Source organism: Entelurus aequoreus, linkage group LG13, assembly GCF_033978785.1.
Source record: "Entelurus aequoreus isolate RoL-2023_Sb linkage group LG13, RoL_Eaeq_v1.1, whole genome shotgun sequence".
NCBI lineage: Eukaryota > Metazoa > Chordata > Actinopteri > Syngnathiformes > Syngnathidae > Entelurus > Entelurus aequoreus.
In genome coordinates this window covers 7233794-7304616 of record NC_084743.1, presented here as the reverse complement: position 1 = coordinate 7304616, position 70823 = coordinate 7233794, and the positions used below count along the sequence as shown (strand labels likewise).

Below are 70823 nucleotides of genomic sequence, written 5' to 3'. Positions count from 1 at the left end.
CTGTTACATACTTGATGTCATGTGTACATTTCATGTACTTGTACTGTTACACACTTGATGTCATGTGTATATTTCATGTACTTGTACTGTTACACACTTGATGTCATGTGTATATTTCATGTACTTGTACTGTTACACACTTGATGTCATGTGTACATTTCATGTACTTGTACTGTTACACACTTGATGTCATGTGTATATTTCATGTACTTGTACTGTTACACACTTGATGTCATGTGTACATTTCATGTACTTGTACTGTTACATACTTGATGTCATGTGTACATTTCATGTACTTGTACTGTAACATACTTGATGTCATGTGTACATTTCATGTACTTGTACTGTTACACACTTGATGTCATGTGTATATTTAATGTACTTGTACTGTTACACACTTGATGTCATGTGTATATTTCATGTACTTGTACTGTTACACACTTGATGTCATGTGTATATTTCATGTACTTGTACTGTTACATACTTGATGTCATGTGTATATTTCATGTACTTGTACTGTTACATACTTGATGTCATGTGTATATTTCATGTACTTGTACTGTTACATACTTGATGTCATGTGTACATTTCATGTACTTGTACTGTTACATACTTGATGTCATGTGTACATTTCATGTACTTGTACTGTTACACACTTGATGTCATGTGTACATTTCATGTACTTGTACTGTTACATACTTGATGTCATGTGTATATTTCATGTACTTGTACTGTTACACACTTGATGTCATGTGTATATTTCATGTACTTGTACTGTTACAAACTTGATGTCATGTGTATATTTCATGTACTTGTACTGTTACACACTTGATGTCATGTGTACATTTCATGTACTTGTACTGTTACATACTTGATGTCATGTGTACATTTCATGTACTTGTACTGTAACATACTTGATGTCATGTGTACATTTCATGTACTTGTACTGTTACACACTTGATGTCATGTGTATATTTAATGTACTTGTACTGTTACACACTTGATGTCATGTGTATATTTCATGTACTTGTACTGTTACACACTTGATGTCATGTGTATATTTCATGTACTTGTACTGTTACATACTTGATGTCATGTGTATATTTCATGTACTTGTACTGTTACATACTTGATGTCATGTGTATATTTCATGTACTTGTACTGTTACATACTTGATGTCATGTGTACATTTCATGTACTTGTACTGTTACATACTTGATGTCATGTGTACATTTCATGTACTTGTACTGTTACACACTTGATGTCATGTGTATATTTCATGTACTTGTACTGTTACATACTTGATGTCATGTGTATATTTCATGTACTTGTACTGTTACACACTTGATGTCATGTGTACATTTCATGTACTTGTACTGTTACACACTTGATGTCATGTGTATATTTCATGTACTTGTACTGTTACACACTTGATGTCATGTGTATATTTCATGTACTTGTACTGTTACACACTTGATGTCATGTGTATATTTCATGTACTTGTACTGTTACACACTTGATGTCATGTGTATATTTCATGTACTTGTACTGTTACACACTTGATGTCATGTGTATATTTCATGTATTTGTACTGTTACATACTTGATGTCATGTGTATATTTCATGTACTTGTACTGTTACATACTTGATGTCATGTGTACATTTCATGTACTTGTACTGTTACATACTTGATGTCATGTGTACATTTCATGTACTTGTACTGTTACACACTTGATGTCATGTGTATATTTCATGTACTTGTACTGTTACACACTTGATGTCATGTGTATATTTCATGTACTTGTACTGTTACATACTTGATGTCATGTGTACATTTCATGTATTTGTACTGTTACATACTTGATGTCATGTGTATATTTCATGTACTTGTACTGTTACACACTTGATGTCATGTGTATATTTCATGTACTTGTACTGTTACACACTTGATGTCATGTGTATACTTCATGTACTTGTACTGTTACACACTTGATGTCATGTGTATATTTCATGTACTTGTACTGTTACACACTTGATGTCATGTGTATATTTCATGTACTTGTACTGTTACACACTTGATGTCATGTGTACATTTCATGTACTTGTACTGTTACACACTTGATGTCATGTGTATATTTCATGTACTTGTACTGTTACACACTTAATGTCATGTGTATATTTCATGTACTTGTACTGTTACATACTTAATGTCATGTGTATATTTCATGTACTTGTACTGTTACATACTTGATGTCATGTGTATATTTCATGTACTTGTACTGTTACACACTTGATGTCATGTGTATATTTCATGTACTTGTACTGTTACACACTTGATGTCATGTGTATACTTCATGTACTTGTACTGTTACACACTTGATGTCATGTGTATATTTCATGTACTTGTACTGTTACACACTTGATGTCATGTGTATATTTCATGTACTTGTACTGTTACACACTTGATGTCATGTGTATATTTCATGTACTTGTACTGTTACATACTTGATGTCATGTGTATATTTCATGTACTTGTACTGTTACACACTTGATGTCATGTGTACATTTCATGTACTTGTACTGTTACACACTTGATGTCATGTGTATATTTCATGTATTTGTACTGTTACATACTTGATGTCATGTGTATATTTCATGTACTTGTACTGTTACACACTTGATGTCATGTGTACATTTCATGTACTTGTACTGTTACATACTTGATGTCATGTGTACATTTCATGTACTTGTACTGTTACACACTTGATGTCATGTGTATATTTCATGTACTTGTACTGTTACACACTTGATGTCATGTGTATATTTCATGTACTTGTACTGTTACACACTTGATGTCATGTGTATATTTCATGTACTTGTACTGTTACACACTTGATGTCATGTGTACATTTCATGTACTTGTACTGTTACACACTTGATGTCATGTGTACATTTCATGTACTTGTACTGTTACATGCTTGATGTCATGTGTACATTTCATGTACTTGTACTGTTACACACTTGATGTCATGTGTATATTTCATGTACTTGTACTGTTACACACTTGATGTCATGTGTATATTTCATGTACTTGTACTGTTACACACTTGATGTCATGTGTACATTTCATGTACTTGTACTGTTACACACTTGATGTCATGTGTATATTTCATGTACTTGTACTGTTACACACTTGATGTCATGTGTACATTTCATGTACTTGTACTGTTACATACTTGATGTCATGTGTACATTTCATGTACTTGTACTGTAACATACTTGATGTCATGTGTACATTTCATGTACTTGTACTGTTACACACTTGATGTCATGTGTATATTTAATGTACTTGTACTGTTACACACTTGATGTCATGTGTATATTTCATGTACTTGTACTGTTACACACTTGATGTCATGTGTATATTTCATGTACTTGTACTGTTACATACTTGATGTCATGTGTATATTTCATGTACTTGTACTGTTACATACTTGATGTCATGTGTATATTTCATGTACTTGTACTGTTACATACTTGATGTCATGTGTATATTTCATGTACTTGTACTGTTACATACTTGATGTCATGTGTACATTTCATGTACTTGTACTGTTACATACTTGATGTCATGTGTACATTTCATGTACTTGTACTGTTACACACTTGATGTCATGTGTATATTTCATGTACTTGTACTGTTACATACTTGATGTCATGTGTATATTTCATGTACTTGTACTGTTACACACTTGATGTCATGTGTATATTTCATGTACTTGTACTGTTACACACTTGATGTCATGTGTATATTTCATGTACTTGTACTGTTACACACTTGATGTCATGTGTACATTTCATGTACTTGTACTGTTACATACTTGATGTCATGTGTACATTTCATGTACTTGTACTGTAACATACTTGATGTCATGTGTACATTTCATGTACTTGTACTGTTACACACTTGATGTCATGTGTATATTTAATGTACTTGTACTGTTACACACTTGATGTCATGTGTATATTTCATGTACTTGTACTGTTACACACTTGATGTCATGTGTATATTTCATGTACTTGTACTGTTACATACTTGATGTCATGTGTATATTTCATGTACTTGTACTGTTACATACTTGATGTCATGTGTATATTTCATGTACTTGTACTGTTACATACTTGATGTCATGTGTACATTTCATGTACTTGTACTGTTACATACTTGATGTCATGTGTACATTTCATGTACTTGTACTGTTACACACTTGATGTCATGTGTATATTTCATGTACTTGTACTGTTACATACTTGATGTCATGTGTATATTTCATGTACTTGTACTGTTACACACTTGATGTCATGTGTACATTTCATGTACTTGTACTGTTACACACTTGATGTCATGTGTATATTTCATGTACTTGTACTGTTACACACTTGATGTCATGTGTATATTTCATGTACTTGTACTGTTACACACTTGATGTCATGTGTATATTTCATGTACTTGTACTGTTACACACTTGATGTCATGTGTATATTTCATGTACTTGTACTGTTACACACTTGATGTCATGTGTATATTTCATGTATTTGTACTGTTACATACTTGATGTCATGTGTATATTTCATGTACTTGTACTGTTACATACTTGATGTCATGTGTACATTTCATGTACTTGTACTGTTACATACTTGATGTCATGTGTACATTTCATGTACTTGTACTGTTACACACTTGATGTCATGTGTATATTTCATGTACTTGTACTGTTACACACTTGATGTCATGTGTATATTTCATGTACTTGTACTGTTACATACTTGATGTCATGTGTACATTTCATGTATTTGTACTGTTACATACTTGATGTCATGTGTATATTTCATGTACTTGTACTGTTACACACTTGATGTCATGTGTATATTTCATGTACTTGTACTGTTACACACTTGATGTCATGTGTATACTTCATGTACTTGTACTGTTACACACTTGATGTCATGTGTATATTTCATGTACTTGTACTGTTACACACTTGATGTCATGTGTATATTTCATGTACTTGTACTGTTACACACTTGATGTCATGTGTACATTTCATGTACTTGTACTGTTACACACTTGATGTCATGTGTACATTTCATGTACTTGTACTGTTACACACTTGATATAATGTGTATATTTCATGTACTTGTATTGTTACACACTTGATATAATGTGTATATTTCATGTACTTGTACTGTTACACACTTGATGTCATGTGTATATTTCATGTACTTGTACTGTTACACACTTGATGTCATGTGTACATTTCATGTACTTGTACTGTTACACACTTGATGTCATGTGTACATTTCATGTACTTGTACTGTTACACACTTGATATAATGTGTATATTTCATGTACTTGTACTGTTACACACTCGATATCATGTGTATATTTCATGTATTTGTACTGTTACACACTTGATGTCATGTGTATATTTCCTGTACTTGTACTGTTACACACTTGATGTCATGTGTATATTTCATGTACTTGTACTGTTACACACTTGATGTCATGTGTATATTTCATGTACTTGTACTGTTACACACTTGATGTCATGTGTATATTTCATGTACTTGTACTGTTACACACTTGATGTCATGTGTATATTTCATGTACTTGTACTGTTACACACTTGATGTCATGTGTATATTTCATGTACTTGTACTGTTACACACTTGATGTCATGTGTATATTTCATGTACTTGTACTGTTACATACTTGATGTCATGTGTACATTTCATGTATTTGTACTGTTACATACTTGATGTCATGTGTATATTTCATGTACTTGTACTGTTACACACTTGATGTCATGTGTATATTTCATGTACTTGTACTGTTACACACTTGATGTCATGTGTATATTTCATGTACTTGTACTGTTACACACTTGATGTCATGTGTATATTTCATGTACTTGTACTGTTACACACTTGATGTCATGTGTATATTTCATGTACTTGTACTGTTACACACTTGATGTCATGTGTATATTTCATGTACTTGTACTGTTACACACTTGATGTCATGTGTATATTTCATGTACTTGTACTGTTACACACTTGATGTCATGTGTATATTTCATGTACTTGTACTGTTACACACTTGATGTCATGTGTATATTTCATGTACTTGTACTGTTACACACTTGATGTCATGTGTACATTTCATGTACTTGTACTGTTACACACTTGATGTCATGTGTACATTTCATGTACTTGTACTGTTACACACTTGATGTCATGTGTATATTTCATGTACTTGTACTGTTACACACTTGATGTCATTTGTATATTTCATGTACTTGTACTGTTACACACTTGATATCATGTGTATATTTCATGTACTTGTACTGTTACACACTTGATGTCATGTGTATATTTCATGTACTTGTACTGTTACACACTTGATGTCATGTGTATATTTCATGTACTTGTACTGTTACACACTTGATGTCATGTGTATATTTCATGTACTTGTACTGTTACACACTTGATGTCATGTGTATATTTCATGTACTTGTACTGTTACACACTTGATGTCATGTGTATATTTCATGTACTTGTACTGTTACACACTTGATGTCATGTGTACATTTCATGTACTTGTACTGTTACACACTTGATGTCATGTGTACATTTCATGTACTTGTACTGTTACACACTTGATGTCATGTGTATATTTCATGTACTTGTACTGTTACACACTTGATGTCATTTGTATATTTCATGTACTTGTACTGTTACACACTTGATATCATGTGTATATTTCATGTACTTGTACTGTTACACACTTGATGTCATGTGTATATTTCATGTACTTGTACTGTTACACACTTGATGTCATGTGTATATTTCATGTACTTGTACTGTTACACACTTGATGTCATGTGTACATTTCATGTACTTGTACTGTTACACACTTGATGTCATGTGTATATTTCATGTACTTGTACTGTTACACACTTGATATCATGTGTATATTTCATGTATTTGTACTGTTACACACTTGATGTCATGTGTATATTTCATGTACTTGTACTGTTACACACTTGATGTCATGTGTACATTTCATGTACTTGTACTGTTACACACTTGATGTCATGTGTATATTTCATGTACTTGTACTGTTACACACTTGATATCATGTGTATATTTCATGTATTTGTACTGTTACACACTTGATGTCATGTGTATATTTCATGTATTTGTACTGTTACACACTTGATATCATGTGTATATTTCATGTATTTGTACTGTTACACACTTGATGTCATGTGTATATTTCATGTACTTGTACTGTTACACACTTGATGTCATTTGTATATTTCATGTACTTGTACTGTTACACACTTGATATCATGTGTATATTTCATGTACTTGTACTGTTACACACTTGATATCATGTGTATATTTCATGTATTTGTACTGTTACACACTTGATGTCATGTGTATATTTCATGTACTTGTACTGTTACACACTTGATGTCATGTGTACATTTCATGTACTTGTACTGTTACACACTTGATGTCATGTGTATATTTCATGTACTTGTACTGTTACACACTTGATATCATGTGTATATTTCATGTATTTGTACTGTTACACACTTGATGTCATGTGTATATTTCATGTATTTGTACTGTTACACACTTGATATCATGTGTATATTTCATGTATTTGTACTGTTACATACTAGTATTTCCATGGTCCTACAAGGTGGGGGTCTACGTGGGAGTCCAGGACCTGGACCAGGACCAGAGGATGGTGTCCCCCAGCTGGCCTGAGAAGAAGAGGAAAGTCTGAATGTGAGCCCTGAGGACCAGGACCAGGACCAGGACCAGGACCAGGACCAGGACCAGGACCAGGTCTGAACATGAGCACTTAGACTGCTGACCCCTGACCCTTCACCCCTTGACCCTGAAGGGAAATACAATTAAAATGAGGAAAGTTAGTATTTCCTGCTTGAATACAAGTATTGTAGTATTTAATAGTACATGAAGTATACGGGACAATAAATGGTGTGAAAACTGCAAGCAGTACTGAAAGTACATGCATGACTTGCTACACAACTGCAGTATTCCTTTGGGACTTTTAGTACTTTCAGCTTTCTTAAACGCACTTTTCTCATTTTCCAAATATATACACCACATACTCAGCAGCATGTACTCCTACTCACGTAAGTACACAACTTTTACTTCAAATATATACACCACATACTCAGCAGCATGTACTCCTACTCACGTAAGTACACAACTTTTACTTCAAATATATACACCACATACTCAGCAGCATGTACTCCTACTCACGTAAGTACACAACTTTTACTTCAAATATATACACCACATACTCAGCAGCATGTACTCCTACTCACGTAAGTACACAACTTTTACTTCAAATATATACACCACATACTCAGCAGCATGTACTCCTACTCACGTAAGTACACAACTTTTACTTCAAATATATACACCACATACTCAGCAGCATGTACTCCTACTCACGTAAGTACACAACTTTTACTTCAAATATATACACCACATACTCAGCAGCATGTACTCCTACTCACGTAAGTACACAACTTTTACTTCAAATATATACACCACATACTGAGCAGCAGCAGGATATACTTGTACAAATGTAAGTACACAACTTTTACTTCAAATGTATACACCACATACTCAGCAGCAGCAGGATGTACCCGTACAAACGTAAGTACACAACTTTTACTTCAAGTATTTGTATTTGGACAAACGTAAGTACACAACTTTTACTTCAAGTATTTGTATTTGGACAAACGTAAGTACACAACTTTTACTTCAAGTATTTGTATTTGTACAAACGTAAGTACACAACAAATACCTGTACAAATGTAAGTACACAACTTGTACTTCAAGTATTTGTACAAATGTAAGTACACAACTTGTACTTCAAGTACTTGTACTTGTACAAATGTAAGTACACAACTTTTACTTCAAGTACTTGTACTTGTACAAATGTAAGTACACAACTTTTACTTCAAGTACTTGTACTAGTACAAATGTAAGTACACAACTTTTACTTCAACTACTTGTACTAGTACAAATGTAAGTACACAACTTTGACTTCAAGTCCATGTACAAAGTACAAAGTACAGTGAAGTTGTGTAAATGTTAAATAAAAAGAGAATACAACAAATCCTTTTCAACTTCTATTGAATGTAAATGTACTGCAAAGACAAGATCTTTCATGTTCACACTGACCAACTAAACAATCTTTCATGTTCACACTGACCAACTAAACAATCTTTCATGTTCACACTGACCAACTAAACAATCTTTCATGTTCACACTGACCAACTAAACAATCTTTCATGTTCACACTGACCAACTAAACAATCTTTCATGTTCACACTGACCAACTAAACAATCTTTCATGTTCACACTGACCAACTAAACAATCGTTCATGTTCACACTGACCAACTAAACAATCTTTCATGTTCACACTGACCAACTAAACAATCTTTCATGTTCACACTGACCAACTAAACAATCTTTCATGTTCACACTGACCAACTAAACAATCTTTCATGTTCACACTGACAAACTAAACAATCTTTCATGTTCACACTGACCAACTAAACAATCTTTCATGTTCACACGGACCAACTAAACAATCTTTCATGTTCACACTGACCAACTAAACAATCTTTCATGTTCACACTGACCAACTAAACAATCTTTCATGTTCACACGGACCAACTAAACAATCTTTCATGTTCACACTGACCAACTAAACAATCTTTCATGTTCACACTGACAAACTAAACAATCTTTCATGTTCACACTGACCAACTAAACAATCTTTCATGTTCACACGGACCAACTAAACAATCTTTCATGTTCACACTGACCAACTAAACAATCTTTCATGTTCACACTGACCAACTAAACAATCTTTCATGTTCACACTGACCAACTAAACAATCTTTCATGTTCACACTGACCAACTAAACAATCTTTCATGTTCACACTGACCAACTAAACAATCTTTCATGTTCACACTGACAAACTAAACAATCTTTCATGTTCACACTGACCAACTAAACAATCTTTCATGTTCACACTGACCAACTAAACAATCTTTCATGTTCACACTGACAAACTAAACAATCTTTCATGTTCACACTGACCAACTAAACAATCATCAAGTTAGAATGGAATGGCAGCAACACGTTGCAAAAAAGGGCATGTTCACCACTGTGTTACATGGCCTTTCCTTTTAACAACACTCACTAAAGGTTTGGGAAGTGAGGAGACATTTTTGAAGTGGAATTCTTTACCATTCTTGCTTGATCCATTATCCACTTTCTACTGCTTGTCCCTTTTGGGGTTGAGGGGGTGCTGGAGCCTATCTCAGCTGTATTCGGGCAGAAGGCGGGGTACACCCTGGACAAGGAAGGCAGTGTACACCCTGGACAAGGAAGGCAGTGTACACCCTGGACAATGAAGGCAGGGTACACCCTGGACAAGGAAGGCAGGGTACACCCTGGACAAGGAAGGCAGTGTACACCCTGGACAAGGAAGGCGGGGTACACCCTGGACAATGAAGGCAGGGTACACCCTGGACAATGAAGGCAGGGTACACCCTGGACAAGGAAGGCATTGTACACCCTGGACAATGAAGGCAGGGTACACCCTGGACAATGAAGGCAGGGTACACCCTGGACAAGGAAGGCAGTGTACACCCTGGACAATGAAGGCAGGGTACACCCTGGACAAGGAAGGCAGTGTACACCCTGGACAAGGAAGGCAGTGTACACCCTGGACAAGGAAGGCGGGGTACACCCTGGACAATGAAGGCAGGGTACACCCTGGACAATGAAGGCAGGGTACACCCTGGACAAGGAAGGCAGTGTACACCCTGGACAAGGAAGGCAGTGTACACCCTGGACAAGGAAGGCGGGGTACACCCTGGACAATGAAGGCAGGGTACACCCTGGACAAGGAAGGCAGTGTACACCCTGGACAAGGAAGGTGGGGTACACCCCGGACAAGGAAGATGGGGTATCAGGGCCGGCCCGTGGCATAGGCCATATAGGCAAATGCTAAGGGCGCCGTCCATCAGGGGGCGCCACGCCAGTGCCACAAATGTTGGAGAAAAAAAAAAAAGAAAAAAAAAGTTGGTACTATTATTTCTAAATACAAAAAATAATCCCACGTTAATTAAAATGCAAAGTAAAGCCTATTTAATAGAAATATTATTTGCCACAGCATTGCCCCCCCCCCCCCCCCCGCACGGTGCGCCCCCTCCCTTCCCGTATCATGACTCTTTTTGGACGTCACCACATCAAAAAAATCAACACAAGATGTCAAAACGGCCAAAACTGTCAGGTGCCAAGGGAAGAAAAAAGAGAAAAGAAGAGGAGAAACGAGAAAAAGACAGAGGTAGCAGGTAGGTAACGTTAGCCTACATGAAATTATTTGTCTGTGATAGTAACCTGGCTTTTTAGCATTAAGCTAATGTTATATGATTCAGCAATTGCTAATCAATAAATAGCTAGTTCTGTTTTAACGTCGGGTTAATATTGTGGAGGGGGCTAATTGTTCTGGAAAATAATAATGTAACGTTAGGTAATTACAGTACTCCCACCTTACATTCCTCAGGGACATTTGTATTAGATCTTTTAAGCAGGTGTTTTATGTTGACATTGTTATTGCCTTCTGGTTAGCTAATGTTTGCTCTGCAGGTAATAGTCACTTTTCCACCCCTTTATATATTAGGTATAGTTGTAAGCCTAGTTGTTAAAGTGCACATCATTAATGTTAATTAAGCAATATCACATGAGAGGGAATGCTGTTTTTTAATTTGAGCACTGCTGTGATTCGGTTAAAGATAATCATAACATAACATTCTCATATAATATGTTAATTTGCTTTCTTTAAGTAAAAAAAAAGGTCAAAGACAAAGCTATTCGGTTTCTTGTGGGTATATACACTTCACTGCCGATGTGGGGGGGGGGCGCCACCTAAAATCTTGCCTAGGGCGCCAGATTGGTTAGGGCCAGGCCTGTGGGGTATACACATATTTACATACTGTATTTGGATTTACTCGCATCCAAATACTTGGCAGTAAACACTGTGTGCAAAGTATAACATAGTGTGTATTATTAGTGTGTACAAAGTATAACATAGTGTGTACTATTATTGTGTACAAAGTATAACATAGTGTGTACTATTATTGTGTACAAAGTATAACATAGTGTGTACTATTATTGTGTACAAAGTATAACATAGTGTGTACTATTAGTGTGTACAAAGTATAACATAGTGTGTACTATTATTGTGTACAAAGTATAACATAGTGTGTACTATTAGTGTGTACAAAGTATGAAAATAGTGTGTACTATTAGTGTGTACAAAGTATAACATAGGGTGTACTATTAGTGTGTCAATTATTAGTTATATTTGTCAAGTCAAAACATTTGATCAGTAATCAATGATTAGATATATTTGATCAGTAATCAATGATTAGATATATTTGATCAGTAATCAATGATTAGATATATTTGATCAGTAATCAATGATTAGATATAGTTGATCAGTAATCAATGATTAGATATATTTGTCAAGTCAAAACATTTGATCATGTAATCAATTGAAGATTGAAGATTGAAGATTGAAGATTGAAGATTGAAGATAGTTTATTGTCATCTGCACAGTAAAACAGACAGTTTGCCGTACAATGAAAATCTTACTTTGCTAGTCCCGCCTTCAACGAGTCACACGCTACTTAGCTCAAATAAAAACACAACTGTATATACAAGGTGACAGTAAGTAACATTACATTATTGCACATTCTGAGTGACAGTCAACAGTATAAATATGGAGGTGACAGTAAGTGACACAACATGATTGACAGTCAACAGTATAAATATGGAGGTGACAGTAAGTGACACAACATGATTGACAGTCAACAGTATAAATATGGAGGTGACAGTAAGTGACACAACATGATTGACAGTCAACAGTATAAATATGGAGGTGACAGTAAGTGACACAACATGATTGACAGTCAACAGTATAAATATGGAGGTGACAGTGAGTAACATAACAGGATTGACAGTCAACAGTATAAATATGGAGGTGACAGTAAGTGACACAACATGATTGACAGTCAACAGTATAAATATGGAGGTGACAGTGAGTAACATAACAGGATTGACAGTCAACAGTATAAATATGGAGGTGACAGTAAGTGACACAACATGATTGACAGTCAACAGTATAAATATGGAGGTGACAGTAAGTGACACAACATGATTGACAGTCAACAGTATAAATATGGAGGTGACAGTAAGTGCCACAACATGATTGACAGTCAACAGTATAAATATGGAGGTGACAGTGAGTAACATAACATGATTGACAGTCAACAGTATAAATATGGAGGTGACAGTAAGTGACACAACATGATTGACAGTCAACAGTGTAAATATGGAGGTGACAGTAAGTGACACAACATGATTGACAGTCAACAGTATAAATATGGAGGTGACAGTAAGTGACACAACATGATTGACAGTCAACAGTATAAATATGGAGGTGACAGTAAGTGACACAACATGATTGACAGTCAACAGTATAAATATGGAGGTGACAGTAAGTGACACAACATGATTGACAGTCAACAGTATAAATATGGAGGTGACAGTAAGTGACACAACATGATTGACAGTCAACAGTATAAATATGGAGGTGACAGTAAGTGACACAACATGACTGACAGTCAACAGTATAAATATGGAGGTGACAGTAAGTGACACAACATGATTGACAGTCAACAGTATAAATATGGAGGTGACAGCAGTTCAAGTGTCTTTAGTGATCAAAGGTGAAAAGTGTCTACAGTGATGCTTCACAGTTCGGGGGTGGTCATGGTAATGTCTTTTGTTCAAAAAGATAAAAGTAAAACGGGGGTAGCTAGCATTCACAAGTTAGCATTCACAAGCCTGATGGCCTGTGGCTAGAAACTGTTTGTCAGTCTCGTAGTCCTGGATTTCAGGCTCCTGTATGGTCTGCCTGATGGTAGGAGGCTGAAGGGGGTGTGTACTGTCCTTTATGATGTTGTGTGCTCTCCTGGTGGCCCTGGTAGACTACATGTCCTGTAGTGAGGGGAAGAGACTGTGTACTGTCCTTTATGATGTTGTGTGCTCTCCTGGTGGCCCTGGTAGAGTACATGTCCTGTAGTGAGGGGAAGAGACTGTGTACTGTCCTTTATGATGGTGTGTGCTCTCCTGGTGGCCCTGGTAGACTACATGTCCTGTAGTGAGGGGAAGAGACTGTGTACTGTCCTTTATGATGTTGTGTGCTCTCCTGGTGGCCCTGGTAGACTACATGTCCTGTAGTGAGGAGAAGAGACTGTGTACTGTCCTTTATGATGGTGTGTGCTCTCCTGGTGGCCCTGGTAGACTACATGTCCTGTAGTGAGGGGAAGAGACTGTGTACTGTCCTTTATGATGTTGTGTGCTCTCCTGGTGGCCCTGGTAGAGTACATGTCCTGTAGTGAGGGGAAGAGACTGTGTACTGTCCTTTATGATGTTGTGTGCTCTCCTGGTGGCCCTGGTAGAGTACATGTCCTGTAGTGAGGGGAAGAGACGCTGTACTGTCCTTTATGATGTTGTGTGCTCTCCTGGTGGCCCTGGTAGACTACATGTCCTGTAGTGAGGGGAAGAGACTGTGTACTGTCCTTTATGATGTTGTGTGCTCTCCTGGTGGCCCTGGTAGAGTACATGTTCTGTAGTGAGGGGAAGGCTGCTCCTGATATGTATCATTTTCTTAGCCTTCTTAGGAAGTACAGTCGCTGCTGGACTTTCTTTATTGTTTGTTGGGTGTTGTGATCCCAGGTGAGGTCCTCGCTGATGTGGATCCCAAGGAATTTAAAGGTTTTCACCCTGTCCACCTTTGTCCCCCCCTATGTACAGAGGTGTGTAGTGTGTACTCCTTCTCCGTGGGTCAATAATCATCTCCTTGGTCTTGTCTGTGTTCAAGGAGAGATTATTATCCTGACCCCAGGCCACCAGTTCCGCTACCTCCCTTCTGTACGCTGCCTCAGCTCCCCCGGTGATCAGTCCGACGACCGTAGTATCATCTGCAAACTTGATGATACTGGTGTTGTTCTGGAAGGCCACACAGTCGTGTGTGAAGAGGGTGTACAATAGGGGGCTCAGCACGCAGCCTTGGGGGGTCCCTGTGCTTAGAACCTTTGTGCCTGATGTCTGGTTGCCGACTCTGACTGACTGGGGCCGGTTGGTGAGAAAGTTCAGGACCCAGTCACAGAGAGTTGGTGTCAGACCAACAGTGAGGAGTTCAGCAATGAGTTTTTGTGGGATGACCGTGTTAAAAGCAGAGCTGTAGTCGATGCCTGGCATAGGTGTCCTTGCCCTCTAAGTGGGTGAGGGTGGTGTAGATGACGGTGTTGACTGCATCCTCAGTGGACCGGTTCTGCCGGTAGGCAAACTGTAGAGGGTCCAGTGTGTCTGGGATGGTCTTTTTGATGTGTGACATGACTATCCTCTCGAAGCACTTCATCACTATTGGGGTGAGTGCAACAGGGCGATAGTCATTCAGACATGTCACAGTGTTGTTCTTTGGCAGGGTCCCGATGGTGGTGGTCTTGAAGCAGGTAGGCACAACAGCTTGTGCTAGTGACAAGTTGTATATGTCAGCAAGTACGTCAGCCAGCTCTGATGAACACACCCTGAGGGTCTGGCCAGGGATGTTGCCTTGCGTGGGTAATTAGATATATTTGATCAGTAATCAATGATTAGATATATTTGTCAAGTCCAAATATTTGATCAGTAATCAATGATTAGATATATTTGTCAAGTCCAAATATTTGATTATGTAATCAATGATTGAATATATTTGTCAAGTCCAAATATTTGATCACGTAATCAATGATTAGATATATTTGTTAAGTCCAAATATTTGATTATATAATCAATTATTAAATATATTTGCGCGGTGCTGCAAGTCGGCCAGATGCTGGGGTCGTGACCTTGTGTGTCAGTGTGTCTTTTTATTATTATTATTATTATTTGTATTTTTTCATTATCGCTATTATAATTATTATTATTATTATTTATTTTTTTAATATTTTATTATAATCATTTTTATTTGTTATTTTTCCCCTTCCTCAGGGGAGGATTCGACAGGGCGGTTGCTGGTTGTTCCATCTCCATCGTTGGGGTCCCTGCAGGTCGGGTGGGTGGTTCCCGTGCCCCCGTGCTGGACGGTACTGCGGCGACCGACTTGGGTGGGGTGGCCTGGGGTGGGCCCCGCCGTGCTCTCCGAGGGGTGGGGTTTGGGCTCGTGGGGCCATTAAGAAGTGGAAAATGAGGGATTCAGGTAGACCAGCAAAGATTTCAGCCACAACTGCCAGGAAAATTGTTGGAGATGCAAAGAAAACTCCACAAATAACCTCAGCTGAAATACAGGACTCTCTGAAAAATTGTGGTGTGGCTGTTTCAAGATGCACAATAAGGAGGCACTTGAAGAAAAATGGGCTGCATGGTCGAGTGGCCAAAAAGTTCAATTTTGGTCTCATCACTCCAAATGACTTTGTTCCAGAAGTTTTGAGGCTTGTCTGTGCTGTTTGGCGTAATGTAAGCGGGATACTTTGTGACATTTGCGCAGAAAGGCCTTTCTTCTGGCGACTCGACCATGCAGCCCATTTTTCTTCAAGTGCCTTCTTATTGTGCATCTTGAAACAGCCACACCACCATTTTTCAGAGAGTCCTGTATTTCAGCTGAAGTTATTTGTGGATTTTTCTTTGCATCTCCAACAATTTTCCTGGCAGTTGTGGCTGAAATCTTTGCTGGTCTACCTGAATCCCTCATTTTCCACTTCTTAATCAGCGTTTGAAAACTGCTGATTGGCATTCTCAATTCCTTGGATTACCTTTTTATACCCCTTTCCTGTTTGAACACTGCTGATTGGCATCCTCAATTCCTTGGATAACTTTTTATACCCCTTTCCTGTTTTATGCAGTTCAATGACCTTTTCTCGCAGATCCTTTGACAATTGTTTTGCCTTGCCCATGACTCAGAATGCAGAAGCATGTGTGAAGCTCTGGATGAAAGATGCAATGGTGTGTCAGAAAGTCACTGAGCTTTTATACGCACACATTCATTACAAACAAACATGTCACAGCTGAGGATTGGAACCTTGATTAGCCATTCAAACCTCTTTGTGTCAACTTTTGTGCATGTTATCACATCAAAGTCACTGGGGTATGTCAACTTTTGATCAGGGTCATTTGGGTACTTTCTTTTGTCATTTTGATTTAAAAAGAGTAAACACAGTTGTTTGCCAATAAATAGCTTCTCACAACCATTAAGCATGAGTGGAAGAAAGGTTTTTTTGTTATCATTCATATTCTCTGAAGAATGGCCAAGAAATCATGAATTCTCCCACGGTATGTAAACTTATGAGCACGACTGTACATTCACTGTACAAACATACATATACACATACTGTACATATAAATTCACTGTACAAACATATATATACACATACTGTTCATATACAAACGTACATTCACTGTACAAACATACATATACACGTACATGTACATATACATTCAATGTACAAACATACATATGCACATACTGTACATATGCATTCACTGTACAAACATACATATACACGTACATGTACATATACATTCAATGTACAAACATACATATGCACATACTGTACATATGCATTCACTGTACAAACATACATATACACATACTGTACATATGCATTCACTGTACAAACATACATATACATGTACATGTACATATACATTCACTGTACAAACATACATATACACATACATGTACATATACATTCAATGTACAAACATACATATGCACATACTGTACATATGCATTCACTGTACAAACATACATATACACGTACAAGTACATATACATTCAATGTACAAACATACATATGCACATACTGTACATATACATTCACTCTACAAACATATACATTCACTGTGCAAACATACATATACACATACTGTACATATACATTCACTGTGCAAACATACATATACACATACTGTACATATACATTCACTGTACAAACATACATATACACATACTGTACATATGCATTCACTGTACAAACATACATATACATGTACATGTACATATACATTCAATGTACAAACATACATATGCACATACTGTACATATGCATTCACTGTACAAACATACATATACACGTACATGTACATATACATTCAATGTACAAACATACATATGCACATACTGTACATATACATTCACTCTACAAACATATACATTCACTGTGCAAACATACATATACACATACTGTACATATACATTCACTGTGCAAACATACATATACACATACTGTACATATACAAGTACATATACATACATACATTCATGCACATAATCTTGTTTCATCAAACATATATTAACGTTGTTGCCCTAGGGTAAACTGGGTAACATGTGGCACACTGACAATGCTTAACCTATTGTTACTATAACAATCTACAAGGTTAATATAGATGGCTTATTTCTTCCCCTCCATTTATCCGCTTTATTTTGTATTTCAAGTTATCATGACATTTATGTATTGTTGTATTTGAACAACTGTATTGTTGATAATAGAAGTAATTATTGTTATTATTCATTATCAATAGTATTATTTCTATTGGTATTTGTCTTGATCCATTTGTAGTGTAATAATGTTCATTGTCATTTCTGTATTATTAATATTTATTTCACTAACTGCTTCTTTGCTATCACTTTTAGGGTGAGATATCTAGTCAATGATTAGATTTCTTCGAGTCCAAACATGTGATGATGTCATCAATGTTTAGATATCTTCGAATCCAAACATGTGATGATGTCATCAATGATTAGATATATTCGAGTCCAAACATGTGATGATGTCATCAATGATTAGATATCTTAGAGTCCAAACAGGTGAAGATGTTGATGAGATATCTTCGAGTCCAAACATGTGATGATGTCATCAATGTTTAGATATCTTCGAATCCAAACATGTGATGATGTCATCAATGATTAGATATCTTTGAGTCCAAACATGTGATGATGTCATCAATGATTAGATATCTTCTAGTCCAAACATGTGATGATGTCATCAATGATTAGATATCTTCTAGTCCAAACATGTGATGATGTCATCAATGATTAGATATCTTCGAGTCCAAACATGTGATGATGTCATCAATGATTAGATATCTTCGAGTCCAAACATGTGATGATGTCATCAATGATTAGATATCTTCGAGTCCAAACATGTGATGATGTCATCAATGATTAGATATCTTCTAGTCCAAACATGTGATGATGTCATCAATGATTAGATATCTTCGAGTCCAAACATGTGATGATGTCATCAATGATTAGATATCTTCTAGTCCAAAGATGTGATGATGTCATCAATGATTAGATATCTTCTAGTCCAAACATGTGATGATGTCATCAATGATTAGATATCTTCGAGCCCAAACATGTGATGATGTCATCAATGATTAGATATCTTGGAGTCCAAACATGTGATGATGTCATCAATGATTAGATATCTTCGAGTCCAAACATGTGATGATGTCATCAATGATTAGATATCTTCTAGTCCAAAGATGTGATGATGTCATCAATGATTAGATATCTTCTAGTCCAAACATGTGATGATGTCATCAATGATTAGATATCTTCGAGCCCAAACATGTGATGATGTCATCAATGATTAGATATCTTGGAGTCCAAACATGTGATGATGTCATCAATGATTAGATATCTTGGAGTCCAAAGATGTGATGATGTCATCAATGATTAGATATCTTGGAGTCCAAACATGTGATGATGTCATCAATGATTAGATATCTGGGAGTCCAAAGATGTGATGATGTCATCAATGATTAGATATCTTGGAGTCCAAAGATGTGATGATGTCATCAATGATTAGATATCTTCGAGCCCAAACATGTGATGATGTCATCAATGATGAGATATCTTGGAGTCCAAACATGTGATGATGTCATCAATGATTAGATATCTTGGAGTCCAAACATGTGATGATGTCATCAATGATTAGATATCTTGGAGTCCAAACATGTGATGATGTCATCAATGATTAGATATCTTGGAGTCCAAAGATGTGATGATGTCATCAATGATTAGATATCTTGGAGTCCAAAGATGTGATGATGTCATCAATGATGAGATATCTTGGAGTCCAAACAGCCATGTTCCTCAGGAGGCGGGGTCACCCAGGGGGACACTGAATCCTATCCCAGCTGACTTAGGCTGCTCTTGTCCAAATGCCTAGGTTTCATTTTCCTGAAGTGATTTATGAAAGATGTGAATATTTGATGACATACTTTCACCAATCTGTGATGTTGGAATTAATTCTTCATCACTCTCTTCATCAGCAGCACGCAGGCCAAGACCTTACCAGGGTGTGCGAGTCAAAGATCCAGTCAAAGAGCTGCTGAGAAGGAAAAGAATGAACACTGTGGTGAGTACTTCATGTTACTATGATGTCATACACTACATGCTACTATGATGTCATACACTACATGTTACTATGATGTACATGTTACTATGATGTACATGTTACTATGATGTCATACACTACATGTTAATATGATGTCATACAGTACATGTTACTATGATGTCATACACTACATGTTAATATGATGTCATACACTACATGTTAATATGATGTCATACAGTACATGTTACTATGATGTCATACACTACATGTTAATATGATGTCATACAGTGCATGTTACTATGATGTCATACAGTACATGTTACTATGATGTCATACACTACATGTTACTATGATGTAGATGTTACTATGATGTCATACACTACATGTTAATATGATGTCATACACTACATGTTAATATGATGCCATACAGTACATGTTACTATGATGTCATACACTACATGTTAATATGATGTCATACAGTACATGTTACTATGATTTAGATGTTACTATGATGTCATACACTACATGTTACTATGATGTCATACAGTACATGTTACTATGATGTAGATGTTACTATGATGTCATACAGTACATGTTACTATGATGTCGCACAGTACATGTTACCATGATGTAGATGTTACTATGATGTCATACAGTACATGTTACTATGATGTAGATGTTACTATGATGTCATACAGTACATGTTACTATGATGTAGATGTTACTATGATGTCATACAGTACATGTTACTATGATGTCACACAGTACATGTTACTATGATGTCATACAGTACATGTTACTATGATGTAGATGTTACTATGATGTCACACAGTACATGTTACTATGATGTCATACACTACATGTTAATATGATATCATACAGTACATGTTACTATGATGTACATGTTACTATGATGTCATACACTACATGTTACTATGATGTCATACAGTACATGTTACTATGATGTAGATGTTACTATGATGTCATACACTACATGTTACTATGATGTCATACACTACATGTTAATATGATGTCATACAGTACATGTTACTATGATGTCATACACTACATGTTAATATGATGTCATACAGTACATGTTACTATGATGTAGATATTACTATGATGTCATACACTACATGTTACTATGATGTCGCACAGTACATGTTACCATGATGTAGATGTTACTATGATGTCTCACAGTACATGTTACTATGATGTCGTACAGTACATGTTACTATGATGTCATACAGTACATGTTAATTTGATATACATGTTACTATGATGTCATACAGTACATGTTACTATGTCATACAGTACATGTTAATATGATATACATGTTACTATGATGTCATACAGTACGTGTGTGTTACTATGATGTCATACAGTACATGTATGTTACTATGATGTCATACAGTATATGTTGCTATGGTGTCATACAGTGCATGTTACTATGATGTCATACAGTGCATGTTACTATGATGTCATACAGTGCATGTTACTATGATGTCATACAGTACATGTTACTATGATGTCATACACTGCATGTTACTATGATGTCATACAGTACATGTTACTATGATGACATACAGTACATGTATGTCTCTATGATGACATACAGTACATGTTACTATGATGTCATACAGTGCATGTTACTATGATGTCATACAGTACATGTTACTATGATGTCATACAGTACATGTATGTTACTATGATGTCATACAGTACACGTTACTATGATGTCATACTTAGACTTAGACTTATACAAACTTTATTGATCCACAAGGGTAATTGCTCAGTTACAAAGGATGGAAAGGGTAATGTGGGTATTAAGTAGACTAAAAGTGTACCATAGTAGCATTATTAAATATAGCATATATGTATCATTGACATATAGTGTATACAGTACACAATATATACTACCTTGGCAGCACACTGTCTCAGAATGTCACCATGGATGTTGAAGTGCAGACCCGCATAGCCAGAGCCAGCTCCACTTTCGGCAGACTGTATCCGAATGTCTGGAACTGAAGAGGCATCACCACTGAGACCAAACTGAAAGTGTGCTGCTCTATGCATGCCAGACTTGGGCAGTGTACCAAAGACATGCCAGGAAGCTAAATCACTTCCACACAACAAGCCTCAGGAAGATCCTGGGCATCAAGTGGCAGGAAGTACTGGCTAAAGCAGTCTTCACCATCCTGACGCAGTCCCAGGTCATGTAGCCCGTATGTAAGACAAGAGGCTGCCCAAAAGACTGCAGCATGGCCAGCGGTCCTGGGGTGGGCAGAAGAAAGGCTTCAAAGATACACTCAAAGCCTCACTGAAAGTGTTTGCCATCAAGCCAGACACATGGGAACCCTCAAGCCAGACACGTGGGAACAATCAAGCCAGACACATGGGAACAATCAAGCCAGACACGTGGGAACCCTCAAGCCAGACACGTGGGAACAATCAAGCCAGACACATGGGAACCCTCAAGCCAGACACGTGGGAACAATCAAGCCAGACAAATGGGAACCCTCAAGCCAGACACGTGGGAACAATCAAGCCAGACACATGGGAACCCTCAAGCCAGACACGTGGGAACAATCAAGCCAGACAAATGGGAACCCTCAAGCCAGACACGTGGGAACAATCAACCCAGACACATGGGAACCCTCAAGCCAGACACGTGGGAACAATCAAGCCAGACAAATGGGAACCCTCAAGCCAGACACGTGGGAACAATCAAGCCAGACACATGGGAACAATCAAGCCAGACACGTGGGAACCCTCAAGCCAGACACGTGGGAACAATCAAGCCAGACACATGGGAACCCTCAAGCCAGACACGTGGGAACAATCAAGCCAGACAAATGGGAACCCTCAAGCCAGACACGTGGGAACAATCAAGCCAGACAAATGGGAACCCTCAAGCCAGACACGTGGGAACAATCAAGCCAGACAAATGGGAACCCTCAAGCCAGACACGTGGGAACAATCAACCCAGACACATGGGAACCCTCAAGCCAGACACGTGGGAACAATCAAGCCAGACAAATGGGAACCCTCAAGCCAGACACGTGGGAACAATCAAGCCAGACAAATGGGAACCCTCAAGCCAGACACGTGGGAACAATCAACCCAGACACATGGGAACAATCAAACCAGACACGTGGGAACAATCAACCCAGACAGGTGGGAACAATCAAGCCATACACGTGGGAACAATCAACCCAGACACATGGGAACAATCAACCCAGACACATGGGAACAATCAACCCAGACACGTGGGAACAATCAACCCAAACACATGGGAACAATCAACCTAGACATGTGGGAACAATCAAGCCAGACACATGGGAACATTCAAGTCAGACACGTGGGAACAATCAACCCGGACACAGCCCAGACACATGGGAACAATCAAGCCAGACACGTGGGAACAGTCAACCCAGACACATGGGAACAATCAAGCCAGACACGTGGGAACAATCAAACCAGACACGTGGGAACAATCAACCCAGACACGTGGGAACAATCAACCCAGACACATGGGAACAATCAAGCCAGAAAATGGGAACAATCAACCCAGACACATGGGAACAATCAAGCCAGACACGTGGGAACAATCAAGCCAGACACATGGGAACAATCAACGCAGAAACGTGGGAACAATCAACCCAGACACATGGGAACAATCAACCCAGACACATGGGAACAATCAACCCAGACACGTGGGAACAATCAACCCAAACACATGGGAACAATCAACCTAGACACGTGGTAAAAATCAAGCCAGACATGTGGGAACAATCAACCCAGACACATGGGAACAATCAACGCAGACACATGGGAACAATCAAGCCAGAAACATGGGAACAATCCGCAATGGATCGAGCCACTTGATGCTCCTCCATCCACAAAGGCGCCAAGATGTGTGAAGCAAACAGGACCACCACCGCAGAAAAGTAAAGGCAAGCCCGAAAAGCCTGTGCCATCGTCCCACTCGTCCCATGTCCCTTTTGTACCAGAACCTTCCGTGCCAGGATCGGCCTCATCAGCCATCTGCACTCGCACAGACAGAGCCAGTCCCAGGAACCTTACGATGACTAGAGTGGTCCTCGTCGACCCCACCGACGAACTAAAGATATAAAGTACATAATATATACTGATATATTTGTATATTATATTATATTATATTTGGATATAATAGCTGAGATAGGCTCCAGCGCCCCCCGAAGGGAATAAGCGGTAGAAAATGGATGGATGGATGGATATACAATATATAACAATGAGCATGTACAATATTACAGTACATATCATACAAATGGATACAAGTGTGTGTGTATCATACAAATGGATACAAGTGTGTGTGTATCATACAAATGGATACAAGTGTGTGTGTATCATACAAATGGATACAAGTGTGTGTGTATCATACAAATGGATACAAGTGTGTGTGTATCATACAAATGGATACAAGTGTGTGTGTATCATACAAATGGATACAAGTGTGTGTGTATCATACAAATGGATACAAGTGTGTGTGTATCATACAAATGGATACAAGTGTGTGTGTATCATACAAATGGATACAAGTGTGTGTGTATCATACAAATGGATACAAGTGTGTGTGTATCATACAAATGGATACAAGTGTGTGTGTATCATACAAATGGATACAAGTGTGTGTGTATCATACAAATGGATACAAGTGTGTGTATCATACAAATGGATACAAGTGTGTGTGTATCATACAAATGGATACAAGTGTGTGTGTATCATACAAATGGATACAAGTGTGTGTGTATCATACAAATGGATACAAGTGTGTGTGTATCATACAAATGGATACAAGTGTTTGTGTATCATACAAATGGATACAAGTGTGTGTGTATCATACAAATGGATACAAGTGTGTGTGTATCATACAAATGGATACAAGTGTGTGTATCATACAAATGGATACAAGTGTGTGTGTATCATACAAATGGATACAAGTGTGTGTGTATCATACAAATGGATACAAGTGTGTGTATCATACAAATGGATACAAGTGTGTGTGTATCATACAAATGGATACAAGTGTGTGTGTATCATACAAATGGATACAAGTGTGTGTGTATCATACAAATGGATACAAGTGTGTGTGTATCATACAAATGGATACAAGTGTTTGTGTATCATACAAATGGATACAAGTGTGTGTGTATCATACAAATGGATACAAGTGTGTGTGTATCATACAAATGGATACAAGTGTTTGTGTATCATACAAATGGATACAAGTGTGTGTGTATCATACAAATGGATACAAGTGTGTGTGTATCATACAAATGGATACAAGTGTGTGTGTGTATCATACAAATGGATACAAGTGTTTGTGTATCATACAAATGGATACAAGTGTGTGTGTATCATACAAATGGATACAAGTGTGTGTGTATCATACAAATGAATACAAGTGTGTGTGTATCATACAAATGGATACAAGTGTGTGTGTATCATACAAATGGATACAAGTGTGTGTGTATCATACAAATGGATACAAGTGTGTGTATCATACAAATGGATACAAGTGTGTGTGTATCATACAAATGGATACAAGTGTGTGTGTTTTTGATTGATTGATTGAGATTTTTATTAGTAGGTTGCACAGTGAAGTACATATTCCGTACAATTGACCACTAAATGGTAACACCCGAATAAGTTTTTCAACTTGTTTAAGTCGGGGTCCACTTAAATTGATTCATGATACAGATATATACTATCATATATACTATCATCATAATACAGTCATCACACAAGATAATCACATTGAATTATTTACATTATTTACAATCAGGAGTGTGGAGGGGGGGTGGGGTGGGGGGGGGGGGGGGGTATGGACATCAAGTAGTGGACATAGAGAGAGAGAGAGAGAGAGAGAGAGAGAGAGAGAGAGAGAGAGATCAGAAGGCATAAGAAAAAGAATCTGCATTTGATCATACAAATGGATACAAGTGTGTGTGTGTAAAGAGCAACATGGAGGAAGAATCCACTAAAGAAGTTCCTTACAAGGCAAGATAACACTTTGATGAAACATGATTGGCAAACAGGAACTTGGGGATTTTTATGATTGCATCATCCAGGTGTTCCTCCATGACGGTTGCAAATGTTCCTTGTTTGACTGCAGGACACCGTGCCCGATACGCAAATATACCTGCGCCTTGCCAAAGAACCTGCCACTCACATGCACACACACACACACACACACACACACACACACACACACACACACACACACACACACACACACACACACACACACACACACACACACACACACACACACACACACACACACACACAAAACTCCCACATTAATGACACGCCTTTCTAAACACTCTATACTTGTTTAAACCTGCAAAATACCACAATCACTGACTAATACACACTTTAATACACTAGAAGTATACTTTTTTAACTGTAAACAAATACCACAATCACTGACTAATACACACTTTAATACACTAGAAGTATACTTTAACTGTACACAAATACCACAATCACTGACTAATACACACTTTAATACACTAGAAGTATACTTTTTTAACTGTACACAAATACCACAATCACTGACTAATACACACTTTAATACACCAGAAGTATACTTTAACTGTACACAAATACCACAATCACTGACTAATACACACTTTAATACACTAGAAGTATACTTTTTTAACTGTAAACAAATACCACAATCACTGACTAATACACACTTTAATACACTAGAAGTATACTTTTTTAACTGTAAAAAAATACCACAATCACTGACTAATACACACTTTAATACACCACAAGTATACTTTTTTTAACTGTACACAAATACCACAATCACTGACTAATACACACTTTAATATCAATCAATCAATCAATGTTTATTCATATAGCCCTAAATCACAAGTGTCTCAAAGGGCTGTACAAGCCACAACGACATCCTCGGTACAGAGCCCACATACGGGCAAGGAAAACTCACCCCAGTGGGACGTCAATGTGAATGACTATGAGAAACCTTGGAGAGGGCCGCATATGTGGGTAAACCCCCCCCCCCCCCCCCCCCCCCCCCCCTCTAGGGGAGACCGAAAGCAATGGATGTGGAGTGGGTCTGACATAATATTGTGAAAGTCCAATACATCAGCGAAAGTCCAGTCCATAGTGGGGCCAGCAGGAACCATCCTGAGCGGAGACGGGTCAGCAGCGTAGAGATGTCCCCAACCAATGAACAGAATAGCGGTCCACCCCGGGTTGGGAGCAGAGTAGAAAAGAAAAGAAAAGAAACGGCAGATCAACTGGTCTAAAAAGGGAGTCTATTTAAAGGCTAGAGTATACAAATGAGTTTTAAGATGGGACTTAAATGCTTCTACTGAGGTAGCATCTCTAACTTTTACCGGGAGGGCATTCCATAGTACTGGAGCCCCAATAGAAAACGCTCTATAGCCCGCAGACTTTTTTTGGGCTCTGGGAATCACTAATAAGCCGGAGTTCTTTGAACGCAGATTTCTTGTCGGGACATATGGTACAATACAATCGGCAAGATAGGCAGGAGCTTGACCGTGTAGTATTTTATACGTAAGTAGTAAAACCTTAAAGTCGCATCTTAGGTGCACAGGAAGCCAGTGCAGGTGAGCCAGTATAGGTGTATATATATATATATATATGTATATAAAGGTATATACAGTATAGGCGTAATATGATCAAACTTTCTTGTTTTTGTCAAAAGTCTAGCAGCCGCATTTTGTACCAACTGTAATCTTTTAATGCTAGACATAGGGAGGCCCGAAAATAAAACGTTACAGTAATCGAGACGTAACGAACGCATGAATTATGATCTCAGCATCGCTTGTGGACAAAATGGAACGGATTTTAGCGATATTACGGAGATGAAAGAAGGCCGTTTTAGTAACACTCTTAATGTGTGACTCAAACGAGAGAGTTGTTTTAGTAACACTCTTAATGTGTGACTCAAACGAGAGAGTTGTTTTAGTAACACTCTTAATGTGTGACTCAAACGAGAGAGTTGGGTGGAAGATAATACCCAGATTCTTTACCGAGTCTCCTTGTTTAATTGTTTGGTTGTCAAATGTTAAGGTGGTATTATTAAATAGATGTCGGTGTTGAGCAGGACCGATAATCAGCATTTCCGTTTTCTTAGCGTCGAGTTGCAAAAAGTTAGCGGACATCCATTGTTTAATTTCATTAAGACACGCCTCCAGCTGACTACAGTCCGGCGTGTTGGTCAGCTTTAGGGGCATGTAGAGTTGAGTGTCATCAGCATAACAGTGAAAGCTAACACGTATGATGTCACCTAGCGGCAGCATGTAAATACTAAAGAGTGCAGGGCCAAGAACCGAACCCTGGGGAACTCCGCACGTGACCTTAACATAGTCCGAGGTCACATTGTTATGGGAGACACACTGCATCCTGTCAGTAAGATAAGAGTTAAACCAAGACAAGGCTAAGTCTGACATACCAATACGTGTTTTGATACGCTCTAATAAAATATTATGATCAACAGTATGGAAAGCGGCGCTAAGATCAAGAAGCAGCAACATAGATGACGCATCAGAATCCATCGTTAGCAATAGATCATTAGTCATTTTTGCGAGGGCTGTCTCCGTAGAGTGATTTGCCCTGAAACCGGACTGAAAAGGTTCACAGAGATTGTTAGTCACTAAGTGTTCATTTAGCTGCTGTGCGAAAAAAAATTCCAGGATTTTCGAGATAAACGGAAGGTGGGACACCGGCCGGTAGTTTACCAGGAGATCAGGATGGAGGTTAGGTCTTTTGAGCAGAGGATGAATAACCGCTTTTTTGAATGCTAGGGGAACAGTGCCGGAGGAAAGTGATAAGTTTATAATATTTAATACTGATGGATCTAATAATACAAAAAGCTCCTTGATAAGTTTCCCAGGAAGTGGGTCAAGTAAACATGTTGTTTGTTTTATCCCACTTACACGCTGTAATAATTCTTCTAATGTTATTTCATCAAAAATAGAGAGACTATTTTGGAGGGCAATGTCCGTCGTATATACAGTCGTATTTGTGTTAATAGAGCCCAGTTGTAGCTGGGATGCGTTGTCTTTAATCTCTTTTCTAATGACTTCAATTTTCTTATTAAAGAAATTCATAAAGTCATCTGCTGAGTGGGTGGAGCTACTGGGAGGAGTCCCTTGTTGGGTTAGCGATGCTACTGTACTAAACAAAAATTTAGGATCATTTTTGTTGAGGTGGATGAGATTTGAGTAATATTTAGCTTTAGTTGAGGTAAGCATGCGTTTATAAGTTATTAAACTATCACTCCATGCTTGATGGAAAACCTCAAGTTTAGTCGCACGCCATTTGCGTTCCAGCTTTCTACATGATAATTTCTGGGCTTTAGTTTCTTCTGTAAACCATGGGGTGCGCCTTTTAGGGGCCCTTTTTAGCTTTAGCGGTGCTACACTATCAATGGTGTCGCGCAGGGCGTCGTTAAAGCTGTTAGTGAGGTTATCAATAGAGCCCACATAATTTGGGAATGGTGCCATTACCGAAGGCAGTAGGTCAGTAAGAGTCGTCGTTGTGGCAGCATTAATGTTGCGGCTGCTATAGTAGTTATTATTATTATTATTATTAGTTTGTTGACAATGAGTCAGAACTTCGAATTTTATAAGGTAATGATCGGACATTACTTTAGTGTACGGGAGTATCGTAACTTTGGAGGTGGTGACACCCCTGACAAGCACTAGATCTATCGTATTACCGTTGCGATGCGTGGGTTCATTTATTATTTGTGTAAGACCACAGCTATCAATTATAGTCTGGAGCGCCACGCATGGAGGGTCCGATGGGGTATTCATATGGATGTTAAAGTCTCCCATTATGATTATATTGTCGGCGTGCGTCACTAGATCAGCAACGAACTCTGAAAATTCATTGATGAAGTCCGAATAGGGCCCTGGGGGGCGGTAGATGACAGCCAGGTGCAGAGGCAGCGATGTGACAAACCTCATAGTGAGCACCTCAAACGAGTTATATTTATTATTTAGGTCCGAGGTAAGGCTAAAGTTTTTGTTGTATATTAGTGCAACACCCCCACCCCTTTTAATGGGACGGGCAATATGCGTTCCCGTATAGCCAGGAGGAGACGCCTCACCCAGCGCAAAAAATTCGTCTGGTTTGAGCCAGGTCTCGGCTAAACCAACGACATCAAGATTGTTGTCTCTAATGACTTCATTAACTAATAACGTTTTGGAAGACAATGACCTTATGTTTAAAAAGCCCATATTATAGGTAGTGGGCTGTTTTGAGGAGTTTTTGTTGAAAGTATCCGTAGTAGCAATATTAATAATGTTACGTTTATTATGCGTAGTGCACTTTAAATAATTTCGACCATATCTAGGAATTGATATGACAGGAATTTTTAGATTGTTTGCCACCTCAGTAAAATGCATGTCCACCTCTGACGCAGAAAAAACATTATGTGAGTTGTATATTATTCTAAGAGAATTGCTATGTGTGCAGGGATTATCCAGCCTGGCGCTGGCTAGTTCTAGCTTAACAGACTCCTTATTAGTGCTTCTTTGAGGATTAGCTTTTAGCTTTTTCGTTAGCCCCGCTAACAACAACGCCTTTAGCTTTGTTGTTAGCCCCGCCCGACATCCCCGCTTCTGCTTCCGAGCGCACCGCTTACGTCTCTTTCGTTGACGGTCTCCGCTGGTAGTGGACCCCGCTGATTCAAAGGCCACTGCTGGATGTAGCTCGCGAAGAATTCCCAAGCTAGCGAGCAGGTCTATCGTACACGCATCTTTCAGCCCAAAATGGCCCGATCTCTCCACATCCAGAATCGTAAGTCGGTCGTAAGTGATCACGGAGTGAACACGCTGTGCGCCAGCCATGAAATTGACTGAATTGACGGGTATTTTTGCCAAATCGGTCTACACTTCCAAGAGCGCATGAAAGAAGCTGCCGCCGTGAAGCGCCGCCATCTTGCAGAAATACACCAGAAGTATACTTTTTTTTAACTGTACACAAATACCACAATCACTGACTAATACACACTTTAATACACCAGAAGTATACTTATTTAACTGTACAGAAATACCACAATCACTGACTAATACACACTTTATTATACTAGAAGTATACTTTTTTAACTGTAAACAAATAAACCCCCCCCCCCTTATTATTTTAATGAATTGAAATGGTGTCATCATTCGGTGTATTGATGTTTGTGTATAAGAAAAGTTCTGACTCCTCATTCAGGATTGTTGGCAAAGGTGTGGAATAGCGTGGCTCCGCCCACTTTATACACCTGCTTTAAGGTGCAAACATGACACATTGATGTCAACACGACAATTATTGTTTTCAGGAAATGATTACCTACAACACGCAGTCGTCACATACACAAGGTAAGTTTTCATCACACTCACACGTCAAGGTGTGGTCATGTGATCACACCTTCTGCTTCTTCCTCAAGTGTCCAGCCATGACTGGCGGTCATGTGACGCACACGTCAAAGGTGCACAGTGGATGTTGTCTCTACCTGCCAGCAGGACCACATCGGAGCCTGCCGGACCAGCCTGCTCCACACCTGCCTACTCCACACCTGCCTTCTCCACACCAGCCTGCTCCACACCTGCCTACTCCACACCACCTGCCTTCTCCACACCTGCCTTCTCCACACCAGCCTGCTCCACACCTGTCATCTCCACACCAGCCTGCTCCACACCTGCCTGCGCCCCACCTGTCATCTCCACACCAGCCTGCTCCACACCTGCCTGCGCCCCACCTGTCTTCTCCACACCAGCCTGCTCCACACCTACCTGCTCCACACCAGCCTGCTCCACACCAGCCTGCTCCACACCAGCCTGCGCCCCAACTGTCTTCTCCACACCAGCCTGCTCCACACCGACCTGCTCCACACCAGCCTGCTCCACACCTGCCTGCTCCACACTTGATGACCAGCAGCAGTCCACTCAGCATCACATGACCTCAGCTGTTGCCATGCCAACTGTGTGCCCCACCTGCACCATCATGACACCACTGCTAGCTAACTTTGGGGTGAGCACAATCACCGCATTTCATCAACTTATGAAACAAAGATGATGCTAACAAGCTGAAGTTGTACAAAGCAATACATTCACTGGAATATTATGTATATTTATACATTATAAACATATTTATATTCATACATTATTAACATATTTATATTCATACATTGTTAACATATTTATATTTATACATTATAAACATAATTATATTCATACATTATTAACATATTTATCTTCATACATTATTAACATATTTATATTCATACATTGTTAACATATTTATATTTATACATTATAAACATATTTATACGTATACACTATAAACACATGTATATTCATACATTATAAACACATTTATATTATTACAGTATAGACTTATTTATATTATTACAGTATATAGGTTGTGATGGTGACTCAGGATGTTGTGTATGGTGACTCAGGATGTTGTGTATGGTGACTCAGGATGTTGTGTATGGTGACTCAGGATGTTGTGTATGGTGACTCAGGATGTTGTGTATGGTGACTCCGGTTGTTAAAAGGAAAGGTCATGTAACACAGTGGTAAAAATGTCCCTGTGACAACTTTTTTGCTGCCATTATATTCTAAGTTCATGATTATTTGCAAAAAATAAGAACATTTCTCAGTGTGAACATGAAATATCTTGTTTTTGCAGTCTATTCAATTGAATATAAGTTTTTGGATTTGCAAATCATTGTATTCTCTTTTTACTTACCATTTACACAACGTGACAACACTACTGCTTTTGGCTTTTGTATTACTTAGGTTAGTGGTAATGTTAATGTTTTCATTGGATATTAGTGAGACCCACCCACCCCTTTTAAGGGGACGGGCAATATGGGCATTCGTATAGTTAGGAGGAGATGTCTTGTTAAGCGGGAAAAATGTATCTGGTTTGAGCCAGGTTTCGCTGAGACCAGTGACGTTAAGATTGTTGTCTTTAATGACCTCATTAACTAATAACGTTTTGTTAAGATAGTTGTCTTTAATGACCTCATTAACTAATAACGTTTTGTTAAGATAGTTGTCTTTAATGACCTCATTAACTAATAATGTTTTGTTAAGATAGTTGTCTTTAATGACCTCATTAACTAATAAAGTTTTGTTAAGATAGTTGTCTTTAATGACCTCATTAACTAATAATGTTTTGTTAAGATAGTTGTCTTTAATGACCTCATTAACTAATAATGTTTTGGGAGACAATGATCTGATGTTTAAAAAAGCCCATATTATAGGTAGTGGGCTGTTTTGAGGAATTTGTGTTAATGTTATCCGTAGTTTACGTTACGTTTATTTTGCGTAGTGCACCTTAAATAATTTTGATCATATCTAGTAATTGATGGGAATCTTCCGGTTGTTTGCTTGGTGCTGCGATACACTGAAGGCATCATCATTTGCCACCTCAGTAGAATGCATGTCCACCTCTGGCACTAAAACATGATGTGAGTTGTGTATTATTCTAGGAGAAATGCTGTGTGCAGGGATTTTACAGACTGTATAGACATTGTTATGATTACAGTATAGACATAGAGTTAGGATTACAGTATAGACATAGTGTTATGATTACAGTAAAGACATAGTGTTATGATTACAGTATAGACATAGTGTTATGATTACATTATAGACATTGTTATGATTACAGTATAGGCATAGTGCTATGATTATAGAATAGACATTGCTATGATTACAATATAGACATAGTGTTATGATTACAGTATAGACATTGTTATGATTATAGTATACACATAGTGTTATGATTACAGTATATACATTGTTATGATTATAGTAAAGACATAGTGTTATGATTACAGTATAGACATAGTTTTATGATTACAGTAAAGACATAGTGTTATGATTACAGTATAGACATAGTGTTATGATTATAGTAAAGACATAGTGTTATGATTACAGTATAGACATAGTGTTATGATTATAGTAAAGACATAGTGTTATGATTACAGTATAGACATAGTGTTAGGATTACAGTATAGACATAGTGTTATGATTATAGTAAAGACATAGTGTTATTATTACAGTATAGACATAGTGTTATGATTACAGTATAGACATAGTGTTATGATTACAGTATAGACATAGTGTTATGATTATAGTAAAGACATAGTGTTATTATTACAGTATAGACATAGTGTTATGATTACAGTAAAGACATAGTGTTATGATTAAAGTATAGACATGGTGTTATGATTACAGTATAGACAGTGTTATGATTACAGTATAGACATGGTGTTATGATTACAGTATAGACATAGTGTTATGATTACAGTATAGACATAGTGTTATGATTATATTAGAGACATAGTGTTATGATTACAGTATAGACATAGTGTTATTATTACAGTATAGACATTGTTATGATTACAGTATAGACATAGTGTTATGATTACAGTATAGACATAGTGTTATTATTACAGTATAGACATAGTGTTATGATTATAGTAGAGACATAGTGTTATGATTACAGTATAGACATAGTGTTATGATTACAGTATAGACATAGTGTTATTATTACAGTATAGACATAGTGTTATGATTATAGTAGAGACATAGTGTTATGATTACAGTATAGACATAGTGTGATATTACAGTATGTTGAATACAGGTAAATAATACAATGAGTTATTTGTTGATGTTGTTCCAGACCTTACCTGCATGCTCCCTTCCTCACCTGGATCTCCCAGAACCAGGAGTGGCTTACATCCCCTGGTCCCAAGCCCTCACACCGAGCTCAGGGGTCCAGATTGTCCCAAGATCTGCGAGTCAATCAGGGTCTTCGCTGGTCCACATGCCTTTGTCCGTGTCTCTGTCCACTTGGGTCCCTCAACAAGACGGCCAAGGTCTATATTATGAGTCCCGGAACCTGGAGCCTCTGCAATATCCAGAACTAGTGGACCTCAAGACCCACAATGAGGCGCTGGAAGAAGACCGAGGAGCAGATTTGGAAGCTCCAAACCTACTCGATACAATTCTGGAGGATCAGAGAAGAGATGATCAGTTGAAAGGCAAGAAGTCATGCAGTACTTCAATCTTTGTAACAAATACTTGTGATTTTCAGACCAAATACTATACAATCTTTGGACCAAATACTTTGTAATCTTCAGACCAAATACTGTACAATCTTTGGACCAAATACTTTGTAATCTTCAGACCAAATACTATACAATCTTTGGACCAAATACTTTGTAATCTTCAGACCAAATACTGTACAATCTTTGGACCAAATACTTTGTAATCTTCAGACCAAATACTGTACAATCTTTGGACCAAATACTTTGTAATCTTCAGACCAAATACTGTACAATCTTTGGACCAAATACTTTGTAATCTTCAGACCAAATACTGTACAATCTTTGGACCAAATACTTTGTAATCTTCAGACCAAATACTGTACAATCTTTGGACCAAATACTTTGTAATCTTCAGACCAAATACTGTACAATCTTTGGACCAAATACTTTGTAATCTTCAGACCAAATACTGTACAATCTTTGGACCAAATACTTTGTAATCTTCAGACCAAATACTGTACAATCTTTGGACCAAATACTTTGTAATCTTCAGACCAAATACTGTACAATCTTTGGACCAAATACTTTATAATTGTCAAGACTTGGTCCTTGGCGTGGTTTGTTCTCCCAGAAGGCAACGGAAAATTGGCGCGTGCCAGACGTGATATTAAATACGTTTATTAAAATTAATCAAAAAAGGTGCAGACAAAAAGCGCTCACAGCAGAGGTAAAAAACTTGAGTAGGAAAACAAAAGGCGCGCACAATGGCGGAGAACTATAAACATTAAAGAAAAACTTACTTGACAAGGAACTGTGGACATGGCGTGAAGAAGCGCGATCATAAAGGGTGCAGAGCATAAATGTGTGGAGAAAGTGATGTCGCCAGGCAGACTAACAGAAAACAATGGACTTCAATAATAGACATGATTGGTGAAAACAGGTGCGTGACTCCAAACGTGAAACAGGTGCGTGACAGGACAGGTGAAAACTAATGAGTTGCTATGGAAACAAACAAACAAGGAAGTGCAACCAGGAACTAAAAAGAGTCCAAAAAACAAACAACACATGGCCAAAAACAAAAACATGAACAGACATGACAGTAATCTTCGGACCAAATACTTTATCAGCTTTGGAAACAATACTTTATCTTCTTCAGACCAAATACTTTATCAGCTTTGGAAACAATACTTTATCTTCTTCAGACCAAATACTTTATCAGCTTTGGAAACAATACTTTATCTTCTTCAGACCAAATACTTTATCAGCTTTGGAAACAATACTTTATCTTCTTCAGACCAAATACTTTATCAGCTTTGGAAACAATACTTTATCTTCTTCAGACCAAATACGTTTTCAGCTTTGGAAACAATACTTTATCTTCTTCAGACCAAATACTTTATCAGCTTTGGAAACAATACTTTATCTTCTTCAGACCAAATACTTTATCAACTTTGGAAAAAATACTTCATCATCTTTGGATGAAATACTTTGTAATCTTCAGATCAAATACTTTGTAATCTTCAGACCAAACACTTTGTAATATTTAGCCCAAATACTTTGTAATCTTTGACCCAAATACTTTATCATCTTCAGCCCAAATACTTTGTAATCTTCAAACCAAATACTTTGTAATCTTCTGACCAAATACTATACAATCTTTGGACTAAATACTTTGTAATCTTCGGACCAAATACTACACAATCTTTGGACTAAATACTTTGTAATCTTCGGACCAAATACTACACAATCTTTGGACCAAATACTTTGTAATCTTCAGACCAAATACTATACAATCTATGGACCAAATATTTTGTAATCTTCCGACCAAATACTATACAATCTTTGGACCAAATACTTGTTAATCTTCGGACCAAATAAAATACAATCTTTGGACTAAATACTTTGTAATCTTCGGACCAAATACTACACAATCTTTGGACCAAATACTTTGTAATCTTCAGACTAAATACAATACAATCTTTGGACCAAATACTTTGTAATCTTCAGACCATATACAATACAATCTTTGGACCAAATACTTTGTAATCTTCAGACCAAATACTTTATCAACTTTGGAAAAAAAACTTTATCATCTTTGGACTAAATATTTTGCAATCTTCGGACCAAATACTACACAATCTTTGGACCAAATACTTTGTAATCTTCAGACTAAATACAATACAATCTTTGGACCAAATACTTTGTAATCTTCAGACCAAATACAATACAATCTTTAGACCAAATACTTTGTAATCTTAAAACCAAATACTTTGTAATCTTCAGACCAAATACTTTGTAATCTTAAAACCAAATACTTTGTAATCTTCAGACCAAATACTTTGTAATCTTTGGACAAAATACTTTGTAATCTTTAGACCAAATAATTTGTAATCTTTAGCCCAAATACTTTATCATCTTCAGCCCAAATACTTTGTAATCTTCAGGCCAAATACTTTGTACTCTTCAAACCAAAGACTTTGTAATCTTCAGACCAAATACTTTGTAATCTTAAAATCAAAAAATGTGTAATCTTCAGACCAAATACTTTGTAATCTTTAGCCCAAAAACGTTGTAATCTTCAGAACAAATACTTTATAATCTTAAAACCAATTACTTTGTAATCTTCAGACCAAATACTTTGTAATCTTCAACCCAAACACGTTGTAATCTTCAGACCAAATACTTTGTAATCTTCAAACCAAATACTTTGTCATCTTTAGACCAAATACTTTCTAATCTTCAGACCAAATACTTTGTAATCTTCAAACCAAATACTTTGTAATCTTCAGACCAAATACTTTGTAATCTTCAACCCAAACACGTTGTAATCTTCAGACCAAATACTTTGTAATCTTCAAACCAAATACTTTGTCATCTTTAGACCAACTACTTTCTAATCTTCAGACCAAATACTTTGTAATCTTTAGCCCAAATACGTTGTAATCTTCAGAACAAATACTTTGTAATCTTAAAACCAAATACTTTGTAATCTTCAGACCAAATACTTTGTAATCTTCAACCCAAACACGTTGTAATCTTCAGACCAAATACTTTGTAATCTTCAGACCAAATACTTTGTAATCTTCAGACCAAATACTTTGTAATCTTCAGACCAAATACTTTGCAATCTTTAGACCAAACACTTTGTACTCTTCAGACCAAACACTTTGTAATCTTTAGACCAAATACTTTGTACTCTTCAGACCAAATACTTTGTAATCTTTAGACCAAATACTTTGTAATCTTCAGACCAAATACTTTGTAATCTTCAGACCAAATACTTTGCAATCTTTAGACCAAACACTTTGTACTCTTCAGACCAAACACTTTGTAATCTTTAGACCAAATACTTTGTACTCTTCAGACCAAATACTTTGTAATCTTCAGACCAAATACTTTGTAATCTTCAGACCAAATACTTTGTAATCTTCAGACCAAATACTTTGTAATCTTTAGACCAAATACTTTGTAATCCTCAGACCAAATACTTTGTAATCTTTTGATCAAATACTTTGTCATCTTCAGACCAAATACTTTGTAATCTTTAGACCAAATACTTTGTAATCTTCAGACCAAATACTTTGTAATCTTTTGATCAAATACTTTGTAATCTTCAGACCAAACTCTTAATCATTTTTGGCCCAAACACTTTGTAATATCTGAGAAAAATACTTTACAATCTTTGTTTTTAAGAGATTGTTGATCTAATGATCAGAAAGCTGTTCAATCTGCAAAAACCCAATACATGTCCAGCCTTGTGCCTGATAATAGTCCTAGACCACAGGTTCTCTTGAATCTTTTCCATAGGATTATTGATCCGATTGAATCCACTGGAGTCTCTTTATGTGATCAGTGTTCCTCCTTTTTATTGCCACCTGTCGATCTGGAACTACTTTTTATTTGGGGCCAAATCTGTCTGATGATTCTGTTCTCAGCTGTTTTTCAAGATTTTAGACCTTTATTGCTGTCTGAGTTCTCTAAAATAGTCCAAAGCGAAAAAAACACTGTTGTTCTCCTTCCTGCAAGACTCCTCAGAGATGTGATTGACAATGTTTTCATTCTAGAATTGATCAATGTCTCTGTTTCTTCTGGTTGTGTTCCAAGCACATGGAAACATTCTCTTCAAATAAAACACAACTTCTGTCCTGGCGAACTGCAGGCGTGTTGCAAAGCGTCCGTTCATGTTTAAGAAAGTGTTCTATGCCCATCTTCACTCAAACAACTCCCGTCTGGTTTCAAACCCTCCGACCCAAACTGCACTTTTACAAATATTGAAGGATCTGTATTTCCAATATCAGACTCCAGGGGCTCAGATTTGACACAGTGCACCACAATAATCTTGTGTGGCGCTTAAAGGCAGCATACTACAAGAAGGCACGTTGTACTACGAGATCTTGTTCTGTTCAACTTGAGCCATGTGCTTCCCAACAAGTCCCCCTTGGCTGTGGAGTGCCCCAACGTTCAGTTTCAGGTCTTTTCTAGTTCTCAGTGTGTTTGCTGTTTTGCTGACGACGTGCAAACACTGGCGTGTCTACGGGTGGCCAGGGGTGACACGTGCCCCCAGGTGCCACCCCACTTTGGGGTGGAGCTATTCAAAGTAGTGTTTATTTAAACGGTGGTACTGTACCACTCCAGCTCCATCCAGTGGTACGACTAAAATATGCTTATGTCAGATGGCCTGATGATTAAAGACATTTGAACCATTAAGACACGCCTCCAGGTGACTACAATCTGGTGAGTGGGTCAGCTTTAGGGGCATGTAGAGTTGGGTTTCATCATCATAACAGGGGAAGCTAACACCGTACTTGCGTATGATGTCACCTAGCGGCAGCATGTAAATACTAAAGAGTGCAGGGCCAAGAACCGAACCCTGGGGAACTCCGCATGTGACCTTAACATAGTCACATTGTTATGGGAGACACACTGCATCCTGTCAGTAAGATAAGAGTTCAACCAAGACAAGGCTAAGTCTGACATACCAACACGTGTTTTGATACGCTCTAATAAAATATTATGATGGACGGTATGGAAAGCGGCGCTAAGATCAAGAAGCAGCAACATAGATGACATCCATGGTTAGCAATAGATCATTAGTCATTTTTGCGAGGGCTGTCTCCGTAGAGTGATTTGCCCTGAAACCGGATTTAAAGGCTTCACAGAGATTGTTAGACGCTAAGTGTTCATTTAGCTGCTGTGCAACAGTTTTTTCAAGGATTTTCGAGATAAAGGGAAGGTGGGACATCGGCTGATGTTTACCATGAGGTCAGGATCGAGGTTAGGTCTTTTGAGCAGAGGATGAATAACCGCTTTTTTGCTAGGGGAACAGTGCCAGAAGAAAGTGAAAAGTTTATAATATTTATAACTGATGGTCCTAAAATGACAAACAGCTCCTTACACGCCGCAGGAGTTCCTCTAATGTTATTTCAGAATCAGAATCAGAATCAGAAATACTTTATTAATCCCCGAGGGGAAATTTAAATTTTCAGCACAATCCCATTCAAGATCAGACAAACATTACAGGGAGACAGAACAGGATCAAACATTATAGGGAGACAGAACAGGATCGCTGACGGGTCTGCCAACTTCCGGCGCCTCTTACAAAAAAAGGTGAGATACAGGTAAACAATGGGGAGGGGAGGTGAGAAAAAAAAATGGGTTTAAGCCTGGGCCCCTGGAGAGGGGGTCCAGACTGAGGCCAAGGGAAAAACACCTTCTAGCCATAGCACACATCCCTCTTCCATGGGTGTAAGAGGGAAACATGAAAGGACATTAAAGACATTAAAAGAGCAGAGCTGATGCAAGCAGACACTTCTACATACGGCTACGAATACAAATAAAGAAAATAAATCTCTCTCTTTTCTTATTATTTCTGTATCTTTTTTTCCTCCCATTGATGCACTTCAAAATGTTCTGTTCTTTTCATTTGTGAAGCAAATAAATATTCTCTTCTTCAATACAATTGTTGCCATCTTTTTATTGGATGGGGTCTTCTTCCCCAAAGCTCATGACCATAGGTGAGGATGGGAGCGTAGATCGAGCGCTAAATTGAGAGCTTTGCCTTCCGGCTCAGCTCCTTCTTCACCACAACACAGCGATACAACGTCCATATTACTGAAGACACCACACCGATCCGCCTGTCGATATCACCATCCACTCTTCCCTCACTCGTCAACAAGACTCCCAGGTACTTGAACTCCCAGGTACTTGAACTCCCAGGTACTTGAACTCCCAGGTACTTGAACTCCTCCACTTAGGGCAAGATCTCCTCCCCAACCCGGAGATGGCACTCCACCCTTTTCCGGGCGAGAACCATGGACTCGGACTTGGAGGTGCAGATTCTCACGCTAGTCGCTTCACACTCGGCTGCCAACCCATCCAGTGAGAGCTGAAGATCCTGGCCAGATGAAGCCATCAGGACCACATCATCTGCAACAAGCAGAGACCTAATCCTGCAGCCACCAAACTGGATCCCCTCATGTATATATGACATGTTATTATGAATGTTACTACATGACATATATACTTACATCATGTATATATTACATGTTATTATGAATGTTACTACATGACATATATACTTACATCATGTATATATGACATGTTATTATGAATGTTACTACATGACATATATACTTACATCATGTATGTATTACATGTTATTATGAATGTTACTACATGACATATATACTTACATCATGTATATATGACATGTTATTATGAATGTTACTACATGACATATATACTTACATCATGTATATATGACATGATGTAAGAAGATTCTAGTTTTAGTACAACGCACATGTATTACTATGGTACTACTAGGACTATTCCAGTACTAAAAAAAGAGCCTTAGACCACCTTAGCGTGTCCCCACCCTGGACAAGCAGGACTAGAGCACTGAACAGTATGAGGTGATATTTGTTGTATTATCCAAATCCTGTAGCCAAGAAACCAGACCCAAGCCCTGTTCACATGTTTGGTTAAGAGTTTAGGTTGAACCAGGAATGACTGTCGGATTCCAACCTGCCTCGAATTCCTGGCGTGTCAAAACCTTGGTCAGCCCTGATAGTGATCTTGTACTCTGAAGCTTTCTTCCCTGGATTTCCCAATCTTCTTCTCCCCTGACTGCGCTCGCCAAAATAAACTTTGGTGTACTCAAATGACTTGAAGCTTGAAAGGCTTTCAGTGCTTCTCACCTTTTCTGCTTATCAAAGCACACATGATAAAAATGGTAAATGGTAAATGGGTTGTACTTGTATAGCACTTTTCTACCTTTTTTTTAAGGAACTCAAAGCGCTTTGACACTATTTCTACATTCACACATTCACACACACATTCACACACTGATGGCGGGAGCTGCCATGCAAGGTGCTAACCACGACCCATCAGGAGCAAGGGTGAAGTGTCTTGCTCAAGGACACAACGGATGTGACTAGGATGGTAGAAGGTGGGGATTGAACCAGTAACCCTCAGATTGCTGGCACGGCCACTCTCCCAACTTTGCCACGCCGTCCCCAAAGGTAGCACATTGCTACATAGTTAGCATTGTTTGTAGCTTTAGGATTCATTTCATACCAGTTTGGATTCTCTGTGCCCACTTCATATTTAGCAATACTACATCTTACTACATCATGTACTTCCAGTACTTTACACATCTTACTACCATCATGTACTTGGGGCGGCGTGGCAAAGTTGGTAGAGTGGCTGTGCCAGCAATCGGAGGGTTGCTGGTTACTGAGGTTCAATCCCCACCTTCTACCATCCTAGTCACATCCGTTGTGTCCTTGGGCAAGACACTTCACCCTTGCTCCTGATGGCTGCTGGTTAGCGCCTTGCATGGCAGCTCCCGCCATCAGTGTGTGAATGTGTGTGTGAATGTGTGAATGTGTGTGTGAATGTGTGTGTGAATGTGGAAATAGTGTCAAAGCGCTTTGAGTACCTTGAAGGTAGAAAAGCGCTATACAAGTATAACCCATTTATTTATTTATTTATATGTACTTCCAGTACTTCACAGATCTTATTACATCATGTACTTCCAGTACTTCACAGATCTTACTACCATCATGTACTTCCAGTACTTCACAGCTCTTACTACATCATGTACTTCCAGTACTTCACAGATCTTACTACCATTATGTACTTCCAGTACTTCACAGATCTTACTACATTATGTACTTCCAGTACTTCACAGATCTTACTACCATTATGTACTTCCAGTACTTTACATATCTTACTACATCATGTACTTCCAGTACTTCACAGATCTTACTACATCATGTACTTCCAGTACTTCACAGATCTTACTACCATTATGTACTTCCAGTACTTCACAGATCTTACTACATCATGTACTTCCAGTACTTTACAGATCTTAACACATCATGTACTTCCAGTACTTCACAGATCTTACTACATCATGTACTTCCAGTACTTCACAGATCTTACTACATCATGTACTTCCAGTACTTCACAGATCTTACTACCATTATGTACTTCCAGTACTTCACAGATCTTACTACATCATGTACTTCCAGTACTTCACAGATCTTACTACATCATGTACTTCCAGTACTTTACATATCTTACTACATCATGTACTTCCAGTACTTCACAGATCTTACTACATCATGTACTTCCAGTACTTCACAGATCTTACTACATCATGTACTTCCAGTACTTCACAGATCTTACTACCATTATGTACTTCCAGTACTTCACAGATCTTACTACATCATGTACTTCCAGTACTTCACAGATCTTACTACATCATGTACTTCCAGTACTTTACATATCTTACTACATCATGTACTTCCAGTACTTCACAGATCTTACTACATCATGTACTTCCAGTACTTCACAGATCTTAACACATCATGTACTTCCAGTACTTCACAGATCTTACTACCATTATGTACTTCCAGTACTTCACAGATCTTACTACATCATGTACTTCCAGTACTTCACAGATCTTACTACATCATGTACTTCCAGTACTTTACATATCTTACTACATCATGTACTTCCAGTACTTCACAGATCTTACTACATCATGTACTTCCAGTACTTCACATATCTTACTACATCATGTACTTCCAGTACTTTACATATCTTACTACATCATGTACTTCCAGTACTTCACAGATCTTACTACATCATGTACTTCCAGTACTTCACAGATCTTACTACAAGATGGCGCCCCCCGTGGCTGACGTCTTTGTGTCGTCCTCCCAACAACAACTACGTTTTTTATTTATTGTAGTCTTAATTTGCATCCTAAATGCAAAGTTTTTGCACGCAACAGTGCGATATAACAGAGATGCACTTCTGGACATCGGAAAAGCTCACCATGAGCTCACTTATAGTCTGACGGACTTCAACTTTCTGCTACGACGAGACCCCGCTAAACAAAGCCAGACCAAAACAACAACAAGGCGGCGAGGCAAGAGAGCGGGGCTACATGCTAGGCTAAAGGCTAGAGCTACACGACCACCACTACCTAGCCTGCTGCTAGCTAACGTGCGCTTGCTCGAAAACAAGCTGGATGAGCTGAGAACCAGGATTACATTCCCAGCGTGAATTGAGAGAATGCTGTGCTCTTATTTTCACGGAAACCTGGCTTTCGGACAACATCCCAGACTCTGCTATCCAGCTAGCAACGCACTCAGTCTACCGTGGAGACCGGACAATGGCTTCAAAAAAAGCGAGAGGCAGCGGCGCCTGTGTTTACGTGAGTAACTGCTGGTGCTCGGACATACAGGTGGTTGAAAGACACTGCTCGGACAACATTGAGTTTTTGATGGTGAAATGCAGACCCTTTTACCTGCCAAGGGAGTTCAGTGCAGTGTTTATACTGTCTGTTTACATCCCGCCTCAGGCGGATTCCACAACAGTGCTGAAGCTGCTGCATGACGTCATCAGTAAACAAGAGACCGCACACCCCGATGCTGCGTTCACGGTAGCTGGGGATTTTAACCACCGCAACCTAAAGAGTGTCCTCTCGAAATACCATCAGTATGTGAACTTTCCTACGAGGGAGAAAAACACTCTGGACCAAGTACACTGCAACGTGCGGGGAGCCTACATGGCTGTACCCAGACCACACTTTGGACTATCTGATCACATCTCAGCTTTTCTATATCCAGCGCACAGACAGCGCCTCAAGCAAGCCCCCCAGTGAGTAAAACTGTTAAAGTGTGGAATGAAGACACTGCACTAGTGCTTCAGGGCTGCTTTGGGAGTACAGACTGGGACATGTTCAAAACTGCTGCTCAGAGGTATGACGGTACTGTGGACATAGAGGAAAATGCTTCCAGTGTAACTGGCTAGATCAGCACATGTGTGGAAAACATAGTGCCCACAAAACAATACAAGATATACCCAAACCAAAAGCCCTGGATTAACTGTGATGTTCGGTCCAAGCTACATGCCCGCTCCACTGCATTTGTTTCAGGCAACGCTGAGGACTACAAGAAGGCCAGATATGACCTGCGTAAATCCATCAGCGAGGCCAAGGGACAATACAGACTAAAGCTGGAGGGATTCTACTCCACCACAGATTCCCGGCGCATGTGGCAAGGCCTGCAACACATCACAGACTACAAGCAGGGGAGCAGGGGGGTCACAAACAGCCAATGCTCACTGCCAGATGAGCTGAATGAGTTCTACGCCCCCTTCGAGGTCCTCAACACCAACCAACAGAGAGGGGTTCTGACCACGGAGCGCACGCAGGACCCACCACTCACTGTGACAACAGCTGAGGTACGTACAGTTCTGAGGAGAACAAACCCACGCAAGGCAGCCGGCCCAGACAACATCCCTGGCCAGGCCCTCAGGGTCTGTTCATCAGAGCTGGCTGACGTACTTGCTGACATATACAACTTGTCACTAGCACAAGCTGTTGTGCCCACCTGCTTCAAGACCACCACCATCGTGCCCCTGCCAAAGAAAAACACTCTGACCTGTCTGAATGACTATCTCCCTGTTGCACTCACCCCAAGAGTGATGAAGTGCTTCGAGAGGATAGTCATGTCACACATCAAGAAGACCATCCCAGACACACTGGACCCTCTACAGTTTGCCTACCGGCGAACCGGTCCACTGAGGATGCAGTCAACACCGTCATCTACACCACCCTCACCCACTTAGAGGGCAAGGACACCTATGCCAGGCATCGACTACAGCTCTGCTTTTAACACGGTCATCCCATAAAAACTCACTGCTGAACTCCTCACTGTTGGTCTGACACCGGCTCTCTGTGACTGGGTCCTGAACTTTCTCACAAACCGGCCCCAAACTGAGCCCCCTATTGTACACCCTCTTCACACACGACTGTGTGGCCTCCCAGAACAACACCAGTATTATCAAGTTGGTAGATGATACTACGGTCGTCGGACTGATCACCGCGGGAGCTGAGACAGCGTACAGAAGGGAGGTAGCGGAACTGGTGGCCTGGTGTCAGGATAATAATCTCTCCTTGAACACAGACAAGACCAAGGAGATGATTATTGACCCACGGAGAAGGAGTGCACGGTACACACCTCTGTACATAGAGGGGACAGAGGTGGACAGGGTGAAAACCTTTAAATTCCTCAGGACCCACATCAGCGAGGACCTCACCTGGGATCACAACACCCAACAAACAATACAGAAAGACCAGAAGGCTGAGAAAATTTGGCATGCCACCCAAAATTCTCAGCAACTTCTATAGAAGTACGGTTGAGAGTGTCCTTACCAGCTCAATCACGGTCTGGTATGGAAACTGCACTGCTAAGGACAGGAAGGCACTCCAGCGAGTGATTAAAACTGCTCAGTACATATCAGGAGCAGCCTTACCCTCACTACAGGACATGTGCATAGAGTCCCATCTGTCCAGCAATAACTCACGGGAGGTGTGGCGGGGCATTCATGACATCACAAACTACAGAGGCTGCAATGTGACAACTGCGGATCAGAGTGCGACACTGGCAGAGGAGCTTAACTGTTTCTTTGCCCGTTTCGATACCCCCCAGCGACACTCATCTGCTCCAGCCCTGCTCCCGCCCCCACCGGGCTCCGGCACCACTCCACTCACTGTACAGGAGCACAGTGTCAGACGAGTGCTCCTGGCTGTGAACCCCAGGAAGGCTGCCGGACCAGACGGAGTACCTGGAAAGGTGCTCAGGGCGTGCGCCCACCAACTTGCTCCCCCCCTCACCAGGATCTTCAACCTCTCCCTGGCTCAGGCAGTCATCCCATCCTGCCTGAAGTCATCTACAATAATCCCGAAGAAGTCTCCCATCACCAGCCTGAATGATTACCGACCAGTGGCCCTCACTCCGGTAATCATGAAGTGCTTCGAGAGACTGGTTCTCCAGCACATCAAGGACCATATCCCTCCAGACTTTGACCCCCACCAGTTCGCATACCGGGCGAACAGATCCACAGAGGACGCCATCGCTGTTGCTCTCCACTCTGCTCTGAACCACCTGGAGCAGCAGCAGAGCTACGTCCGGATGCTCTCTGTGGATTATAGTTCTGCCTTTAATACAATAATCCCGGACAGCCTCTGCAATAAACTGGACACTCTTGGCCTCCCCCCTCTCACAAACGCCTGGATAAGGGACTTCCTAACGGACCGACCCCAGAATGTGAGACTTGGCCCCCACCTCTCATCCACCCGCACGCTGAGCATCGGCTCCCCACAGGGCTGTGTGCTGAGCCCCCTCCTCTACTGCCTCTACACCCATGACTGCAGTCCAGCCCACAGTGACAACCTTATCGTCAAGTTTGCTGACGATACCACAGTGGTCGGGCTCATCTCCAGGGGTGACGAGGCTGCCTACAGGGAGGAGGTCCTGAAGCTGACGGCCTGGTCTTCAGAGAACAACCTCGCTCTCAACACCAGCAAGACCAGAGAGATCATCGTCGACTTTAGGAGGAGCAGCACCGACCCTGCCCCCCTCTACATCAACGGCGAGCGTGTGGAGGGGGTCCACACCTTCAGGTACTTTGGAGTCCACATCTCTAACGACTTTTCCTGGACAGTCAACACCACAGCAATCATCAAAAAGGCTCAGCAGCGGCTTCACTTCCTGAGAGTCCTCGGGAAGTACAACCTGAAGCCTGACCTGCTGCTGACCTTCTACCGCTCGTCCATCGAGAGCCTGCTGACCTACTGTATTACAGTATGGTACGGCAGCTGCACTGCAGCAGACAGGGAGAGGCTGCAAAGAGTGGTCAAGACGGCTCAAAAGATCATCGGCCGCCCTCTCCCCTCTCTGATGGACATCTACACCTCCCGCTGCCTCAACAGAGCCAGTGCCATCGTCAAGGACAGCACCCACCCTGGCTCTGACCTGTTCCACCTGCTGCCCTCTGGGAAGCGCTACAGGTGCATTAAAACCAAGACGAACAGGCTAAAAAACAGCTTCTTCCCCAGGGCCATAACCACCCTGAACAGACTTCCCCATTGACCCTCAAAACTGCCTTCTCTTCGGTGCAATAACCCATTCCACCAACCACCCTGTTTCATGTAGATATTCATGTACATATTTATTTCACCCTCTGTATAGAGTGTACACTTGTTTTATCGCACTGTATGGAATGGCCTCTATCTCGTTACCCTGCGTAATGACAATAAAGCTGATTCTGATTCTGATTCTGATTCTGATGTACTCTACCAGGGCCACCAGGAGCGCACACAACATCATAAAGGACAGTACACACCCCCAGCACAGTCTCTTCAGCTTCCTACCATAAGGCAGACGATACAGGAGCCTGAAATCCAGGACTACGAGACTGACAAACAGTTTCTACCCACAGGCCATCAGGCTTGTGAATGCTAACTTGTGAATGCTATCCCTAACCCTAACCCTAACCCTAACCCTAACCCTAACCCTAAGTGTGACACTACTGCCATCTAATAAGTGTGACACTACTGCCATCTAATAAATGTGACACTACTACCATCTAATAAGTGAGACACTACTACCATCTAATAATTGTGACACTACTGCCATCTAATAAATGTGACACTACTGCCATCTAATAAGTGTGACACTACTGTCATCTAATAAGTGTGACACTACTGCCATCTAATAAGTGTGACACTACTGCCATCTAATAAGTGTGACACTACTGTCATCTAATAAGTGTGACACTACTGCCATCTAATAAGTGTGACACTACTGTCATCTAATAAGTGTGACACTACTACCATCTAATAAATGTGACACTACTGCCATCTAATAAGTGTGACACTACTACCATCTAATAAATGTGACACTACTGCCATCTAATAAGTGTGACACTACTGTCATCTAATAAGTGTGACACTACTGCCATCTAATAAGTGTGACACTACTGCCATCTAATAAGTGTGACACTACTGTCATCTAATAAGTGTGACACTACTGCCATCTAATAAGTGTGACACTACTGTCATCTAATAAGTGTGACACTACTACCATCTAATAAATGTGACACTACTGCCATCTAATAAGTGTGACACTACTACCATCTAATAAATGTGACACTACTGCCATCTAATAAGTGTGACACTACTGTCATCTAATAAGTGTGACACTACTGCCATCTAATAAGTGTGACACTACTGCCATCTAATAAGTGTGACACTACTGTCATCTAATAAGTGTGACACTACTGCCATCTAATAAGTGTGACACTACTGTCATCTAATAAGTGTGACACTACTGCCATCTAATAAGTGTGACACTACTGCCATCTAATAAGTGTGACACTACTGCCATCTAATAAATGTGACACTACTACCATCTAATAAGTGAGACACTACTACCATCTAATAAGTGTGACACTACTGCCATCTAACAAGTGTGACACTACTGCCATCTAATAAGTGTGACACTACTGCCATCTAATAAGTGTGACACTACTGTCATCTAACAAGTGTGACACTACTGTCATCTAATAAGTGTGACACTACTGCCATCTAATAAGTGTGACACTACTGCCATCTAATAAGTGTGACACTACTGTCATCTAATAAGTGTGACACTACTGCCATCTAATAAGTGTGACACTACTGTCATCTAATAAGTGTGACACTACTGCCATCTAATAAGTGTGACACTACTGCCATCTAATAAGTGTGACACTACTGCCATCTAATAAGTGTGACACTACTACCATATAATAAGTGTGACACTACTGCCATCTAACAAGTGTGACACTACTGCCATCTAACAAGTGTGACACTACTGCCATCTAATAAGTGTGACACTACTACCATTTAATAAGTGTGACACTACTGCCATCTAATAAGTGTGACACTACTGCCATCTAATAAGTGTGACACTACTGCCATCTAATAATTGTGACACTACTGCCATCTAATAAATGTGACACTACTGCCATCTAATAAGTGTGACACTACTGTCATCTAATAAGTGTGACACTACTGCCATCTAATAAGTGTGACACTACTGCCATCTAATAAGTGTGACACTACTGTCATCTAATAAGTGTGACACTACTGCCATCTAATAAGTGTGACACTACTGTCATCTAATAAGTGTGACACTACTACCATCTAATAAATGTGACACTACTGCCATCTAATAAGTGTGACACTACTACCATCTAATAAATGTGACACTACTGCCATCTAATAAGTGTGACACTACTGTCATCTAATAAGTGTGACACTACTGCCATCTAATAAGTGTGACACTACTGCCATCTAATAAGTGTGACACTACTGTCATCTAATAAGTGTGACACTACTGCCATCTAATAAGTGTGACACTACTGTCATCTAATAAGTGTGACACTACTACCATCTAATAAATGTGACACTACTGCCATCTAATAAGTGTGACACTACTACCATCTAATAAATGTGACACTACTGCCATCTAATAAGTGTGACACTACTGTCATCTAATAAGTGTGACACTACTGCCATCTAATAAGTGTGACACTACTGCCATCTAATAAGTGTGACACTACTGTCATCTAATAAGTGTGACACTACTGCCATCTAATAAGTGTGACACTACTGTCATCTAATAAGTGTGACACTACTGCCATCTAATAAGTGTGACACTACTGCCATCTAATAAGTGTGACACTACTGCCATCTAATAAATGTGACACTACTACCATCTAATAAGTGAGACACTACTACCATCTAATAAGTGTGACACTACTGCCATCTAACAAGTGTGACACTACTGCCATCTAATAAGTGTGACACTACTGCCATCTAATAAGTGTGACACTACTGTCATCTAACAAGTGTGACACTACTGTCATCTAATAAGTGTGACACTACTGCCATCTAATAAGTGTGACACTACTGCCATCTAATAAGTGTGACACTACTGTCATCTAATAAGTGTGACACTACTGCCATCTAATAAGTGTGACACTACTGTCATCTAATAAGTGTGACACTACTGCCATCTAATAAGTGTGACACTACTGCCATCTAATAAGTGTGACACTACTGCCATCTAATAAGTGTGACACTACTACCATATAATAAGTGTGACACTACTGCCATCTAACAAGTGTGACACTACTGCCATCTAACAAGTGTGACACTACTGCCATCTAATAAGTGTGACACTACTACCATTTAATAAGTGTGACACTACTGCCATCTAATAAGTGTGACACTACTGCCATCTAATAAGTGTGACACTACTGCCATCTAATAAGTGTGACACTACTGCCATCTAATAAGTGACACTACTGCCATCTAATAAGTGTGACACTACTGCCATCTAATAAGTGTGACACTACTGCCATTTAATAAGTGTGACACTACTACCATTTAATAAGTGTGACACTACTGCCATCTAACAAGTGTGACACTACTGCCATCTAGTGTCTCACATCTGCAACTATCTCCTGCAGCTTTTTGTCTTCAGTTGTGTTGCTTTTAAAGCAGAGTGACAACACTTTGATTTCATGAGGAGCTTCTTCAATATGTGTGACACTACTGCCATCTAATAAGTGTGACACTACTGCCATCTAATAAGTGTGACACTACTGCCATCTAATAAGTGTGACACTACTGCCATCTAATAAGTATGACACTACTGCCATCTAATAAGTGTGACACTACTACCATCTAATAAGTGTGACACTACTGCCATCTAATAAGTGTGACACTACTGCCATCTAATAAGTGTGACACTACTGCCATCTAACAAGTGTGACACTACTGCCATCTAATAAGTGTGACACTACTGCCATCTAATAAGTGTGACACTACTACCATCTAATAAGTGTGACACTACTGCCATCTAATAAGTGTGACACTACTGTCATCTAATAAGTGTGACACTACTGCCATCTAATAAGTGTGACACTACTGCCATCTAATAAGTGTGACACTACTACCATCTAATAAGTGTGACACTACTGCCATCTAATAAGTGTGACACTACTGCCATCTAATAAGTGTGACACTACTACCATCTAATAAGTGTGACACTACTGCCATCTAATAAGTGTGACACTACTGCCATCTAATAAGTGTGACACTACTACCATCTAATACGTTTGACACTACTGCCATCTAATAAGTGTGACACTACTGCCATCTAATAAGTGTGACACTACTGCCATCTAATAAGTGTGACACTACTGCCATCTAATAAGTGTGACACTACTACCATCTAATAAGTGTGACACTACTGCCATCTAATAAGTGTGACACTACTGCCATCTAATAAGTATGACACTACTGCCATCTAATAAGTGTGACACTACTGCCATCTAATAAGTGTGACACTACTACCATCTAATAAGTGTGACACTACTGCCATCTAATAAGTGTGACACTACTGCCATCTAATAAGTGTGACACTACTACCATCTAATACGTTTGACACTACTGCCATCTAATAAGTGTGACACTACTGCCATCTAATAAGTGTGACACTACTGCCATCTAATAAGTGTGACACTACTGCCATCTAATAAGTGTGACACTACTACCATCTAATAAGTGACACTACTGCCATCTAATAAGTGTGACACTACTGCCATCTAATAAGTGTGACACTACTACCATATAATAAGTGTGACACTACTGCCATTTAATAAGTGTGACACTACTACCATCTAATAAGTGTGACACTACTGCCATCTAATACGTTTGACACTACTGCCATCTAGTGTCTCACATCTGCAACTATCTCCTGCAGCTTTTTGTCTTCAGTTGTGTTGCTTTTAAAGCAGAGTGACAACACTTTGATTTCATGAGGAGCTTCTTCAATATGTGTGACACTACTGCCATCTAATAAGTGTGACACTACTGCCATCTAATAAGTGTGACACTACTGCCATCTAATAAGTGTGACACTACTGCCATCTAATAAGTATGACACTACTGCCATCTAATAAGTGTGACACTACTACCATCTAATAAGTGTGACACTACTGCCATCTAATAAGTGTGACACTACTGCCATCTAATAAGTGTGACACTACTGCCATCTAACAAGTGTGACACTACTGCCATCTAATAAGTGTGACACTACTACCATCTAATAAGTGTGACACTACTGCCATCTAATAAGTGTGACACTACTGCCATCTAATAAGTATGACACTACTGCCATCTAATAAGTGTGACACTACTGCCATCTAATAAGTGTGACACTACTACCATCTAATAAGTGTGACACTACTGCCATCTAATAAGTGTGACACTACTGCCATCTAATAAGTGTGACACTACTACCATCTAATACGTTTGACACTACTGCCATCTAATAAGTGTGACACTACTGCCATCTAATAAGTGTGACACTACTACCATCTAATAAGTGTGACACTACTGCCATCTAATAAGTGTGACACTACTGCCATCTAATAAGTGTGACACTACTACCATCTAATACGTTTGACACTACTGCCATCTAATAAGTGTGACACTACTGCCATCTAATAAGTGTGACACTACTGCCATCTAATAAGTGTGACACTACTGCCATCTAATAAGTGTGACACTACTGCCATCTAATAAGTGTGACACTACTGCCATCTAATAAGTGTGACACTACTACCATCTAATACGTTTGACACTACTGCCATCTAATAAGTGTGACACTACTGCCATCTAATAAGTGTGACACTACTGCCATCTAATAAGTGTGACACTACTGCCATCTAATAAGTGTGACACTACTGCCATCTAATAAGTGTGACACTACTACCATCTAATAAGTGTGACACTACTGCCATCTAATAAGTGTGACACTACTGCCATCTAATAAGTGTGACACTACTACCATCTAATACGTTTGACACTACTGCCATCTAATAAGTGTGACACTACTACCATCTAATACGTTTGACACTACTGCCATCTAATAAGTGTGACACTACTACCATCTAATACGTTTGACACTACTGCCATCTAATAAGTGTGACACTACTGCCATCTAATAAGTGTGACACTACTACCATCTAATAAGTGTGACACTACTGCCATCTAATAAGTGTGACACTACTACCATCTAATAAGTGTGACACTACTGCCATCTAATAAGTGTGACACTACTGCCATCTAATAAGTGTGACACTACTACCATCTAATACGTTTGACACTACTGCCATCTAATAAGTGTGACACTACTGCCATCTAATAAGTGTGACACTACTGTCATCTAATAAGTGTGACACTACTGCCATCTAATAAGTGTGACACTACTGCCATCTAATAAGTGTGACACTACTACCATCTAATAAGTGTGACACTACTGCCATCTAATAAGTGTGACACTACTGCCATCTAATAAGTGTGACACTACTACCATCTAATAAGTGTGACACTACTGCCATCTAATAAGTGTGACACTACTGCCATCTAATAAGTGTGACACTACTACCATCTAATACGTTTGACACTACTGCCATCTAATAAGTGTGACACTACTGCCATTTAATAAGTGTGACACTACTGCCATCTAATAAGTATGACACTACTGCCATCTAATAAGTGTGACACTACTGCCATCTAATAAGTGTGACACTACTGCCATCTAATAAGTGTGACACTACTACCATCTAATAAGTGTGACACTACTGCCATCTAATAAGTGTGACACTACTGCCATCTAATAAGTATGACACTACTGCCATCTAATAAGTGTGACACTACTGCCATCTAATAAGTGTGACACTACTACCATCTAATAAGTGTGACACTACTGCCATCTAATAAGTGTGACACTACTGCCATCTAATAAGTGTGACACTACTACCATCTAATACGTTTGACACTACTGCCATCTAATAAGTGTGACACTACTGCCATCTAATAAGTGTGACACTACTGCCATCTAATAAGTGTGACACTACTGCCATCTAATAAGTGTGACACTACTACCATCTAATAAGTGACACTACTGCCATCTAATAAGTGTGACACTACTGCCATCTAATAAGTGTGACACTACTGCCATCTAATAAGTGTGACACTACTACCATCTAATAAGTGACACTACTGCCATCTAATAAGTGTGACACTACTGCCATCTAATAAGTGTGACACTACTACCATATAATAAGTGTGACACTACTGCCATTTAATAAGTGTGACACTACTACCATCTAATAAGTGTGACACTACTGCCATCTAATAAGTGTGACACTACTGCCATCTAATAAGTGTGACACTACTACCATCTAATACGTTTGACACTACTGCCATCTAATAAGTGTGACACTACTGCCATCTAATAAGTGTGACACTACTGCCATCTAATAAGTATGACACTACTGCCATCTAATAAGTGTGACACTACTGCCATCTAATAAGTGTGACACTACTACCATCTAATAAGTGTGACACTACTGCCATCTAATAAGTGTGACACTACTGCCATCTAATAAGTGTGACACTACTGCCATCTAATAAGTGTGACACTACTGTCATCTAATAAGTGTGACACTACTGCCATCTAATAAGTGTGACACTACTGCCATCTAATAAGTGTGACACTACTACCATCTAATAAGTGTGACACTACTGCCATCTAATAAGTGTGACACTACTGCCATCTAATAAGTGTGACACTACTACCATCTAATAAGTGTGACACTACTGTCATCTAATAAGTGTGACACTACTGCCATCTAATAAGTGTGACACTACTGCCATCTAATAAGTGTGACACTACTGTCATCTAATAAGTGTGACACTACTGCCATCTAATAAGTGTGACACTACTGCCATCTAATAAGTGTGACACTACTACCATCTAATAAGTGTGACACTACTGCCATCTAATAAGTGTGACACTACTGCCATCTAATAAGTGTGACACTACTGCCATCTAATAAGTGTGACACTACTGCCATCTAATAAGTGTGACACTACTGCCATCTAATAAGTGTGACACTACTACCATCTAATAAGTGAGACACTACTACCATCTAATAAGTGTGACACTACTACCATCTAATACGTTTGACACTACTGCCATCTAATAAGTGTGACACTACTACCATCTAATAAGTGACACTACTGCCATCTAATAAGTATGACACTACTGCCATCTAATAAGTGTGACACTACTACCATCTAATAAGTGTGACACTACTGCCATCTAATAAGTATGACACTACTGCCATCTAATACGTTTGACACTACTGCCATCTAATAAGTGTGACACTACTACCATCTAATAAGTGTGACACTACTGCCATCTAATAAGTATGACACTACTGCCATCTAATACGTTTGACACTACTGCCATCTAATAAGTGTGACACTACTGCCATCTAATACGTTTGACACTACTGCCATCTAGTGTCTCACATCTGCAACTATCTCCTGCAGCTTTTTGTTCTTTTTGTCTAGTTGATCTTTTTGATCTTTTTGATCTTTTTGATCTTTTTGTATTTTTGCCTTTTTGTCCTTTTTGTCCTTTTAGCTTTGTGTCCTTTTGTCTTTTGGTCTTTTTCAAAGTTTGTCTTTTTATAATTTTGTTATTTTGTCTTTTTGTCTGTTTATAATTTTCATTATTTTGTCGTTTTAGCTTTTTAGTCTTTTTGAATTTTTGAATTTTTGAAGTTGTTTTTTTTTATCTTTTTGTCTTTTTAGCTGTTTTTCTTTTTGTCCTTTTTTCTTTTTGTCTTTTTGTATATTTGAATTTTGGAATGTTTGTCTTTTTGTTCTTTTTGTCCTATTTGTCTTTTTTTCTTTTTCTCCTTTTAGCTTTTTGTCGTTTTTGTCTTTTTGTCGTTTTAGCTTTTTGTCCTTTTTTTCCCTCTAACCCCTTTTACATACATCACATACATCACATATAATATAATAACATACATCACATACATCACATACATCACATACATCACATGCATCACATATAACTGTATGAGGAACATACATCACATACATCACATACATGTGGAACATGTGGATAATGAGGAACATATGGACCCTGTGGAACATGTGGATTGTAGTGGAATTTCTGACCTTTTCACCTTTTTCTATGTTGTACCATTTGAAGAGCATATGTGTGTAAAAGTTGAGCCTATGGTGGTCCTGACATTGTACAAGATGTTTGATTGGTGGTCCTGACATTGTACAAGATGTTTTGATTGGTGGTCCTGACATTGTACAAGATGTTTTGATTGGTGGTCCTGACATTATACAAGATGTTTTGATTGGTGGTCCTGACATTGTACAAGATGTTTTGATTGGTGGTCCTGACATTATACAAGATGTTTTGATTGGTGGTCCTGACATTATACAAGATGTTTGATTGGTGGTCCTGACATTATACAAGATGTTTTGATTGGTGGTCCTGACATTATACAAGATGTTTGATTGGTGGTCCTGACATTATACAAGATGTTTTGATTGGTGGTCCTGACATTGTACAAGATGTTTTGATTGGTGGTCCTGACATTATACAAGATGTTTGATTGGTGGTCCTGACATTATACAAGATGTTTGATTGGTGGTCCTGACATTATACAAGATGTTTTGATTGGTGGTCCTGACATTGTACAAGATGTTTTGATTGGTGGTCCTGACATTATACAAGATGTTTGATTGGTGGTCCTGACATTATACAAGATGTTTTGATTGGTGGTCCTGACATTGTAAAAGATGTTTTGATTGGTGGTCCTGACATTATACAAGATGTTTGATTGGTGGTCCTGACATTATACAAGATGTTTTGATTGGTGGTCCTGACATTATACAAGATGTTTGATTGGTGGTCCTGACATTATACAAGATGTTTTGATTGGTGGTCCTGACATTATACAAGATGTTTTGATTGGTGGTCCTGACATTATACAAGATGTTTTGATTGGTGGTCCTGACATTGTACAAGATGTTTTGATTGGTGGTCCTGACATTATACAAGATGTTTTGATTGGTGGTCCTGACATTATACAAGATGTTTGATTGGTGGTCCTGACATTATACAAGATGTTTTGATTGGTGGTCCTGACATTATACAAGATGTTTGATTGGTGGTCCTGACATTATACAAGATGTTTTGATTGGTGGTCCTGACATTGTACAAGATGTTTTGATTGGTGGTCCTGACATTATACAAGATGTTTGATTGGTGGTCCTGACATTATACAAGATGTTTGATTGGTGGTCCTGACATTATACAAGATGTTTTGATTGGTGGTCCTGACATTGTACAAGATGTTTTGATTGGTGGTCCTGACATTATACAAGATGTTTGATTGGTGGTCCTGACATTCTACAAGATGTTTTGATTGGTGGTCCTGACATTGTAAAAGATGTTTTGATTGGTGGTCCTGACATTATACAAGATGTTTGATTGGTGGTCCTGACATTATACAAGATGTTTTGATTGGTGGTCCTGACATTATACAAGATGTTTGATTGGTGGTCCTGACATTATACAAGATGTTTTGATTGGTGGTCCTGACATTATACAAGATGTTTGATTGGTGGTCCTGACATTATACAAGATGTTTTGATTGGTGGTCCTGACATTGTACAAGATGTTTTGATTGGTGGTCCTGACATTATACAAGATGTTTGATTGGTGGTCCTGACATTATACAAGATGTTTGATTGGTGGTCCTGACATTATACAAGATGTTTTGATTGGTGGTCCTGACATTGTACAAGATGTTTTGATTGGTGGTCCTGACATTATACAAGATGTTTGATTGGTGGTCCTGACATTATACAAGATGTTTTGATTGGTGGTCCTGACATTATACAAGATGTTTGATTGGTGGTCCTGACATTATACAAGATGTTTTGATTGGTGGTCCTGACATTGTACAAGATGTTTTGATTGGTGGTCCTGACATTATACAAGATGTTTGATTGGTGGTCCTGACATTATACAAGATGTTTGATTGGTGGTCCTGACATTATACAAGATGTTTTGATTGGTGGTCCTGACATTGTACAAGATGTTTTGATTGGTGGTCCTGACATTATACAAGATGTTTGATTGGTGGTCCTGACATTATACAAGATGTTTTGATTGGTGGTCCTGACATTGTAAAAGATGTTTTGATTGGTGGTCCTGACATTATACAAGATGTTTGATTGGTGGTCCTGACATTATACAAGATGTTTTGATTGGTGGTCCTGACATTATACAAGATGTTTGATTGGTGGTCCTGACATTATACAAGATGTTTTGATTGGTGGTCCTGACATTATACAAGATGTTTTGATTGGTGGTCCTGACATTATACAAGATGTTTTGATTGGTGGTCCTGACATTGTACAAGATGTTTTGATTGGTGGTCCTGACATTATACAAGATGTTTTGATTGGTGGTCCTGACATTATACAAGATGTTTGATTGGTGGTCCTGACATTATACAAGATGTTTTGATTGGTGGTCCTGACATTATACAAGATGTTTGATTGGTGGTCCTGACATTATACAAGATGTTTTGATTGGTGGTCCTGACATTGTACAAGATGTTTTGATTGGTGGTCCTGACATTATACAAGATGTTTGATTGGTGGTCCTGACATTATACAAGATGTTTGATTGGTGGTCCTGACATTATACAAGATGTTTTGATTGGTGGTCCTGACATTGTACAAGATGTTTTGATTGGTGGTCCTGACATTATACAAGATGTTTGATTGGTGGTCCTGACATTATACAAGATGTTTTGATTGGTGGTCCTGACATTGTAAAAGATGTTTTGATTGGTGGTCCTGACATTATACAAGATGTTTGATTGGTGGTCCTGACATTATACAAGATGTTTTGATTGGTGGTCCTGACATTATACAAGATGTTTGATTGGTGGTCCTGACATTATACAAGATGTTTTGATTGGTGGTCCTGACATTATACAAGATGTTTGATTGGTGGTCCTGACATTATACAAGATGTTTTGATTGGTGGTCCTGACATTGTACAAGATGTTTTGATTGGTGGTCCTGACATTATACAAGATGTTTGATTGGTGGTCCTGACATTATACAAGATGTTTGATTGGTGGTCCTGACATTATACAAGATGTTTTGATTGGTGGTCCTGACATTGTACAAGATGTTTTGATTGGTGGTCCTGACATTATACAAGATGTTTGATTGGTGGTCCTGACATTATACAAGATGTTTGATTGGTGGTCCTGACATTGTACAAGATGTTTTGATTGGTGGTCCTGACATTATACAAGATGTTTTGATTGGTGGTCCTGACATTATACAAGATGTTTTGATTGGTGGTCCTGACATTATACAAGATGTTTGATTGGTGGTCCTGACATTATACAAGATGTTTGATTGGTGGTCCTGACATTATACAAGATGTTTGATTGGTGGTCCTGACATTATACAAGATGTTTTGATTGGTGGTCCTGACATTATACAAGATGTTTTGATTGGTGGTCCTGACATTGTACAAGATGTTTTGATTGGTGGTCCTGACATTATACAAGATGTTTGATTGGTGGTCCTGACATTATACAAGATGTTTGATTGGTGGTCCTGACATTGTACAAGATGTTTTGATTGGTGGTCCTGACATTATACAAGATGTTTTGATTGGTGGTCCTGACATTATACAAGATGTTTTGATTGGTGGTCCTGACATTATACAAGATGTTTGATTGGTGGTCCTGACATTATACAAGATGTTTTGATTGGTGGTCCTGACATTATACAAGATGTTTGATTGGTGGTCCTGACATTATACAAGATGTTTTGATTGGTGGTCCTGACATTGTACAAGATGTTTTGATTGGTGGTCCTGACATTATACAAGATGTTTGATTGGTGGTCCTGACATTATACAAGATGTTTGATTGGTGGTCCTGACATTATACAAGATGTTTTGATTGGTGGTCCTGACATTGTACAAGATGTTTTGATTGGTGGTCCTGACATTATACAAGATGTTTGATTGGTGGTCCTGACATTATACAAGATGTTTTGATTGGTGGTCCTGACATTGTAAAAGATGTTTTGATTGGTGGTCCTGACATTATACAAGATGTTTGATTGGTGGTCCTGACATTATACAAGATGTTTTGATTGGTGGTCCTGACATTATACAAGATGTTTGATTGGTGGTCCTGACATTATACAAGATGTTTTGATTGGTGGTCCTGACATTATACAAGATGTTTGATTGGTGGTCCTGACATTATACAAGATGTTTTGATTGGTGGTCCTGACATTGTACAAGATGTTTTGATTGGTGGTCCTGACATTATACAAGATGTTTGATTGGTGGTCCTGACATTATACAAGATGTTTGATTGGTGGTCCTGACATTATACAAGATGTTTTGATTGGTGGTCCTGACATTGTACAAGATGTTTTGATTGGTGGTCCTGACATTATACAAGATGTTTGATTGGTGGTCCTGACATTATACAAGATGTTTGATTGGTGGTCCTGACATTGTACAAGATGTTTTGATTGGTGGTCCTGACATTATACAAGATGTTTTGATTGGTGGTCCTGACATTATACAAGATGTTTTGATTGGTGGTCCTGACATTATACAAGATGTTTGATTGGTGGTCCTGACATTATACAAGATGTTTGATTGGTGGTCCTGACATTATACAAGATGTTTGATTGGTGGTCCTGACATTATACAAGATGTTTTGATTGGTGGTCCTGACATTATACAAGATGTTTTGATTGGTGGTCCTGACATTGTACAAGATGTTTTGATTGTTTGTTATGGCTAAGGGATTCAAGGAGGTTGCAGAACAAACAGGTCCAAAAAAACTGGACCTTGACACACGAGGGAAACACATAAATAACCAAGTAGACCAAGTCTAGGCATGATTCGCATGATTCTCGATTCATCCAACGTCTCCGGAGAGGTTGTCTGTTTGCATGGCAATTCAATCCAACCTTGTACCAATTGATTATGGGTAAATAAAACTTTTGTACTAAATTCACTTTTGTTGCTGTTTAAGATTCGGACATTCCACCACATAAAATTGGCGTCACGAACAGGATGGTCTAGAACGCTGCAGGTCGACTCCCGATATCTCAAGGCAGACAGAGTTGCACGCGCGCATCTAAAGGTAAGCAATTTTGCTTAATGTGTAAACGCTGTCTGTCTGGAGAAACAGAATAATTAAATGCAAAATGGAATAAACTAATGCGTACGACAGATAATATGGGGGTATTGAAATAAGATATGAAGAAAATGTGGAATGTGGTTCGCCTTATCTCTTAGATTGTGCACTCACACACACACACAACACTGTGTGTGTGTGTGAGTGTGTGTGTGTGTGTGTGTGTGTGTGTGTGTGTGTGTGTGTGTGTGTGTGTGTGTGTGTGTGTGTGTGTGTGTGTGTGTGTGTGTGTGTGTGTGTGTGTGTGTGTGTGTGTGTGTGTGTTGTGGCTGGTTTGAAAGAACAGGGAGGTCATGGAAATTTGACCCCATGGTTAAAATGAGGTGTTATAATTGACGTGTGGACTAGACATTCTTAGGGACCTCTGGAGATCTGGCTTTTACAGCATGCTAATAAACGAACGAGAAAAAATGCATGCTTTTATTTTGTCAAGTATTACACACGACAGAAAATTATTGCAAATATATAGACAATTTTTAGTTGGTTTAAAATGTTACTTAAAAATACACGAAGTAGTACGTGTAATCTTTGAATTAGGAGTATTGATTTAACGTTTACAAAGACAATTAATGAGCAGGAGGATAACGACAAGGCTGGTGATAGACTTAGACTTAGACTTAGACTTAGACTTAGACTTAGACAAACTTTAATGATCCACAAGGGAAATTGTTCCACACAGTAGCTCAGTTACAATGATGGAAAGTGTAAAGATGGAAAGGACAATGCAGGTATAAATAGACTAATATAGCCATAAAAAAATCTAACATGTATACGAATATATACATATGTGTACAGAATAATACATATACAGATATATTATATTATGTCTATAACATATATACAATATATACCAATGACCATGTACAATATTACAGTATATACAGTATATGTGACAGCAGCAGCATAAAATAGAGAGTAGATCCAGCAGGAAATAGAAAATAGACATTATAAACATTATAAACAAAGAGAAGTAGCTAACATGTCAGGTGTCACGTAATAGGCAGATGTCATCTATTACTGTCTGGCGAGTGATTATACAGCTGGATGGAGTGTGGAATGAAGGAGTGCAGGAAGGAAGTTGAAGGAGCCTGTTGGAGTATGAACTCCGCTGTCCCTTAATTGTCAGGTGGAGTGGGTGGGCAGGATTGTCCATGATGGCCAGCAGTTTGTCCAGTGTCCTCCTGTCCCTCACTGACACAAACGCCTCCAACTGGACTTTCACAATGTTATGTCAGACCCACTCGACATCCGTTGCTTTCGGTCTCCCCTAGAGGGGGGGGGGGTTACCCACATATGCGGTCCTCTCCAAGGTTTCTCATAGTCATTCACCAACGTCCCACTGGGGTGAGTTTTTCCTTGCCCGTATGTGGGCTCTGTACCGAGGATGTCGTTGTGGCTTGTACAGCCCTTTGAGACACTTGTGATTTAGGGCTATATAAATAAACATTGATTGATATATAAATAAACATTGAACTGCGTGCCAATAGTTTGGCCGGCTTTCCGGATCAGTTTATCAATCCGGTTTGAGTCCCTTTTGCTGGCGCTGCTCCCCCAACCAACCACTGCAAAGTACAGTGCACTGGCCACAACACACTGATAGAATATCTCCAACGGCTTGCTGCACACATTAAAGGACCTAAGCTTCCTCAGGAAAATGAGTCTGCTCATGCCCTTCTTGTAAACAGCTTTGCACAAGTGGACTCCCAGGTACTTGTACTGCTCCACTACTGCCACCACCCGGCCTTGGATCTTGATGGGCTTCACAGGGGTCACTCTCTTCCTGAAGTTGATGACCAGCTCCTTGGTCTTGTCCACATTAAGGACCAGATGGTTTGCCTGAGACCACTCCAAAAAGTCAGCGATCAGTGTCCTGTACTCCAATTCCTGTCCCTCTCTAATACACCCGACCACAGCAGAGTCGTCAGAGTATTTCTGCAGGTGGCAGGACCTGGAACTATACTGGAAGTCTGAGGTGTACAGGGTGAACAGGAAAGGAGACAGGACGGTCCCCTGTGGAGTACCTACACCACTGACCACAGTATCCGACAGGGAGCTCCCCAGTAGCACAAACTGGGGCCTGTCAGACAAGTAATCAGTGATCCAGGAGACAATGGATGAACTGACACCCATCCTGAGCAACTTGTTACTCATCAGAATTTGCTGAATGGTGTTAAAGGCACTGGAGAAATCAAAAAACATGATTCTCACAGTGCCCCTCCCACCATCCGGGTGAGAGTGAGCATGATGCAGCAGGTAGATAACAGCATCGTCCACTCCTACATGGGGCTGATATGCAAACTGTAGAGGATCCAGGGAAGGAGCCACCAGTGGTCTCGGCTGATCCAGCACAAGTCTCTCGAGGACCTTCATGACCTGGGACGTCAGGGCAACAGGTCTGAAGTCATTTGAGCACGATGGGATGGGCTTCTTGGGCACCGGCACTATGCAGGATGTTTTCCATAGCACTGGTATCCGTTCTAGCTTCAGACTCAGGTTGAAGATGGAGTGCAGGATCCCAGTTAGCTGAGCACCGCAAGTCTTCAGGACCCAGGGGTTGACGCGGTCAGGGCCTGCTGACTTAGCTGGATTGACTCTCTCCAGCTGCCGTCTTACATGTCCAGGTGTCAGACACACCGGGCTGGCTTTCTCAGTGGGGGTGGAAGTGGGGGGAGGGGAGGGGGAAAAGAAACTGCTGTGGCAGGTAAAAGAGAAGGAGTTAGTGTATTGAAGTTCAGGGGAGGTGTGAGAACAGGAGTAGTGGGGGGAGGGCCAGTAAGGGGTGCATTGCTAAATCTAGTGAAAAACAAATTCAGCTCGTTGGCTCTATCTACACCCCCATCCAGCAGTTTGGCTTTATTGTTGAAGCCTGTGATGGCCTTCATTCCCTTCCAAACCTCACAAGTGTTGTTCTGTTGAAGTTTAGCTTCAAGCTTCCTTCTATATGCATCTTTCCCTTCTTGAAGCTGAACTTTGAGCTGCCACTGAATCCTCTTCAACTCGTCCCGATCACCGGATCTGAAGGCTAGCTTCTTTTTATTTAGCAGCACCTTTAGCTGGCTGGTGATCCAGGGCTTGTTATTTGGGTAACAGTGGACAGTTTTTGTAGGGATGATGGAGTCCTCACAGAAATGTATGTAGTCCGTGATGCAGTCTGTGATGCTGTTGATATCTGTCCCGTGAGGTTTACAGAGTACTTCCCAGTCTGTAGTCTCAAAGCAGTCTTGTAAGGCTATGCCAGCCTCAATGCTCCTCATTTGCACTGATTTAGTTGAGATGGGCTGCCTCCTCACAGCAGGTTAGGGTTAGGGTGTTAAAAGCACCAGATTGAGATCAGAGAGCAAGGAAACAACTCTTTAATTTACAGATCGCTGAAGATAAAATGTCAAAAGAACCAAGAGGTCAAAAATCAGCTAAAGTATATTCAGCAGTGGGTGAATTTGCTTTTGAGCTCCGACAGATGGAGGAAAGAATCCTCAACAAACATGAAACCAGACAGTCAGACTCGGGTGGTGGACGCGGTGCTCCAAGGTCAGTCCAGATTGGAAACTGTTTTGCAACGTGAATGTCCCAACTTCTCTAAACAAGACAGGCTCCGATTTGCAGCCAAAACATCATACGGGCGTGGCAAAGGACGCCCACAGCAGGACAACCAGCAGGAGATACAAACAGGCTCCCTGCTGGACATAAGTGTCACACTGGTGCCACACACTCATTTTTGAATGAGATGGTTCCAAAGAAACCGTGTGCTTCCTTTTTGAAGGTCGAAGGCTTGGTTGTGATCACAAGAATGATACCTGTCACCAAACAACTTCCGGTTCAGATTGCTGGACACTCATTGAAGCACACCTTTGTGGTCGACCTGCACACACCTTGCATGCTTGGTAATGACCTGCTTTACAAACTGTACCCTGACATTCAATATCGCACAGAAGGAACCTTCCTGGTGTTACCTGACAGCATGACCATCAAGCTGCAACAACATCTACTGGGTACGCCACCTCCCAGGAACGAATGAAGGACAAGGACTGCTCCAACTGTTCTATCAGTGAAAGCCCTGGCTGACTGAGCTGCGTCCGTGTGCACCGCCACCCGACCCGCCAAAATGTATGATCACCAGTTAGACAACTCATACTAGAAGCCCTTTGACTCCTATATATGTTGGAACTCAAGGTGTGGCCGCTCATGTGGATCTATCTTTACAACAACTAGCATGGTATAAGATGGACACAATAGCTGTCCCAAATTGTTCCCTTGCCCTCTGTCCAGCCTACGAAACCAAAGACTTAGGTGGAATGATGAAACAGAGCGTAGCTGCCGCTGATTGAACCGACATGCAAATGCCACATTTTCAATTGTTTCGGTTGTCTGTTAAACACATAAATAGCTATGGGCTGCAATTTGGACAATCCTGCTGTAGGCTACGAGGAGCTAGCAGCTACACAACAGCTGAGCTAAAACAACACATTTAAGCATATCAAATAATTATAGTTGCTTATTACATACACAAAGTCGCCAAGACAGAAGTCTGATAGAATTTATTCAGTAACAAACGTGTCCGCATAATTCAACTTTCTACAACAGGAACCATGCTTAGTGAATTATTTGTGGCCACAATAATTCACTAGGTGTTGAAAAATATCAAATTACTATTGCAAAAGCATCCGCCATAAGGTTAGTATTTTTCTAAATATTTGTGCCAATATATATATGAACATATTTTGTGGCTTTCACCATATTGAATAATATGCATAAAATGTAGGGTTGATATCGCTAAAGGGTTTCCTACCCCAATGCTACCCTCCAGTGGTCCACAGAAAAAGGCTTTCATTGACCTCAAACATGACCTGTCCTCCGCCTCTGCTCTTGCTGTGCTTGACTATCAGCTGCCTTTCCTTTTTCTTAGATGTTTCTAAAAGTGATAGTACTACTAACACTGTCCCTTTTTCAGGTACAGAGGGGTTGAGGAGGTGGGGTTGGATCGTGTCGAGTTTTTTATTTCATTGATATGATCAAGGGAAAAAGTACGTGCTGACTTGTGTTGACAATTACAGTGGTTGGCCGGAAGCAACCCCAACCTCAAAGGAGGATGCCAAATCAGTAATTAAATGGCTTGTGTGAATGACCTAATACCCCGACATGGTTTTCCCAAAAAGATTAGGTCAAACAACGGCACCCATAAAAATACTCACTTAGCCTTGGTCGAAAAGGCTCTCGGACTAGAACACAGGTTATCGTCCTCAGTCCCAAGGTGAGGTTGGAAGGATGAACCAGAACATCAAAACAAATTGTCTAAAATCTGTGCACAGACCAAATTGAATTGGATTGACATGTTTCCATTAGCGTTAATGATCATTCGAATGTCCCTGAATAAAACTGTTTTCCCCCTTTGAATTTTTCACCCTATGAACTGCGTACAGATCAGCCCTTCCCAGGACCAGCAGCTCCCTTGGAAGGAGGAATCAGCGTGAGACCAAAATGGTATTTTTACGAAATGCAGAATTTGTGTGCCAGTTCCTCTTTGCAGATTCGAGGATGACAGCCCGCCACTACAGATTCCCTTCCGCCCGCCGAGAGGGTCAGCGTCAAAGTCGGATCCCAGACCTGTACCCGATACCTGACTGGAGAGGAGAGAGAACACCCGATACCTGACTGGGAGGAACATGGAGAGGAGAGAGAACACCTGTCCAGTGATGACAAGAACGACTAAGGTTGCCAGCCACGGGAAGAGGTGAAATAGCGGCCTTCTCCACCAAGGCAGCTAAAAGCCCAACGAGGTGTCGGCAGGCCACCAGCCTGAGGCACCACCGAGAGATCTACACAAGTACTAATCAATAATGGACTCATATGAAATTCAGTTTTTGTTCAAAATCAATCATATAACAACAATATTGGTAACTACATTCATTGCAAATGCCGGAGAAAGAATTCTGCAACAGTCTACAGTATATTAATTTTAAAACAGATTTTGTTCGATTGATCATTAATGTGTAATACATCTGTATAAGCATATATATATATATATATATATATATATATATTTATGTAATTCCATTTTACTAATCAGAGGTGAGGCCACTAATTGTGTTCTGTGATATGGTTTTGCTGCAGGCTGATAACAGCGATCGCTCAGTGAGGGTCATAGAGGAATTTTCGCCCCGCAATAACAACATTGGGGTTTTCGCCTCTATCTGTAGTAGAGTTTTTTAAGGAAGTGGCCTAGGTCAGAAATCCGTATGGTCCAGGGTTCTAAAACCCTGGAAGGGGGTTATGTAGTGGAATTTCTGACCTTTTCACCTTTTTCTATGTTGTACCATTTGAAGAGCATATGTGTGTAAAAGTTGAGCCTATGGTGGTCCTGACATTATACAAGATGTTTGATTGATGGTCCTGACATTATACAAGATGTTTGATTGGTGGTCCTGACATTGTACAAGATGTTTGATTGGTGGTCCTGACATTATACAAGATGTTTGATTGGTGGTCCTGACATTATACAAGATGTTTGATTGGTGGTCCTGACATTATACAAGATGTTTGATTGGTGGTCCTGACATTATACAAGATGTTTGATTGGTGGTCCTGACATTATACAAGATGTTTGATTGGTGGTCCTGACATTGTACAAGATGTTTGATTGGTGGTCCTGACATTGTACAAGATGTTTTGATTGGTGGTCCTGACATTGTACAAGATGTTTTGATTGGTGGTCCTGACATTATACAAGATGTTTGATTGGTGGTCCTGACATTATACAAGATGTTTTGATTGGTGGTCCTGACATTATACAAGATGTTTGATTGGTGGTCCTGACATTGTACAAGATGTTTGATTGGTGGTCCTGACATTATACAAGATGTTTTGATTGGTGGTCCTGACATTATACAAGATGTTTTGATTGGTGGTCCTGACATTATACAAGATGTTTTGATTGGTGGTCCTGACATTATACAAGATGTTTTGATTGGTGGTCCTGACATTATACAAGATGTTTTGATTGGTGGTCCTGACATTATACAAGATGTTTGATTGGTGGTCCTGACATTGTACAAGATGTTTTGATTGGTGGTCCTGACATTGTACAAGATGTTTTGATTGGTGGTCCTGACATTGTACAAGATGTTTTGATTGGTGGTCCTGACATTATACAAGATGTTTGATTGGTGGTCCTGACATTATACAAGATGTTTTGATTGGTGGTCCTGACATTATACAAGATGTTTGATTGGTGGTCCTGACATTGTACAAGATGTTTTGATTGGTGGTCCTGACATTATACAAGATGTTTTGATTGGTGGTCCTGACATTATACAAGATGTTTTGATTGGTGGTCCTGACATTATACAAGATGTTTGATTGGTGGTCCTGACATTATACAAGATGTTTTGATTGGTGGTCCTGACATTATACAAGATGTTTTGATTGGTGGTCCTGACATTATACAAGATGTTTGATTGGTGGTCCTGACATTGTACAAGATGTTTTGATTGGTGGTCCTGACATTATACAAGATGTTTTGATTGGTGGTCCTGACATTATACAAGATGTTTTGATTGGTGGTCCTGACATTGTACAAGATG

General features: G+C 39.5%; 1 protein-coding gene and 1 long non-coding RNA gene across 3 annotated transcripts; one reads left to right on the top strand and one right to left on the bottom strand.

Annotated features, from left to right (window-relative positions):
• Positions 1 to 10863: 10863 nt before the first annotated feature.
• On the top strand, positions 10864 to 36969 carry LOC133663110 (keratin-associated protein 10-5-like). Of its 2 annotated transcripts, none has more exons than XM_062067336.1 (5): positions 10864 to 11489; positions 20527 to 20609; positions 31960 to 31999; positions 32068 to 32651; positions 35319 to 36969. In XM_062067336.1, exons 1-5 carry the CDS (start codon positions 11360 to 11362, stop codon positions 35769 to 35771), a joined length of 1290 nt encoding a protein of 429 aa, XP_061923320.1. In that variant the 5' UTR covers positions 10864 to 11359; the 3' UTR covers positions 35772 to 36969. The 2 variants fall into 2 exon arrangements, with proteins under 2 accessions (XP_061923320.1, XP_061923321.1); XM_062067337.1 differs by lacking the exon at positions 10864 to 11489 and adding an exon at positions 14883 to 15020 and having other exon boundaries at positions 20524 to 20609.
• On the bottom strand, positions 20335 to 35495 carry LOC133663111 (uncharacterized). Its single transcript, XR_009828245.1, has 3 exons — positions 35326 to 35495; positions 20547 to 20582; positions 20335 to 20431 (listed from the first exon to the last, which is right to left on the bottom strand). It is a non-coding gene; the product is annotated as an uncharacterized LOC133663111 (long non-coding RNA).
• Positions 36970 to 70823: the final 33854 nt, after the last annotated feature.

Excerpts from the sequence above, each read along its gene's own strand:
- LOC133663110 (XM_062067336.1), top strand. The coding sequence starts at position 11,360 with ATGACTCTTTTTGGACGTCACCACATCAAAAAAATCAACACAAGATGT. Across the intron at positions 11,490-20,526 it reads GAAAAAGACAGAGGTAGCAG|CACGCAGGCCAAGACCTTAC; the intron begins GTAGGTAACGTT and ends CTTCATCAGCAG. Across the intron at positions 20,610-31,959 it reads GGAAAAGAATGAACACTGTG|GAAATGATTACCTACAACAC; the intron begins GTGAGTACTTCA and ends TATTGTTTTCAG.